At 42.1% G+C, this 72089-nt stretch overlaps 1 protein-coding gene and 1 non-coding gene across 6 annotated transcripts; both read right to left on the reverse strand.

Moving 5' to 3' along the window:
• Positions 1-883: 883 nt before the first annotated feature.
• On the reverse strand, positions 884-38840 carry HMGXB4 (HMG-box containing 4). 5 transcript variants are annotated; one of them, XM_003264683.3, is made up of 11 exons: positions 38739-38815; positions 33853-33951; positions 33047-33195; positions 32380-32458; positions 30656-31611; positions 12610-12691; positions 10589-10653; positions 9207-9312; positions 8249-8418; positions 3595-3717; positions 884-3102 (listed from the first exon to the last, which is right to left on the reverse strand). In XM_003264683.3, exons 2-11 carry the CDS (start codon positions 33881-33883, stop codon positions 3058-3060), a joined length of 1806 nt encoding a protein of 601 aa, XP_003264731.1. In that variant the 5' UTR covers positions 33884-33951; positions 38739-38815; the 3' UTR covers positions 884-3057. The 5 variants fall into 5 exon arrangements, with proteins under 5 accessions (XP_003264731.1, XP_030671539.1, XP_030671536.1 ...); XM_030815679.1 differs by lacking the exon at positions 33853-33951 and having other exon boundaries at positions 38739-38840; XM_030815676.1 differs by having other exon boundaries at positions 884-3717.
• Positions 38841-46415: 7575 nt separating this feature from the next.
• On the reverse strand, positions 46416-46477 carry LOC115836143. The gene has a single exon (XR_004031136.1). It is a non-coding gene; the product is annotated as a U7 small nuclear RNA (small nuclear RNA).
• Between the last annotated feature and the right edge of the window lie 25612 nt (positions 46478-72089).

Below are 72089 nucleotides of genomic sequence, written 5' to 3' on the forward strand. Positions count from 1 at the left end.
TATACATGATTTAAATCTGAAAGTAGCTTGGGGTAGAAAAGAGCCTAGGGTTTGGGGTCAGCTGTTCCACTCTTCTTAATCTGCCTTTGCCATTTACTAGCAGTATAAACTTAGGAAAAGTACTTTTTCGCATCTATAAAGGGAGATAATATTCATAAGGCTTTGGTGGGGGGATAAGTGAGACAAAGTATGCAAATCACTCTAATAGTCACTCAGTGATATGGTGGTCTCTTCCTTGCTGCCTTTCCATAAGACATTAGCCTTTTAATTCATCATATTATGTCACTATTTATGACTTTTAACACCTTGTGTTTGCACTGAAATTTTTACCTTGAAAGGTCATATCTCCATATATTCAATGTTCATAATATTATTAAACATTTATGTCAGGCTGGCTGGCTGCAGGTCTAGAGACAGGGAAGTGACTTTAAAATACACTATTCTATAGATGGGACTTTGGAAGCCTATAAAGATTAAGTAACTTATCAATAGCATTACTGTAATGCTAACAGGACAGTACTGAAACATATCATTTAGCACATGATTCAGATGCAACCCTTATATAAGATTAACGAACATTTTCTTGATTTAGGCCAACACCATAATGCACATAGTTTCATTTGCCAATAAATGGAGGTGCAATTATCAGATTCACTAAATTTGCGATTTGCGAAAGAGAAAATGAGAGCCTCTACAATGTAAAAATTAATAGAAGCAGAGTAAGGTGTATATTAGGAAAATGGCTAAGATTAGAAATGTAATCTCTATTGTGGGTTGATTTTTTTCTTAAGAAAATTATGGTAGAATAGAGTGAAAAACAGGTTTTATAATTTCATAGCAACTATGATTATCATGATTAGGGAAAAGACAGCTGAGACTGGACTACAAATATTAAAAATGTGATTTTTAATAATATAAGTACAAAATTTTATTTCTTTATACAACTGTAATGGGATTTGGATCAAACCACTAGAATTTATTTAAAAAACAAAATAAAACAATGATATAAAAACTGCAAGAAGGTCTGAATCCAAAGTTTTTCCTCTAATAGTACCAAATACCACAAGGTACAGATTATTATACAAATGTGTACAAATTTTAAATACAAATACAATAGGGCTGGGTTTCAAAGGAAAACAAACAAAAAGCAGGTCCTCATCAGGATTTCATTAATGTATATAAATGACAATGCTAGGATTAATGTCTTCCTGTACTATCCATGTCTTCCCCGCCCCTCCTAGATACCCTGTGTCAAACAGGAAACTTCCAAAGATACAGAAGAGGCATGGTACAATGTTCTAACACATGAAATCAAGTTAAGATTTCTGTTCCTCTTGATTTTGGTTCCCAAACAACCCTGATTCTTTCTTTGTATTCCCAATTAAATCTCAAAACTGCTCTGAGCTGAGAAAGGGATTCAGCAGCCAGAATACCTTTAAGCAACATAGCCCTGTGACAACACTGGTGGGGAGAAGAGAAGAAATTAAATAGGATACAGACGGGCTACACTGTCCCCAAAGATTTACTTTGATGCTGTAGTGCTCTGTCTAGGCCAGAAGAAAGCACAGTTAACTCAGAGCTTGGTGTTGGCAGAGAATCTCACACCAAATTTAAAAACCATCCTGAAGTGCTCAACTGTCTTCTTTCCAACTGGGAAACAAAAGTCTGGTTCTCTGGAAATAAGGGCAGCTGGGGACGGTAACGTTCCTCTTTATTTTACTTTCTAGACATTATTGAAGCCCATGAAGTTCTTTATAAAGAATTAGAATCCTAACACAATGATTCATTTTTGAGGTAAAATACCTTAAAATGTAGATGATTCAGTTTTTGGGACAGACCAGGAGGAAGGAAGGAAAGAGGGAAGGAAAGAGGGAAGGAAAGAGGGAGGGAGGGAAGGGAGGGAGGGAGGGAAGGAGAGAAGGAGGGAGGAATGACAAATCTGTATCTTCCACATGCTGTTGCTGGTGGAGGCTTCTGTTATTAAATTATATATACAGAAATTTACAGGATAAATTAAAATCTAAGAGATTTTAAAGAGTTAAATACACATAATTAAAATACACATTCACACACACATAAATAAACCTACAAGAGAGTGAGTTTTGTTTTGTTTTTGCAATTCACTTACATGTGGAATGCAGAACACTGTGTATCTGCCCACCAGGGGAACTGATAAGATGAACCCAAAAATCATGCTGGGCAAAGTTTATCCATAACCACCGAGCAACTAAGCAGCACGGCTTGTGAGGACTTGGTGGCTAACTTCATGCTGCCAGTGAAAGCTACCAGCTCTTAGTTCTTCAGACTAAATATTCTGGGTTAGCTCAGATGTATGGAGGTCCAACTGGTGGCACTGACAGCTTCACCCCCCAAGGTGTTTTTTGCTGCCAGGGCTCACAGAACTCCTTGGCCTCTGTTGAGGCCACCAGTGGTACCAATGATTACAATAAATTTTGAGACATGGACACCTATACAGCAGGAATTGGAATGAACCCCCTACTCAATTCACCTAAGCCACCTCCGTAACTATAATGGGAACAAATTTTATCACCTCTCACCTGGTCACTTCAAATTGAAAGGCTTTGAATTTTCAGTCAACTGGCATCTTTCTGTTATCTTTCCTATTACATTTCAGACTAAGACAGGTAAGGCAAATGGTCAGTGATGGGTCTGGAGGTCCAACTGAGTTTGGAAAATAATCACATTTTAGCTGTCCATAAAGAGATGCGCTTGGCACCCAGAACAAGCCCCCAGCCCCCAAGTTACATTGATTTTTAAGGCAGATTTATCCACCACAGGAGAAAAAAGAATCCCAAGCCTGTATTCATGCCAAAATTTCCTCTTGGCTAAACCTTTGCCATTTCATAAAATTATTAAAAGCAAAGTAGTTACAGTCCTATGTATATATTGTACATTATATATATTTGTATATATGTATGTATAGATATAAAAATTTAAAACCTACACCCAGAGGCCAGTGAAGGAATCTGGAACAGTCATATATACACAAACCAGCAGTGGTGTAGGATAAGGTTTCTGTCCCAGGATTCTTTGCTGTCACAGTCCAGGCATGATGTAAGCAATGTTGTCTAGTGTGTTTGACTGCAAAACAAAGAAAAATGTTCAACTGAAGAGTACTTTACCTTGGTTTCCTGAGACATGTTTCTTTGTTCAAGGAGAGAGATAAGAAAAATCAAATGGAGTTAGAAAAACAGGTGAGAATGAAGACGGCATCCTCTTGTTTGTTATGCTAGGAACTTTTCTGCTGACTTCTCCCATTAATCCTAGTAAAAAAGAGGGAAACAATTCCTGTACTGTCTTTGGGTGTAGAATAGCAAACAGGAAACACAGGAATTGCAGTACCTCAAGGGCTAGAATGCTTCTTTCTTAAGTACTGTTTTGGTAAATGGCTTGTTTTCTAGTTTCAGTGAAAGCACAGCATGCATTTGATAATATAGCATCATGTTCCATGGGCCAACAGATGAAGGAAGCACTGTGTGTCACAAAGCCTTATGTGTGTCTGACAGTGCTCATTAAGGCAGGGCATCTCTGACACCCAACGGGTCTGACCCTAAAAATCCAGGGAAAACTCACCAAGACCTGTTTGGGACAGCCATTCAATTCAGGTAGTTGTGTGGTGAGACATGCCAAGGGGCCAAGGGCACAGATAATGGAATCCAGAAGCACTGACAAACTGCCAGACACAGCCACCATACCCTGAAAAGGAGAGGAGGTTGTTGCTTGAGTCACACTCCTGATGCTCTCTCTGTGTTCGGGCTGACTTCCTCACACAGTACTTTAAATCCTAGGCAGTTCTAATCTTATAATTTGAAACTTTACAGCAGAAATGGAAAGTTTACTTTGATAACTGCAAGTTGTTTAGAAAGAAAACTTTTATAACACATTCCCAGGTTTCCTTTCTGTAATCCTAGCCCATCTTACCTTCTATGTGACCTTGGGGAGGTCAAATCCTTAACTTCTGTCTCCTTAACAGGAATAGTAAAAAATGCTTTACCTACTCTGGAGGGCTGTTGGTAAGATTTGTAATTATGTATGCAAAGTATATCTGTTATAAACTCCACAGATTAGCTCAGATGTGATTACTATGAGAATCCTACAACCCTGCATGTATGTAGCTTTTGATAGCTGATGATACAATATTTCTAGGTTGAGTTGTTCACTCTCAAAGTGAATTTGGTTCAAATTTTAACATTTTATGTAATTCATATTGTCTATTTGTGATTCAAAGAGATACGAAAGACTGTTGCTGCTGCCCAGTTCTTGTATAATCTGCTTTGACTAGAAGCAGTGTGAGGATATGTCTTATTGGGAAGCAACACAGCAGAGTCCTTAAGAAAATGAGCTCTGGATTCAAGACTGCCCGGGTCCAGATCCTGGCTCCACTACTCACTGTTTTGTACCTAGGCAAGTTGCTTACTGTGCTGTGCCTGTAAAATACTAACAGCATCTGCAGCAGATGGGATTGAGATAATAGATATAATATACTTGGGATGGTGCTTAATATATGGTTAAGTACTCAAAAAATATCAGTAATTATGAATATTACTACCAACATCTTGATATTAAAAATTGCATTTCTGGCTGTCTTTTGGGTCTCTCCTTTTGGATATTTCTCCATCTCAACTTGCTGTAAGGAAGAATAACCTTCCCATCCAAATCTAGCCTTCCTTTTAGCATCCATTTCTCTGCCACAGTCACCACCATGCACATAACTGCCGAGTCTCAAGGCCTAGCCATCACTGACTCTTCCTTTCCCTCATCCTCCTTGTCAACATCTCCCCTCTATACTTTCTGAGGGCAGCAGTACAGTAAGAGGTTAAGAACCCGGACCTTGAGGTCACATTCCAAATTCAAGTCTCTGCTTTACCAGTTAGGGGCTAAACTCTAGAGAAAGTGACTTCACCTCTTTAACTCTGTTTATTCTTCTGTAAAATGGGGGGAACAAAAATTCTGCCTCACAAAGCTGCAGTGTGAATTAAATGATATAATTCATATTAAGCACTCTGAACCAAAGCTGGGTAAGCCTTCAATAAAATGTTAGTATACAGGGAAGATAATAGCTAAAACCCCAAAAATGTCAGTAATTAGTAATATTATTCCATTACCTTTGCCCTATAGTTATTTATAGCTAATTTATCTTTGTCACATCTAGACTAGGATTATTGTTTTAACTTCTCCCCAATTCTGGTCTCTTTTCACTTCCAATCTAAAATAAAAGATATTCTCAGAGAAAAGTAAATGAGAGCTCTGATCTCATCCCTTTCCACTCTAAAAACCCCTGTAGTTCCCCAACAGTAAAGTATACACACTTCAGAATGTCTATGAAGTCCCTCTGCAATTTGGGTTCTAGCTTTAACTTTCTTAAGATACACATACACACACACACACATTTTTATTTTAATTTTTTTGAGACAGGGTCTTACTCTGTTGCCCAGGCTGGATGGAGTGCAGTGGTGTGATCTTGGCTCACTGCAACCTCCACCTCCTGGTTCAAGCGATTCTCCTGCCTTAGCCCCACAAGTAGCTAGGATTACAGGTGTGCACCACCACGACTGGCTAATTTTTGTATTTTTAGTAGAGACGGGGTTTTGCCACGTTGGCCAGGCTGGTCTCGAACTGCTAGCCTCAAGTGATCCTCCCACTTTGGCTCCCGGGGTGCTGGGATTACAGGCACAAGCAACAGTGCTTGGCCTCTAGCCTTAATTTTCTAACTTTTGCATCGTATGTTCCAGTTTTACTACTAAAATGATGAACATTAATTTACTACTGAATATATTATTTTGATAATTATATGTCCATTACGATGTACATTAAAAAAATAGAATATAACCCTTGAGATGTCATGAATGTCACTGTAAAAGCACAGATGAGTTTATTTAAATAAAATTATAAAGGAAATAATAGTATTAAGTGGTATGTGGAAACTGTAAAATTGCAGAGATCTATGCAAATGATTAAATTCAGGCCAAAAGTGGATTAGAGGGAGAATGGGGAATAATTGCTAATGGGTACAGGGTTTCTTTTTTCTTTTTTGAGGCAGAGTCTCGCTTCATCGCCCAGGCTGGAGTGCAGTGGCGCAGTCTCGGCTCACTACAAGCTCCGCCTCCTGGGTTCACGCCATTCTCCTGCCTCAGCCTCTCACAGGTGCCCGCCACCACGCCCAGCTAATTTTTTGTATTTTTAGTAGAGACGGGGTTTCACCGCGTTTGCCAGGATGGTCTCGATCTCCTGACCTCGTGATCTGCCTGCCTCGACCTCCCAAAGTGCTGGGATTACAGGCGTGAGCCACCGTGCCTGGCTGGTACAGGGTTTCTTTTAGGGGTAACAGTATGTTTTGGAATGAAATAGTAGTGATTCACAATTCTGTGAATATACTAAGAATCACTAAATTCTGCACTTTAAAAGGGTGAACTTTGTATTTCTAAACTAAATGGAAATATCTGGGAAAATTCAGAATATGCTTAAAACAAACCGTTTTTACTTCTAACTTGTTACGAAATGTAAGAATGATTAAATATGAAAAATAAGGTCACAGAATATTCCTTCTGGAAATATCTATGTCCATTCAGATATCGAGCCTATATGAAAGTGCTAAAGTTCTTTTGACTACTGCTAAATTTTTAGAAACTAGCCAAAGAATTTAGATACAGCTTCAGCTCTTGTGGCCTTTGGCATTTTATTTGTTTAATAATTCAATTTCCACATTGAAGCAAGTGATTAGTTTTACATTCCTACATTAATTTCTTAGCTTAAAAATGGCTTTAGTAGCTTAGACTGACTTCTTTGCTGAAATGTCTTACTAGAACTTGGTGGAAACCGGAACTACTGAGTTAGCTAAGGGGACAATATTGTTAGAAATTCAATATGGTAACAGAAATGAAACACGACAGCTGTGCAGGTTAAGTGATTTTGAAATTGAAGCTTAAAAGGACAAAAATCTCCCTAGGGCATAAAGCACTGTACAATTTAAGTGCAGAGTAATGGAGAGCTGGGAACCTTAGCTTCTCCATTTGTTACCTATTTTCAAAACAGAGGAACTCTTAATCTCCTATACAATTGCATCTCTATTCAAGACTTTGCTGGAAATGCACAGAAAAATTCAAAGTCTCTTCGAAGGAGACAGAAGTAATCAAAACTGCTATGGAATTTGTACTCATCCTTTTTCTTGCATTTTTGTTTTTGTTTTTTTAGAAGAGATAGGGTCTTGCTCTGTCACCCAGGCTGGAGTGCAGTGCAGTAATCATAGCTTACTGCAGTCTTTGAGCTCCTGGGCTCAAGCAATCCATCTGCCTCAGTCTTCCGAGTAGCTGGGACTACAGGTGTGCACCACCATGCCTGGCTAATTTTTTAATTTTTTGTAGAAATGGGGTCTTGCTATGTTGCCCAGGCTGCTCTCCAACTCCTGGCCTCAAGTGATCCTCCTGCCTCGGTCTCCCAAATTGCTGGGATTACAGACATGGGCCACCGTGCCCAGCCACCACTGCGTTTTTCTTTCTTTTTTTTTTTGTGATGGAGTCTTGCGCTATCACCCAGACTGGAGTACAGTGGCGCAATCTCGACTCACCGCAACCTCTGCCTCCCGGGTTCAAGCGATTCTCCTGCCTCAGCCTCCCGAGTAGCTGGGACCACAGGTGCATGCCACCATGCCTGGCTAATTTTTGTATTTTTAGTAGAGACAGGGTTTCACCATATTGGCCAGGCTGGTCTCGAACTCCTGACCTCCTGATCCACCTGCCTCAGCCTCCCAAAGTGCTGGGATTACAGGCGTAAGCCACCACACCCGGCCCCCTTTTTATTTCTTTTAAATTTTTTGAATGTATGTATTTTTTGAGATGGAGTCTCACTATGTTGACCAGGCTAGTCTCGAACTCCTGGCCTTAAGCGATTCTCCCAGCTAGGCCTCCCAAGTTAGGATTACAGGCGTGAGCCACTGCGCCCAGCCTCCATTGCATTTTAAAAAAATAAAAATAAGTTACAGGGTATTCCAATTTCTTTTTGTGCCATTGTTTCAATAGGATATCATTAGTGAAACTTTGAGAACTAATAGGTAGACGGAATATCTCTATAGATATTTCTGTTATTATCATTATATATTCTATATCACTGCATCCTGAGTACCTGGCATAATTTAGCAAAAAGTAGATGCTCAATACATGTATGTAAAAATGAGTGAATGAATCAAAATTATATGGGAAACTGTAGTCATGCTGCTGATAGTTGTATTCACCTCAGTTTCCTGCAGACGGTGTCCAATGAGGCTTAGGGACTCTCCCAACAGCTGAAGATGAGCAGCAACATCAATGGGCTCTGTCTCAGGGGCTTTGGCTGGTGAGGCTGGTAACAGCATGGTGGTGGGTGGGGACTTCTTCTGGGGTGACAGTACTCCTACAGAAGAAGCTGAGAACAGAGCAGTGAGGCAGACAGGTAAAACTTGCCTACAGCCTTGAACAATACAAAGTTGTTCTTCCTGATTTTCCCTTTTTATGAATTATACCAGGCATTAGCAAGACTGTGGCCTGTGGGCTAAATTCAGTCTATGGTCTCTTTTTGTTTTACAGCCCGTGAGCTAAGAACAGTTTTACATTCTTAAAGGGTTATAGAAAAACAAAGAATATGTGACAGAGAATGCGAGAATGCATACAACACACAAGGCCTGTAATATTTACTCTCTGGACCTTTTTTTTTTTGAGATGGAGTTTTGCTCTTGTTGCCCAGCCTGGAGTGCCATGGCACGATCTCGGCTCACCGCAACCTCCACCTCCTGGGTTCAAGCAATTCTCCTGCCTCAGCCTCTCTGGTAGCTGGGATTACAGGTATGCGCCACCATGCCCGGCTAATTTTGTATTTTCAGTAGAGATGGGGTTTCTCCATGTTGGTTAGGCTGGTGTCGAACTCCTGACCTCAGGTGATCCGCCCACCTTGGCCTCCCAAAGTGCTAGGATTACAGGCATAAGCCACTGCGCCTGATCTACTCTCTCTGGACCTTTAAAGAAAAAGTTTGCTGACTTCTGATTTGCATTTTCTAAATTTGAACATCTCTTTTTGGTAGCTTGTAACATTCCCAGGTAATAATACTCGGGAATCAAGGTCCACTTCTAATATTGCAAGCTTTTTTCCCAGTTTCTTAGCAAGGAAGCAAAATTCACACGCTTTAGAGAAAAGCAGGAGCGGGATGTGGTCACTACCTTTGACTTTCATGGAACCTTCTGAGCTGGATGCTTTCCTTTTCACAGTTGTGGCTTCTGCTTTGTTCTGTTTGTGCTGCAGATACTGAGCTTTTTGCTTCCAAATCTGCAATCACATCAGTGAACATTAAATTAAATTAAGAAGGACAAAATGTAAAAGGAAAAGCAGTCATAAAAGAACAAAATGGAGAAAAGAAAGGCAATAGTAGGAGGTAGGCAGACAAGGGTTAATGCTAACTTTTAAGCTGGGGGTCACTGAACTGACTTCAGACAGCTGACTACATTAATATCTTAGTAAAGGACTATAAACATTCCTCAATGCTAATGGTCAAATCTCGGCACTGATTTTTAGATCACTGTAAGTTGAAATGTAAAATCACAGATTAAACATCTGGCTCAATAAAATGTCTATGTGGTTCTTCTAACCTGCTGGTTGGCAATACCAACACAATAGCAGGATAACAATAACATGGAAAACAAAAACTAAGGATAATCTACCTGGGTGAAGAATGGTTGTTCATCTAGATGACATCTTGCTCCTATATGACTTTCATATCATAAGTCTCAATGATTCAGATATGACTTTTTTTTTTTGAGATGGAGTTTTGCTCTTGTTGCCCAAGCTGGAGTGCAATGGTGTGATCTTGGCTAACCGCAACCTCCGCCTCTGGGGTTCAAGTGATTCTCTTGCCTCGGCCTCGCGAGTAGCTGGGATTACAGGCATGCGCCACCACGCCTGGCTAATTTTTTGTATTTTTAGTAGAAATGGGGTTTCACCATGTTAGCCAGGCTGGTCTCGAACTCCTGACCTCAGGTGATCCACCGCCTCAGCCTCCCAAAGTGCTGGAACTACAGGCAAGAGCCACCGTGCCCAGCCCAGATGACTGTTTATCAGTGTCTTACTAGCTTCTTGATAGTAGAGTACATTATTTGGTAATGGTTGATGAGGATGATGACCTTGAACCTGGCTACCTAGTAATCACATTCTCATGTTTTTATTGTTTGCAGTGACTGCTGAGAGGATAACTTTCCTCAGCTCTCAGACCATGACTGATTACTAGGTGTTTGCAGTAAAGGGCTCTGATTTTAGAATTTCTTTTAACACTTTAATTACTCCTCAACTTAGGTCATCTTTTGGCTCAAATGTAACACTGCTGGAAAAAACTAGACCAGGTTAGAAAAGACAGCCTTGCTATAGCTAAATCCTCATGTACAGTGAACTGGCACTAACAGTGTTAATGTCCTCTGCTAAACCATTTTCTATTGATTTGTAATTTTCTTCACTATTTTCAGTGCTGTCTGTCTGGCTGGTCTATAGAAGAATTACATATTTTGGAAGGCAAGAAGCACTGAAAAATATGTTTGTAAGAAAATGTACTTACCAGTTTGTCTTTTTCTGGCAATTGCTTCCACACCTCAGCCAGTTTTTTACTAAGTTCCCCAAAATCTGGCATAAAAGAGTAAAACACTCAATACAGTAAAGGGTTAGCTATTAACAAAATAGAAGACTGGTGAAAGTGAAAACTGGAAAAGGGTTTTGAAGGTCAGATTTAAATATTCCAAGATTCTTTCAAAACACCAACCCCAATCCCATCACTTTTCTTTGATTTTTTTCTGTAGGGAAGGGGATGTTTTGATGGTCATGAGACAGTCTCAACTCGTAACCATCTACTCCCTAGGGATTTATTCCTTAAGCATCTTTCTGGTGTCTTTTTTTGAGACTGAGTCTGGCTCTGTTCCTCAGGCTGGAATGCAGTGGTGTGATCATGGCTCACAGCAGCCTCAACCACCTGGGCTCAAACCACTCTCTTACCTCTGCCTCCCAAGTAGCTGGGACCACAGGCGTGGGCTACCATGCCTAGCTAATTTTTTTAAATTTTTTTCTTTTTTCTTTTTTTTTGAGATGGAGTCTCGCTGTCGCCCAGGCTGGAGTGAAGTGGCGTGATCTCAACTCACTGCAACCTCTGCCTCCCGGGTTCAAGTGATTCTCCTGCCTCAGCCTCCAGAGTAGCTGGGATCACAGGCATGCACCACAATGCTTGGCTAATTTTTGTATTTTTAGTAGCGATGGGGTTTCACCATGTTGGCCAGGCTGGTCTCGAACTCCTGACCTCAGGTGATCCACCCACCACGGCCTCCCAAAGTGTTGGGATTACAGGCATGAGCCACCACGCCCGGCTATTTTTTAAAATTATTATTTGTAGAGATGAGGTCTCATTATGTTGCCCAAGCTGCTCTCAAACTCCTGGGCTCCAGCAATTCTCCTGCTTCAGCCTGCTAAAGTGCTGAGATTATAGGCACGAGCCACTGCATCCTGCCTCTGGTGTCTTTAATTTGATCCCACAATACAAGGCCTATCAACTTAGGTTAAAAAATACGCATAGAATCTGAAAAAAGATGTTAGGTTTTTACCAAATTTCTGAATGATTAGAACCAAAGAAGGATTTCCCTAGAGCAGCTCAGAAGCAATCCTCTACATGTGTAATCTTACCCTTCCATTGTATAAGAGTTTTATGCTTTATAAAGCATATTCATGTGTGCCTAACACTGCAGCCTTTTGGAGTTGGTAGGGCAGCGATTTTACACATTAGGCAAATGAAATTTGTAGCGGTTAAGTGACATGTGTCCAGGATCTCTGGTATAGTGTTTTTCTCACCTCATTAACTTCTAATACAGAGACAAATACAGACAGTCCCTGACTTAAACGATAGTTTGACTTTTGATTTTTCAACTTTATGAGGATGCAAAAGCAATATGCACTCAGTAAAAACTGTACTTCTAGTACCCATACAACCATTCTGTTTTTCACTTTCAGTACAGTATTCAATACATTACACAAGATATTCAACACTTTATTATAAAACAGGCTTTGTGTTAAATGACTTTGCCCAAGTGTAGGCAAATGTAAGTGTCTCGAGCAACATTTAAGGTGGGCTCAGCTAAGCTATGATGTTCTGTAGGCTAGGTGTATTAAATGCATTTTTGACTTACAGTATTTTCAATTTTCAATGGGTTTATCAGGATGTAACACTATCATAAGTTGAAGAGCATCTTTACAACAATATAATACAAGACATCTCATTATAACTTTACGTCCAAGGGCAGTTTAAGGAAAAGGCCAATTGTAGAATCTTGGAAATAAACAATTGTATATTTTTGTGCATTTATGTATGTGCTTTATAACATTTATTTTAACACAGTTTCCCACCTTATCAGTTTAAGAGATATGTATAGAAAGTTCATCTCTTTTACAGATGAGGTAAACTAAGGCAAAATCTAAAGTGATTTGCAGAACTGAGGAAAGAAACAAGATTTATGCTCTAATGCTGCAGGAAGAAATTAATTGCACTGCTTCAAGATATAAATGGAAAGCAAAAGCGCTACAGATCAGCAATGTTCTTACCTATACCTGGATGGTCAGCCACAATGGTCACGCGATACTCTTTACAGAACACCTGGTAGGCCGACATGTTCTTCTTTTTTGGCTAGTGCCGCATAGAAGATACAACAGGGTAAGACTTGATTAGAACCCAAGTTTAGTAACCCTGAATCCATAATAATAAAATAGAAGGATACCTAAACTTTTTCATCAAGGGAAGAGTTCCAAACTACTAACCAGCTTTCCTAAACAGGATAATATTATTATTTTTTTCTTTTTTGAGATAAGAGTCTCACTCTGTCGCCCAGGCTGGAGTGCAGTGGCGCAATCTTGGCTCACTGTAACCTCCGCCTCCTGGGTTCAAGCGATTCTCCTGCCTCAGCCTTCCAAGTAGCTGAGATTACAGGTGCCTACAACCACACCCGGGTAATTTTTGTATTTTTAGTAGAGATGGGGTTTCACCATGTTGGCCAGGCTGGTCTCGAACTCCTGACCTCAGGCGATCTGCCCACCTCGGCCTCCCAAAGTGCTGGGATTACAGGCTTGAGCCACCGTGCCTGGCCAGGAAAATACATTTTTAATCCATGTTACTTACCACTCAGAGATGAACATCAGTTTTAATTTTAGTAGGTAAAAACCACACGCTAAATTATTTGTAAAGATCTTCCTTCTCCCTATATACAATCCCATGTTACACATTTCTTTCAGAATTAAGTGCTAAGAAAATCTTTACCTGGGGTGTCTATTTTTCTCATCTTTGAAAATCTGAACCACATAATTTCCTTTTAAACTTTGGAGCCAGAAACCCAAAAGCCAAATCTATGTTCTTTTTGCTTCTCTGGTTTTGATTTCTAATCTTGTAATTTCCCTCATCCTGCTTTTATTGTCATTTGTAGCTTCTCATTATTGGATTGTTCACATTTTTTGGGTTCAAGGTGAGAAGTGAATAAATAACTGAAGACAATTCTTTGGTAGTCACTGTCAGATGCAATGCCTTCACTTCAACAAACTGCTGTGTACTACCTGAGGCATGTTTGTTCTTCACTACATTCTGACAATGCCAAAAGGAATATATGATTTTTGAGAAACAAAATCAAATTATTTTTAAAGTCAGTTCAACAAGAGATATATAAAACAGAAGATTTGATTTCTATGCATTCCATTTTACAATTATACATGGTCTAAGGGGAAAAAGTTAAGTTTTTCCTATCTAGAAAGAGACATGCAATTAGATTCATCTATCCAAATTTCCCATTGTGAGCATGGGAAAAATTAAAGTCAGAGAAACTGTAACTTGCTGAGGGTACCACCACTAAGCTAGTAATAACAGACCCTGCCAGTTATAACCACAACCCAGGTAGCCCTGACTTTCAGGGCCATGCATTATGGGCCCAAGAAAGAACATATGTTGCTCCCTTACAGAGAAAGTTAACTATTTAAAATAGAAAGAGTTATCACTTAATAATCTTAATCTAACAAATCTTTTCAGTATGGCTTTCCTCAAAAACTCATCTGGAAGCATCAAAATATGATTCTCCGTCTTTCATCTACTCCTAGTCCTTTTTGGCCCTACAGTTATTAAAATGACATGAATGTGGCCGGGTGGGGTGGCTCACACCTGTAATCCAGCACTTTGGGAGGCCGAGGCGGGCAGATCACGAGGTCATCCTGGGTAACACGGTGAAACCCCGTCTCTACTAAAAATATAAAAAAATATAAAAAATTAGCCGGGCATGGTGGTGGGCGCCTGTAGTCCCAGCTACTCGGGAGACTGAGGCAGGAGAATGGTGTGAACCTGGGAGGCGGAGCTTGCAATGAGCTGAGATTGCGCCACTACGCTCCAGCCTGGGCGACAGAGCGAGACTCCATCTCAACAACAAAAAAATATGACATGAATGTATGGTGCTTTAAAAGCCCGTGGGAGCTTTTGTTTGCCTTAAGAGTCAGGTTTTGTGACAAAAACCAAACCAGCCATACAGTCCTGTCTCATAACTTCAGAGTTGTATCTTGCTTTAAACAAAGCTCGATTGTGCACTCTGCCTAGCTGCCTTAGTTCTTCATGTTGTTCCCATAAAATAACGACCCTCAAAGGACAAAGACTGAGGCTGATGGCAATAAAAAGCTTATGTGATGACTCTGACTTTAATTCCAAAAGCGATCCGGAAATCATTTGATGAATAGAAACATTCCTAGAACACCTTCCAAGGTTAACTGCTTTGAATGAGATTGCACTTCTTTGGAAATAAAATTTGTGGTATGTTTGTTAAATTTCATACTAATCTTTTAATAATGGCTTATCTATATGCCTGACATTTGCTAGAATACATGATGAAAGAATAATTTGTGGAAGTCTATATGCTGCCAAATCTTTCCCAACTGTACAATCAATCTCACTACAAAATACTGAGAACATTAGAAAGTATATATGCTTGAGAGATTTCATAGCTTGTTTGGCATATAATAAAACTTACAAGGAAGGTGTTTAACGTTTTCTCAAACACAGTACTGTAAAAGGTTAATGTTCCTATTCTATAAGGCTATCTATAGCTGTCACACTAATCACAATTCTTGGCCAATATACTATAGATCCAAATTCACATACTGAAGAAAAGGGTTTCCTTCATAACTCTTACGAAGGACTTTATTCAATTATGTAGAAAATAGATTAGCGTTTATTGAGTACCTGTGCTGGGTGGTGGTATAGCAAGTAGTTAGGAGGATAAGCTTTTGAAGCCCAGATCTAATTCTAAGGAAGTTAAGCTGCATAAAATAGTGGAAAACACATGAAATTTACAATTTAAAGACCCACAATCTTGTCTCAGCTTCACCATATACTAATTATTGGATCCTGAATAAAACACATGGGAAGTGGATAGCTTTTCTAATGTGTGATATTAAAAGTATTTCAATGGCAATGAAGGAAAAGCAGAGACTAAGATTTCAAAGATAGTAGAAAAAAAGTAACCCATTAAAGTATTCTGCTATTCATTTATTAATATTTACTGAGTATCCATATTGCCAGACACTGGGAATACAGATAAGGATCAGATGCAGAATCTAACAAATGAGGCAGTTAAATATGTCATTCTAATAAAACACAGTGCTATTATAGGGAAAGCATTGGGTGCTATGGGAACACGTAGTAGGAGTACCTTCCCAAGTTAGGGAGTCAAAGAAAGCCTTCTGGAGGAAGTGACATTTAATCTAAACCAGAGAGTTGGGTAGAAGTAGGCAGATGAAGGCTGGTTAAGAGTGTTCTAGGCAGAGGCAACAACATGGGGGCACATTCATCAAAGAAGAGAGAGGTAAGAGATGATGTTAGAGAGGCAGGCAGAGCCCATCAACTGAGGCCATGTAACCCATATTAAAGTGCATGGATTCTGTCCGGAAGATGCCATTCAAGTATTTTAAGCAGGAAGTTATATAGTCAGGGTGACACTTAAGGACTATGGAGAACAAACTGGAGAAAAACAACAGCAAAGGCAGGAAGACCAATCAGGAGGCTGCTGCAGGAGTGCGGGGATGAATGATGATGGCCCACAATCAAGACAGTGGGTTGGGAGAAAAGCAAATAAACTGAGAAGGAGGAAGATGTGACAGGATTTATTAGAGATAGTGTGGCAAAATGGCTTTCAAGACCAGCGAATCTGCGTTAGAATCCTGACCATGCTATTTACTAGTTACGTGAATTGCTTCATTTTCCTGACATTTCGTTTCCCTACAAAACTTGGATAACACCATTTAACTCAAAGGTGGGAATTACTCCATTGCTGTGTGGCACTTCAGTAGGTACTCAATGTTATTTTTGTGGTAAGCAGAACTATGAGATGGCCCCCAAGACCCCTGCTCCTGGGTTTGCATTCCCGTAAGGGTGGGCAAGATATGGTCATGTTATGTTATATGGCAAGGGGATTTTGCAGATGCACTTAAGGTCTCTAGTGAGTTGACTCTGAGTTAGTAAAAAGGGAGATTATCCTGACTGGGCCTGACCATAGCAGGTGAGCACATAAAAGAGACAAGAAGCCCAGCAAGCTATTTTGAAGACATCAACTGATTCTAAAGTTTATACGAAGAGGCCACAGACCCAGAATGGACAAGACAGTATTGAAGAAGAACAAAGTTGGAGGACTGACACCACCCTACTTCAATATTACTATGAAGCTACAATAACCAAGACAGTGTGGCATTAGCGAAAGAATACACAAATACATCAATGGAACAGAACAGAGGGCCCAGGAACAAATCTACCTAAATAAAGTCAACGAATCTTTGACAAAGGAGCAAGGACAATACAATGAAGAAAAGATAGTATTTTCAACAAATGATGCTGGGACAATTGGATATCCACATGTCAAAAAAAAAAAAAAAAAAAAAGGAATCTAGACACAGACCTTACCCCCTTCACAAATTAACTCAAAATAAGTCTCAGACCTAAATGTAAAGTACAAAACTATAAAACTCCCGACGACAACACAGGAGATGATCTTGAGCTTGGCAATTACTTTTTAGAAACAGAAACCAAAGACAATCCATGAAAGAAGGAACTGATAAACTGGGGTTCATTAAAGAGATTAAAAACTTCTGCTCTGCAAAAGACACTTAAAAAAAGAAAGACAATCCATAGACTGAGAAAATATTTACAAGGGGCATAGCTGATAAAGAACTATTATCCAAAAATCTCTCTCTCTTTTCTTTTAAGACAAGATCTCACTCTGTCATGCAGGCTGGAGTGCAGTGGTGCGATCATCGCTCACTACAGTCTTGAATTCCTGGATTCAACTGATTCCCCAGCTTCAGCCTCCTGAGTAGTTAAGATTACGTGTGCCACCGTGCCTGGCTAATTTTTTTTTTTTTTTGTAGAGATGCAGTCTTGCTACGTTGCCACAGTGAGACTTCAAAAAATTTTGAGACTGTACAAAAAATTAAAAAATTAGCTGGGTGTGGTGGTGCGTGCTTGTAGCCCCAGCTACTCAGGAGGCCGAGGTGGGATAATCGATTGTGCCCAGGAGTTTGAGGCTGTAGTGAGCTAGGATTGCACCTCTGCACTCCAGCCTGGGTGATAGAGTGAGACCCCATCTTAAAAAAATAATAACATTAAAAAAAATAACATAAAATTTAAAAGCCCCAGACCCCAAGTGGTGGTTTGGAAGGGGCTTAATGACATTTCTTGGGTAGACTCATTCCTAAAAATATTCAGTCACTCACTCTTTCAGGCAAGAAATATTGAAGGTATTGGGGACTCAATGGCAAATGAGACAGGCCAAGATCCTTGTCTGAATGGGGCTGAGATCCCATGGTATAGCCACTCTGGAAAACAGTTTGGGGGTTCTTACAAAACTAAACATTCTTAACATATAATCCATCAGCTGTGCTCGTTGATATTTACCCAAAGGAGTTGAAAACTCCTTTGTTTTCAAAGGATGTCCACACAAAAACCTGCACTTGGAAGTTTATAGCAGCTTCATTCATAATTGCCAAAACTTGACAGCAACCAAGACGTCCTACAATCAGTGAATGAATAAATTGTAGTACTATATCTAGACAATGGAATATTATTCAGTGCTAAAAGGAAAAAAAGAAAGGTGTCGAGCCATGGAAAGACATGGGGGAAATTTAAGGACATATTACTAAGTGCAAGAAGCCAATCTGAAAAGGCCAGATAATGTATGATTCCAACTATGTGGCATTCTGGAAAAGGCAAAACTATGGAGACGATAAAAAGTTCAGTGGCTGCCAGGGAGGTAATGAATAGGTGGACCACAGGATGGTTAGGGCAGTGAAAATACTCTGCCTGAGACTGTAATGGTGGATACATGTCATGATACATTTGTCCAAACCCATAGAATGGACAACACCAATGTAAGAGGGAGCCCCAGTGTAAACTATGGACTCTGGGTGATAATGATGTGTCAGTGTAGGTTCATCAGTTGTAACAAATGTACTAGTCTGGTGGGGGATGTTGACAGTGTGGAAGGCTGTGCATGTGTGGGACAGGGGATATATGGGTTACCTGTGTACTTGCCTCTCAATTTTGTTGTTGACCTAAAGCTGCTGCTGCTGCAAAAAATAAAATCTTCAAGAGTTTCCTGAACAAATTTCACATGAATAGAAACCACATTGGCTGGGTGCGGTGGCTCACACCTGTAATCCCAGCACTTTGGGAGGCCAAGGTGGGCCGATCACCTGAGGTCAGCAGTTCAAGACCAGCCTGGCCAACATGGTGAAACCCCATCTCTTCTAAAAATAGAAAAATTAGCCAGGCATGGTGGCACGTGCCTGTAGTCCCAGCCACTCAGGAGGCTGAGGTACGAGAATCACTTGAACCTGGGAGGTGGAGGTTGCAGTGAGCTGAGATGGTGCCATTGCCCTCCAGCCTGGGCAACATGAGTAAAAGTGTCTCAAAACAAAAAAACAAAACAACCCCCCCCCCCCACCCACATCGAACCAACATTAAGAAACACACAAATAAAATGAGACAAGAAGGCACAAAAGTCTCTGGCTGGTCTCCAATTTGAAGAAAACAAGTTGCCATGAGTTCTACAACTATAAGGGACTGAAAGCTGTCAACAACTTGAATGAGCTTGAGCCTCGGATGAGAACCCGGCTCTAGTGGACACCTTGATTTCAGTCTCGTGAGACCCTGAGCAGAGAACCCAGTTGAGTCCTCCAGGAGGAATTTGATCTACACAACTGTGAGATAGTAAATGGATGTTGTTTTAAACTGCTAAGCTTGTGATAATTTGTTATGCCACAAGAGAAAACTAATATGAATTCTTTTCTATTCCTTATGCATTTTCCAAAATAGAAGTTGTGGCACCCAAAAAGCCAATACAAGCTTTTTTAAAAATAAAAATTGTGGTGAAGGAGGATAGGGTGAAATCATTTGACCTTTATTAGACAAATAGCAGCAAGCCCTTTATTTTAAAATTTTTCATTGAAATAGCAAACCAAACTAAAAATACTATTTTAGTATTCTTCTGGTGAAGCCAGTCCTGTTTAGAGATGGTAAAGAAGTGTGTTGTGGGTGCTGGATCTCCTTTATTAATTCAGTATCAGCTTTTTATCTCCTAATGTCTTAAGTGTTCTAAGGATCCTCTCTTTCAAATCCTCCTTTATTGGGCCTAAGATACAATGGAGAGGCACCACACGCACACCCAAACACATGCACACGTTCGCACATGAGTTCATGTAAGGGGTACTCGTGGCCATTTGGTGGGGTGTGGTTTAATCAGTCTGGGTGTTCCACCTGCCACTCATTCCACTCTAAGAACCTATACCTTGGAGTGAGTGGGACAGGAGATATAAATCTATTCTCCCCAGATAGTTTCTGTGTCTCTCTCAGCGTGGGCAACTCACTACACAAGTGTGATTCTGATGTTTGTAGCTAAGGTAATTTAAAAAATAAGGTAAAATCATGGTTCCTGAACAAGGCCAATGACTTCATCTGGTGGTGGAGAGAAAAATTTAGCTGCACTGGAATGATATTGTTGGGCTGAGACTCTGTCAGCCTTCAATGTGGAGCCTTTCTAAAGGATTTTCAAGGGAAACTGACTACTTACACTGTTCGCTTTACGTGCTGACTTAAAACCTAATCACTGTGTGAGATGCAACTCTAGTCTGTGGACCTAAAGTTCAGATTTCAAACTTAAGGGTTAAAAATTTTCCATGGCACATTTTTCTAAATTAAAAATATACAAATAGAGGATGATCTCTATAAATACAAAACATTTCCATGAGATTCCAAATGCAAGGCCAGTAATTCCACTCTAAATTTTCTCATGAAAGAAAACATACAGAATGGCAAGTAGATTACAGCTGGGATACACAAGACACTTCTTTAATTAACAAAATGTTAATATTTTAAAAACTTGGATACTTTATTATTAGTAGCAAATTACTTGCAACAAGTCCACTTAACTACATGTGACTCATGATGTTACCATTTTACTGCCAGGATCTCCTTTTAAATATTTGACGAGGTATGTCACAGTATCAAGAATATTCAAAAAGCAACTTCTTTTTAAGCAACAGGGTCTCACTATGTCACCCAGGATGGAGTGCAGTGGCTCGTTACGGCTCACTGCAGCCTTGAACGGGTTTAAGTGATCGTCCTGCCTTGGCCTCCCAAAACTCTGGGATTACAGGTATGTGCCACTGCTCCTGGCCCAAAATGCAACTTCTTAATGCTCTTTATAAAGTGTCCTGCTTAACTTTTTTGGGTCATAGAACTCTAATAACCTGATGAAAATCTCTCCTCATAACTCTAGTTTAAGATCCTGTTTTAAAGAATACAATATTTGGAAGTTAAAGCACAATACTGCTTATGATTCTTAAAAATGAAATTTGGTGGCTGGACGTGGTAGCTCATGCCTGCAATCCCAGCATTTTGGGAGGCCGAGGCAAGTGGATCACCTGAGGTTAGGAGTTCACGACCAGCCTGGCCAAGGTGGTGAAACCCTGTTTCCACTAAAAAGACAAAAATTAGCTGGGCGTGGTGGCGGGCACCTGTAATTCCAGCTACCTGGGGGGGTAAGGCAGGAGAATCAATTAAATCCTGGAGGCAGAGGTTGTAGTGAGCTGAGATTGCACCACTGCACTACAGCCTGGGTGACAAGAGCGAAAACCCGTCTCAAAAAAATAAAATAAAATAAAAAGAAATTTGGTGATGTTAATACTACGTACGAGCCACTGTCATAAGACCTTTACCCATAGAAATTCTCTTAAACCTCATAACAACCCTATGAAGTAAGTTCTATCATTCCTGCCAGTGTACAAATGAAGAAACTGAGATCCAGACTCACAACTCCATGGAGTGGCGGGGCCACTAAACACAGGCAGCCTGGCTTTGGAGCCTGGACTTGTAACCATTTTACCACCTGATGCTCTTCTGAACTAACTTGACTGAGATCCCCAAATCTGATCTGGCTAAAAGGAAAACCAGCAGATAAGTAAGGTTTCTACACCAAAGTTTTTATTTTAACTTCCTTGAATGAAAATCTTTCTACATGTACTCTATACTTCCACTATCTCTCATACCACATCAACGAATATAATTTAACCACTTTCTGTATATTGAAATGAGTGTGGCTCTTGCAGTCCGAAAAACCTGGGTTCTAATTCCTGTTCTGCCACGAACAGGTATGTCCCGGGGCATGCTATTTCATTTATTTAAGCTTATTTCTGTGAAACTGAGATGACAACACCTATACCTCATTGGGTTCTTGTGAAAATTCAGTGATATATGGTAGATAAAAAACTAGTGCAGTGCCTAGAACATACGAGGAACTCTACATGTACGGCTGTTAGGATTGTGCTTTGCCAATTCCTACTCAGTTCTCCTGCCCCTTCCTAGAAGGCCAGCCTGGTAGCAATTCTTCCTGCCTTCTACATACCTTCCGCTGGCTTCGTTTCAGTCATATCAACTTCCTGGGTTTCTCTGAACATCCTGTGCCCTCTGGCGTCTCAGGGCCTTCACAAATATTTTCCATTCCGTGACTGAGGTGCCTACTCCTATTTTCCACCTGATAATTCCTACTTGGCCTTAAGATTTGGTTCATATGACAGCTCTCCCAGGAAGCCAGCCATTCCGGGCTTTCCTCGCACTCTTTCAGTACTCGGCGCCCATGCCTCTGTTGAAGTTCAACACACCAAGTCCTTTCCAACCTTTTACTAGACTGAAAGCTCTTTGAGAGCATACACTGTATCTTCATCTTTGTGTCCTTACCACCTGGGAGGATGTAAGAGCAGAGTAAATATGTACTATTGAATAGCAAAGTCTCAGAACTGTGCATGAAGAGGCCAAGTGTGTATTCATGTGTAGCACCTCATCTGATTTCCATGACATCCTTGTAAGTGAAGCAGGCTGGGTGCTAGTTCCCCATTTTAAGCATAAAGGAACAGAGGCAGAGAGGTCACAGGACTCACCTCACTGGTCCTTCTTTTAGTGACGATGAAGCTCTCTAATGAGCTGTAGGTTTTATAACATCTGCTTTTGCTCCTTAGAGGCCCTGTTTTCTTTCTGGTTCTTAACTATTTTCCAAATATGTGACGTAACCACAGATTTGGTTCCTAAAGGTAGGAGGTTATAGTAAGGTGGGTATTATATGCATAAAACATAATCTCCATGCTTAGTCTAATATGTGAAATGAGTGGCTGAAAACAAAATTTTAAAAAGATGTTTTCAAATATATTTTGGGCTTCTGAAGAACTTAAGACGTAAGCGAAAGTAACTGTAACAGCTGACATTTACTAAGCCATGCCCTGTGCTAAGCATGTTACATGCACCACCTAATTTAATCTAACCCCAATTTACAAACGAGCAGAAGTGAGAAAGCAATCTCAGGAGAACAGACCTATTAAGTAGCAGACCAGAGTAAGAATCCAAGTCTGCTGAATTTGAGTCGAAGATGTATCATGGCACCGAGTAACCATGTCTTAAAGTTGTGGAAAGGCATGTGGCATAGTGGAAAGATTATAGCTTCTTCCTCTGTCAGTGGGGCTAATGATAATTATTAATCAAGAGTGGTAACATTCGGAAAATGCCTAGGAGAGCCTGGCACTCAATAGATGGTAGTGACTAATTTCTACCATTTATTGTTGCTGTTACTTAGCCTCAGGTTTGCCAGAGAGAGAAGTAATGTAATAGCATCACAAGTCTAGTTATGTTTCAGACTTGTGTTTATTAGATCAACAATGTCTGGGTGTGCCAGGCATTAGGCTACCCAGCCCAGCATTAGGTTCAGAAAAATGTGCATATTTTGGAAACACACAGATAACTAAAGGCATGTCTCTGAAATGGCAATATTACGGGATATTATTTATTTATTTATTTTTTTGAGACACAGTCTCGCTCTGTCGCCCAGGCTGGAGGGCAGTGGCGTGATCTTGGCTCACTGCAATCTCCGCCTCCCGGGTTCAAGTGATTCTCCTGCCTCAGCCTCCCGAGTAGCTGGGATTACAGGTGCGCACCACTACGCCCGGCCAATTTTTGTACGTTTAGTAGAGACGGGGGTTTCACCATGTTGGTCAGGCTAGTCTTGAACTCCTGACCTCATGATCCACCCACCTTGGCCTCCAAAAGTGCTAGATTACAGGTGTGAGCCACCATGCCCAGCTATTAGTCTAAGTGACAAAAAACGGGCTTTTATTTGGGGTAAAACCAAAAGTAAGGTATATTTAAAATGTAATTGTATCCTGCTCCTCCTATATAAATGAAAAGCTTCCACTGTAATGAGATGATCTTTAGTGGGAAATCATCAAGATATTACCATATAATTTCTCTATTCTTCTTTAGAATGTAGGACTCAAAACCAATAAAACCAACCAACCAAACAACAAAAACCACCTCTGAAACAACTGAAAGGCTACTTTTCACCCAGGAAATAGTGTAATTTCCCTTCTTTGTGTCAGTCAAAATTCTCGAGTAAGAGCCCACCGCTGCTGCGTTCACTTCCACACCGCTCACTCTTTCCTCAACACCCCTGACCCAGCTCCATTCCTACCTACTGCATTTGAACTCCTTGGCCTCTCTAGCATGAGATCGTTCTACTCTTGAAACTGTCTTTCTCCGCCCTTCTGTGTTTCTCCTCCAATATAGCTGCCCCCTCTTCCTCCTCTTATATACATGCCCGTGTATAAGTGTTCTACAAAATTCTGCTCTGAGCTCAATTTCCTCTTGTCCATTTACCTATTTCATTTATCACACATGAACACTCAATTTCTCACTCGAGTTCCAGCCAAATTCTGGGTCTTGAACTTCCATTGCCACTGAGATAATTATAGTTTTTATTGAATGCTCACTGATGTGCTGGGCATCGTGCAAAGACAAAGTTCTCCAATGTTCTTGGTTCACAGTGCTTATGTGGGTTTTCAATGTGGTAGTTGCTTTTTACCTCTAGAGCACACACACTTGGCTTTGAAAAGATATGGCACTACTGAAAAGAACGTAACATACATTGTTGAAACTGGGAATTACTTTGAACTAGTAGTTCATAAGGTATCTGGGAGACGTCAAGTATTGCTGTTTGTCTCAAAATGTATTTAAAATATCAAGCGTTGTCCTGGTGAGTTTGATGTGGCGTCCCAGAGTGCCTTGGCACACCGAGGCCCTGAACACTTTTACATGTATTGCCTCATTTAATCCTCACAACCCTAGGACGTAAGTCTGTTATTATCCTCAACTTAGAGATGGAGTTGTTCTGTAACTTATCCAACATCACATTGTTTGTAAGTGGTTGAATAGAGCCAGGAATTGAACTCAGGTGGGTTCCACAGCACATGCTCTGAACCACTTAGCTATGTTGAATCTCCCAATCTAAATCTAACTTATCTTCTCCCAAACCAGCTATTGTTCTTAACTTCTCTATTTTTATTAGAGTCCTAGTCCTAGAATCTAAGGTAGAAGGGGCCCACAGAGGCCTTTGGCATTTCTACCAGTAGTTTCTCCAGTCTCTGCTCACTGTAGGTTGAAGAAACACTACTCCTAAATCATTCTTTTCTACCTCTGGGTGGACTTTGTCCCTGACTTTTTATTTTTTTTGAGACAGGGTCTTGTCATATTGCCCAGCTGGCTGTGAACTCCTGAGTTCAAGCAATCCTCCTGCCTCACCCTCCTACGTAGCTGAAACTCAGGTGCTTGCCACCGTGCCTGGCTAATTGAAAAAAAAAAAAAAATTAAGAGGTAGAGTCTTGCTGTATCACCTAGGTTGGTCTCCAACTCTTGGGCTCTGGTGATCCCACCTCAGCCCCCCAAGTAGCTGGGATTACAGGTGCATGCCATTGTGCCTTCCTGTCCCTGACTTTTATACAGTTCTTTTTTATACTGAAACAAGACCCAGCAAAACATATTTTTAAAAAGCTTTATAGGAATTTTTAACGCACAAATCAGGTTTAAAAACCACAGTATATACATTATAAATATTTGTTGGACAAATAAATGATTAAATTCAGATTATGACTACTTCAGATTTTTTAGACAGCCAGTCAAATATTAACTCTTAAGGGTTTTGCTATAAAATTCATTTTTCACTAGCAACTGCTAGCCACATGGGCAAATTATAGATAAGTCATTAACTCTGAAGAGCTTATTATTTTTCCAATGTATCTAGGTTCAAAGCTGAAGAGGTATTTCTTAGACTCATTTATGTTTCTGGCTTCCCAGATACAAGCCCACTAGGTCAGCAGTCCCCAACCTTTTTGGCACCGGGGACCGGTTTCGTGGAAAACAATTTTTCCACGGACCTGGGGCAGGGGTGGGGGCGGAGTTTGGGATAATTCAAGTGCATTCATTACATTATGCACTTTATTTCTATTATTATTACATTATTATATTACATATAATAAAATAATTATACAACTCACCATCATGTAGAATCAGTGGGAGCCCTGAGCTTGTTTTCCTCCAACTAGATGGTCCCATCTGGGGGTGATGGGAGACAGTGACAGATCATCAGGCATTAGATTCTCATAAGGAGCCTACTGGGGTTTGCAACAGGGTACAGCATGACAGTGTTTGTGCTCCTATGAGAATCTATTGCTGCTACTAATCTGACAGGAGGTGGAGCTCAGGCAGTAATGTGAGCTCCCAACAGGCCACGGACGGCTACTGGTCCGTGGTCTGGGGATTGGGGACCCCTGCTCTAGGTAGATCTTGCCAATTTTTCCTTCAGAGCCTCTCCTGAATCAATCTCTTCAATTTTATTTTTCTCAAGCTTTTTTTTTTTCTTTTTTAAAGAGACAGGGTCTTGGTCTGTCAACCAGGTTAGAGTGCAGTGGCACAATCACAACTCACAGAAGCTTTGAACTCCTGGGTTCAAGTGATCCTCCCACTTCAGCCTCAGGAGTAGCTGGGACTCCAGTCATGCCTCACCACACCTGGATCTTGCTAGATTGCCCAGGCCAGCCTTGAACTCTTGGACTCAAGCAATCCTCCTGTCTCTTAGGTTTTTATTACTAACCTTCTGGACTATAGTAACTCCCTTGGTTATTAGTCTCTCCCTAGTCTAATCCACCTTATACAACTCTATCATTTTATTCTTATCATTTAGATCATAACTAAACCTTGCTTATAAACCCCAAACTGCCTGCTGCCAAGTCCTTTACTTTGGCATTTAAGATTCTCTACAATTTGCTCCCAACCTACCTTTTCAGTACCATGTTTTCATCCACATATTCATTCGACATATAATTACAAAGTGCTTACTAAGGACATTGAGGAGTTCAAAATACTATAAGGTGGTAAGGGAGCTTATGTTCTGCCCCAAGCAGACAGTGCTGCTAAGTTAAAGAAATTGGGTGTAGCCCCTTCTATGAATTCTATTTTGTTTGTTTTGAGATGGAGTCTCACACTGTCGCCCAGGCTGGAGTACAGTGGCACAATCTTGGCTCACTGCAGCCTCTGCCTCCCAAGTTCAAGCAATTCTCCTGCCTCTGCCTCCAGAGCAGCTGAGATTACAGGCACATGCCACCACACCCAGCTAATTTTTGTATTTTTAGTAGAAATGGGGGTTTCACCATGTTGGCCAGGCTGGTCTCGAACTCCTGACCTCAAGTGATCTACCTGCCTCCGCTTCCCAAACTGCTGGGGTTACAGGTGTGAGCCACCGCACCCAGCTCCTTCTATGAATTCTAAGAACCAGTCTTCCCTTATAGTCTTTAATAAGGGAAACAGAATATGTACAAAGATAATGCCAATGTAACGAAGAAAATAAGTGCAATAAGACAGCAAGGTAATATGGGAGTTTAGACGTTAATTCTAATGGGGGGTGTTCAGGATGTCTTAGAAGAGGTGGCATTTGAGTAGGTCTTGCAAAGAGGGCAGAGCTTCAATAGGCAGGAAGAGTAAGGTCACTGTAAAAAATGAGCAAAGGAATAGAGGTAAGAATGTATGGGAAACAAGTCTGATTTCCACACAGTGTATGTTCAACAGACTAATAAGAGGTAAAGCTGAAAAGGGAGGATTAGGCTAAATCCAGACACTTAATGAATGCTTGGCCAAGGTTTGAACTTACCTGATATTTATTTCTTTGACAAGTATTTACTGACTGTCTACAATAGGCCAGATGGCAGGTTAAACACTAGGGATAGCAAGACAGACGTGGTCCTGGTCCTCTTGGAGCTTAGAGCCTACCATAAAAGCAGTAAGAATCCACTAAAGATGCAGAACACAGGACTGCCATCATCAAGGTACTACTTAACATTAAGATTACTCTGGCATCAATGTGTGAGATTAACTGCACGGTAGAATAAAAAAAAAAGGATACTTATTACAGTAAGTTTAGAAACGAATGAGGCCTAAGACAGTGGCAGTGGTAATGGCGGAGCTAAAGGCTTGAAACATATTAAGGAGGAAGACTATCAAGTTTAATATTTGTGCAGAAATAGGTGGAGGGGAGTAGGGAAGGGGGAAATGTAAAAGTGAACCATGAGACTGGAAAAATCAGAACAGTTGTTGGCTCTGCGGTTAGGGATGGATTGGAGAGGGGTACAAGAGAGCTCTCTGGGATGACGGTAATGTCTGTGTCTTGACAGAGGTTTGACCACACAGGTGTGTGCATCTATCAAAACTCATCACATACTCAATATCTATGCATTTCACCATATGTAAATTTTATCTTTATGTTTTTGAGACTGAGTCTCGCGCTGTCTCCCAGGCTGGAGTGCAGTGGCGTGATCTTGGCTTACTGCAGCACCTGCCTCCCGGGTTCAAGCGATTCTCCTGCCTCAGCCTCCCTATATGTAAATTTCATATTTACAAATTCCTGAAAACAAATACTGAACTCAGGTTAATGATATGCAAGCTGAAGTGTTTAGGGGTGAAGTGTATGATACCTGCAATTTACTTTGAGATACATTAAGAAAGATAACATGGACTGGTGGATAAAAAGATGGGCAGATATGATAAAGCAAAAAGAAAATATTAACTGTAAACTCCTGGTAGAGGATATACAGTTTTCATTATACAATTTTTTCAATCCTTTTTCTCTGAAAAATTTCATAATAAAATGTTGAGAAACGCGATAAGCATTCAGTTTTGAGTTTGGGTTGACTGGCGGGATACTGGGAATATAGAAGATGTAGGTAGGTTATGTCAATTAGTAACATAAGGGTTTGAGGTACCCAAGGCATTCAAGTAGAAATATTTACCAGGCAGCTGGAATTGCACAAGTAGAGTTCAGTTATTTTACTCTGCTGCTTCCTGAACATCTCTCTGCCTCCATGTGTCCACTTCCACTGAAACCTTTTCCTTCTTCAAGCTTTCCCTGACCACCCTGTGCTCCGACATTCAGCACTGGATGATTAGTTCATGGCATTATCACGTCACTAGACTGGAAATTCTTAGGATAAACAGAATCTTATATAAAAGAACACATAGTGTTTAAAGCAATTTTTCAAAGAAACAACTGAATAAAACCTGACTTAGTATTGGAATATCCAGGTCTTTATGTTCACACTGATTCCTGGCTCAGAGGTATAGTTTTGTTTTTTGAGATAGATATAAACAGATACGTGTGTGTGTGTGTGTGTATACACACACACACACACACACTGACAAACAGATATAGATCTATAAACAGATAGATATAAACAGACTTTCTTAAAAGGCACCCTTTATAGTGGAGAAATAACTTCTACCTCAGAGATCAAACTAAATTCCCATTCCTAGATTTTTTTCTTTTTTCTTTTGAGACAGGGAGTCTTACTCTGTTGTCCAGGCTGAAGTTGCAGTGGCAAGATTATAGCTCACTGTAGCCTCCACCTCTCGGGCTTAAGCAATCCTCTCACCTCAATCTCCTGAGTATCTGGGACTATAGATGTGCACCCCCACAGCAGGCTAATTTTTGTATTTTTTTGTAGAGACTGGGTTTCGCTATGTTGCCCAGGCCGGTCCCGAACTCTTGGGCTCAAGTGATCCACCTGCCTCAGCCTCCCAAAGTGCTGGGATTACAGGCGTGAGCCACCACACCCAGCCCCAGATTCTTAATACATTTGATTTTCTCGTTCTTAGTAGCTTTTCTTCTAGATTTTATTTGACATTGCATTTTGCAGAACTATAAATAAAAAAAGAAACCTTTAATGACATAGTTATGAGACCCTAAAGTTCACTGCTAGAAACTGTTGAGTTGTGAGGAAAGAAATCAAACCAAGGTGACTGATTTATCATTCCTATCTCCCTAATCAACAGTGAGCTCCCTAAAGTCAACAACTATGTCCTGCTTGTGTTTTTACTTCCTGGTACTATCTACAGCATTGAGCTTGGCATACAGTAAGCACTCAGACAGTAAAAGAACATACATTCGACACTGAAAAGAATACTAGAAAGTAGCCAACACCAGCTGGTGGAAAGTCATTAGCTATTCTGTTAACTTGATTGCTCATTGTTCCACCAATTTTGATAGTCTATTTTTCAAAATGAACTCAAAGAACACCTTTTGACATCTCCCAACTGCCCTAAGCTAAGTGAAAGAAATTGGGTTTAGCTCCTTCTATGAATTCTAAGAACCAGCTGGAATAAGCTACAGTGTTAACTAAACCTATTCCTGGCACAATGGGAGAATAACTCTATTAAGAAACCCGAGGCCGGGCATGGCGGCTCATGCCTGTAATCCTGGCACTTTGGGAGGCTGAGGTGGGCGGATCGCTTGAAGTCAGGAGTTTGAGACCAGCCTGGCCAACATGGTGAAACCTCGTCTCTACTAAAAAAAAAAAAAAAAAAAAAAAAAAAATTAGTCGGGTGTGGTGGTGGGCGCCTGTAATTTCAACTGCTTGGGAGGGTGAGGCTTAAACCTGGGAGGAGGAGGTTGCAGTGAGCCCAGATTGCACCACTGCACTCCAGCCTGGGTGACAGAGCGAGACTCCATCTCAAAAAAAAAAAAAAAAAGATTGCTCCTATTTTGTATCAGACAAACTGGGCCACTGGTAATATTTTATACTTTATATCATTCCAACATATCCCCCAAAACGTGCTTAATTCCCAGTGGTTTACCTCAACTGCTTAACTTAAAAGTCCACTGACTATCCAGGAAGAACCTGCTTCATCTCTTATCCCCACCACACTTAAAAGATGCTTTACCTTTTCTCCTCTCTCTCTCTCTTTGTCCTTGTCTTCTTTTTTCTTTTTTTTCTCACTATGCCCATCTGTGTGGAGGCCAGGAAGCGGCGGGGGAGGTGCTGCTGCTCCAGCGTATGGGATGCTGGGAGGAGGGCCAGATGTCACTGTGACCTCTCCCACTGGCACGGCACAAAGTCCTGAACTTCTCTTGGACTTGGAGTGTCGCTTCTCTTTATGCTTCTCCTTGTCTTTCTTCTTTTTGCTCTTCTTTGACTTCTTTTTCTTCTTGATTTCCCGGTAAGAATCATCTATCACTAACTCCCCAGCCTCTAGTTCCCCACCAGAGGATGAGTCTGATTCTACCAGAATAGGTTCAAGCCCTGAAAGATCAAGGTTAGCACTGTGGGACTCTGCGAACTGGGAGGCATCAGACCCACAGCCTTCAGGGCCAGGAGATGAATGTGGGTCTGAGGATGACTTGTGCTTTTTCCGGGCTGTTTTCAGAAAGCTCTGTAACTCGTGTCCTAGGAGTAACGCACCCTGCTCATCCCGAGCTGATTTCTTTGAGGATTTTTTCACAGTCACTTGTTGGGAGGGATACTGAAAAGACTCCTCATCAACAGAGCTGCTTCCTTTCTCCTTTGGCGAGAGAATAAGTTTCATTTTTAAACCATCAGGCTCCCGAAGGGTCAGTGTCTCTGTGTTCACGTAGAGAGGTTTCATTTTTTTGGATTTGTGGGAGCCACCATCCTCCAGGGCTAGTTCCCCACTGCTTCCACTGACTTTCTTCCTGTGGTGCTCCTTTTTACTCTCCGAATGGCTTGAAGAGCCAGAGGATTTCTCCCCAGTCTTTTTGGAGGGCTTGGAGCCTGCTGCTAGTGGGGAAGTGATAGCTTTCAACAGGTCCATAGCTGTATCAGTGGACTGTGGGCTGGACTTTTTCTTTTTCTTCTGTGACGATTCCAAAGACGAAATGTCTAGAAATAATCAAGAGAAGTACTGTCAATATGATGGGAAGCAACTTCTAACAAGTTTCCTCTCTCATCAAACTAGCTAATATGAGAAAGAGGCTAACAGGAATGATTTGAAGGGAGACCCTTTAACTGATTCCTAACATTGAGAAATGATGCCCTTGTGCTTCTTGGCTTGGTAGATTCTGCCTCTGACCCTGGACACAGTTCTTGCCACTAAAGTTGTTTCTCTTCATTGAGTCTTCAGAAGCAACCAAAGAGCACATACCCAGAAGAACTGACTATAGCTGTAGGATTATGGGACGTTAACAATTCAGATTGCAGACAGAGTATCATTTATTTCTGTGTTCAGGACAAACCCGTTCTGGTGAAAGTTGAGTCTCATCAGCTATGTGCATAACATAGCTAAGAAAACTGGTTCTGTGAGTGGATATATACTGGTTGAGAAGTGACCCACAGGTGCAGGCCAGAGGACTACGTATGGCAAAAGGGATGCTAGATAACAATGGGCACAAGATAAGTGGATGATTGGGGGGAGAAGGAACCTGGTACCTGGTGTATCACAAATGCAGACTGTTCTTCTATGCTGAATCCTCCAAAATACCAGCCCTCCACCTCTCTCCTCCTTCACACTGGTTTATCGGCACTCAGAACAAGAACCACTGTCCTGTTAAATAGGCCACTGAGTCAGCAACATCTGGATCCCTTTCCCCTACCCCGACTCCAAGAACCAGCGATGTGTTTATCCCACCTGTTGCCCACTCCCATCCTCACCTCCATAGTAGTAATCATCAGAGGAGTGCTTCCTCTTCTTCTTGTGTGTGTCCGTCCCCAAGAAGTAAAGTTCACTATCCTATAATTAAAGAAGAAGAATTGACCAATAATAAGATGATGAGGCAAATGCAGTTTGGAACCACTCTTGTCTCTGATGATTTTTGATTTTGAGAAACAAAGCACAAAAAATAATAAAAATAGATGTGCATAACGTTTTATTTTTCTTTTCTAAAGTTATTAAAAAATACTTCCTTCTTCAAATATTAGGAAATATGGTAAGAAGTAGTTTAAGACTTTCCCGGCACAGTGGCTCAGGCCTGTAATCCCAGCACTTTGGGAGTCCGAGGCAGGTGGATCATTTGAGGTCAGGAGTTCAAGACCTGCCTGGCCAACATGGTGAAACCCTGTCTCTAATAAAATACAAAAATTGGCCAGGTGTGGTGGCCTGCGCCTGTAATTCCAGCTACTTGGGAGGCTGAGGCAAGAGAATCGCTTGAACCTGGGAGGCGAAGGTTGCAGTGAGCAGAGATCGTGCCATTGCATTCAAGCCTGGGCCACGAGAGCAAACAAACAAACAAAACTCTGCATCACCAAAAAAAAAAAAAAAAAAAAAAAAAAAAAAAAAGAGTAGTTTAAGACTTTCCTAATTTAAATTTTCAGGACTTACCTTCAACTTCTTCTTGGAAGAATTCCTAACCTGAGCAGCAATTTCTTCCTCTTCTCTTAAAAAATCTTTGTAAGAACGTTTTTTCTCTCGTTGGCTTCGGCCAGCTGCAAGTCCTATGTCCTCAAAGGTATGATCACCATCAAAACAATCTGAGAAGCACAGGTTTATTTGGGAAAGGAAATGAGAAAGTCAAGTAAGTAATGACCAAATCACCATGCAGGTAATGCAACAGTTACTCTATTTCCAAATTAAAACAATGTTTCAATCAACTCCAGTGAAATACAGGGCTAGACCCAGGGGAACAGAATATTTCTTGATGACCTGGCTGCAAATAACAAGAATCAAGCCTGAAGAAACAATGTTTCCATGCTATGCAAAGGCCCCATGTGCAACCTCAGATATGGTTTCTGAGTTGTGATTTGGTAGGTGGACACAGACTTGCAGACGAAAGGCTGAAAAGAATAAGGATTCATGTGCTGTGCTGCTCTCTGTGGGAGTCCAGGATGTGATTCCTATCCCCAGACTCCTGCACACTGGAGCTGGCAAGGACCAAGAGTGCTGCAGGGGATCACCCCAATAAACTAAGAGACTCATATTTCAGACTCTTGTGTTGGAACCCCTGTCCTGGTTTTCGTTTCCATGGGCCCAGTCTGGGGATGGCGTGGAGGCTGAGTGTCATAACAGTGCTCTGGACCATCACTTGGGAGTCCAGGCTGAGGTGCCCAGTCCTGGTCTCTATATCCATGGGCTGCAAGGATTGAAGAGGATACCCCCTTTGGAATGCTTCTCAGATTATGGGGTCATACCTTCTTTCTTCACGGAGTCATCATAAGCCATGGTGGTCCTGCAGGGCCTTTGAGAATGTGTCACTGTGTCCAGGCTCCTTCCCGTCTACAGGACCAGGTCTGAGAAACAAAGAAGGAAAACCCTCCTGTAATGCGAAATCACTGAGGAGAAGCAACCTTCCAGATGGAAATGCGTAGTGATCCAAGGGCCGACTGGAAGGGCAGCAAGAAATAAAGGAGTGTCTTGTCACCTCCTCATTCTCTTTGTAAATACAGTGGGGTTGATACTGCAGGAAGTACACTAGGCTTAATTAGATTTCAGTCATGAATTAAAGTTGTCATTTGGGGAAGTATATAAAATACCTCCAATACAAAAAATATTTTCAAAATTAATGAGAATTTCTGAAATGCCAACAGGACTGACAACACTGAGACAGGGTAGAAACCAACATTAAGTTAGAATGATAGGTTCAATCATGGTTACAACATACACAGGTAAAGCAAGATGCAGAGAAGACAGATCACATCAAACATTTGAAGACCATAAAATCCTACCAACTGGATTGGTGAAGCGGTAACATCTATTGCATTGTAATTTAAACAGAAATGATTAACTGTACAGGGATGTTAAATATCTTTACAGCACAATTTCTTTTGCATTTTTTTTGGGGGGGGGCGCAACATGAATTTGTTCAAATTTATGTAACTGTAAAAGCAGGTATACTCCTTACATCAGTTGACCATATGACAGCTGTCACCACCACCAAGGCTTTCTTAAAGGCTAGGTGAAAATAGGGAGATATTTATCATTTGTCCACTGGTCATAAAACTTTTATGATGATTAAGATCTTCACTAATAAGAATTGCTATAATTTAAATGTTCCTAGATATTGTATTTCATTGAATTTTTACAACCTTTTTTGGCATTTGAGTTTATATGTCCATTTTGACTTTGAAGATGACAATGCTATAAAATGCACTGTAAGGTAAAAGTTGTTTTTTTTTTTTTCTTGAGACAGAGTCTTACTCTGTTGCCCAGGCTGGAGTGCAGTGGCATGATATTGGCTCACTGCAACCTCCGCCTCCCAGGTTCAAGCGATTCTCCTGCCTCAGCCTCCTGAGTAGCTGAGATAACAGGTGCCTGCCACCAAGCCTGGCTAATTTTTGTATTTTTAGTAGAGATGGGGTTTCACTATCTTGGCCAGGCTGATCTTGAACTCTTGACCTCGTGATCCACGCACCTCGGCCTCCCAAAGTGCTGGGATTACAGGCGTGAGCCACCGCGTCCAGCCAAGGTAAAGTTCTTTAAATGTTTTAAGAACAAGCAATGTCACAAGTCCTTCAGGAACTTTAAAATTACATATTAAATATTTCGGAACTGTTCTCATCCAATTAAGTCAGATACTTACAAAGTTAACCTAATTGATCATTTATTTAAATTTAATTTTACCTTCATTATCATAAGGGTATTTAGAAATACTGAAGGACACTTAAATGACCCATTACTAATTCCTTCAGGTAGCTGTGGACAATACTGAAGCATGGAACTTTCATGAAAGAAAAGATGAATTTGATTAACAAGGGAGACTTTCATAAGAGTTACATTAAAAAAAGGACTTATTTGCACAATCAGATAAAATACAATGTACAGGTAGGCCTAAATAGGAAAATGAAGCATTACCAAGAATGATTTATTAGATTAAGAAAAGAAACATAAAAAAGCATTTCTTTACTTCTCTGAGAAGTGAAATAAAGAATGGATTTGGTCAAAGTAAGAGAAGCTAGAGTAATGAAACTACATTAACTGGATTGTTTTAAAGATCAACTGGAGAACTGCCTGTTCGAAGGGCCTTTTCATAGGAAACGAAGGGGACATAAGGTCAGGCCTACGATAAAAATGTGAGGAGGCAAGATACACAATGTAGCCAGTTTTTCATGTTCCAGCATTTAAGGATGAAACTTTCTCAGTGGAAACCACTGTCCTCCCCTTTCCACCCACGTGGTGCTGACTCAAAAAGGGGTGCAGGTAGGAGAAGAGAAATACAGGGAATTATATCCATTCATTTGAAAACAGCATATCCTCTCAATGGCACTAAAATACTGAGTTTATAAGAAAAATATATAGATTATATAGGTTTTCATAGGCTGATAATGCCAAGAACCAATGGAAACCTCAAATTAAACACTTTCTGTGCGGGAATTTTGGCAAAGAATATTTGAGAAATAATGGCAAAAAGCTTAAATATTCAATGTCATAAATACAGTCATCAATGTTTTGTCAACAACAAAATGCACTTGTAAATGTAAGCAAAGGCTGGTCCTGAGACTTATAGACAGGCCTTCCCTTTGGTAACATCAAAATCAACATAAAACAGAGTTGGGCAACCTAACAGAATAGAAATAAGTACCTCTGAAGACAGAAGGAAAGAAGATGACTGTATCGTGGTCTGGTTACTGGCTGCTTTAAAAAAGTAGTGGATTAAAAAGTTGTGAGAGGGAATAGAAAATTAGGAACTGCTTCTCAGAGGCACAGGCCAACACAGAAAATGTGGTGTTAGCATTACATATTAGATTAGGTCTGCCACTGTTTAAATTTTCTTAAAAACACTGATAAATTACTGGATTAAATAACCTGAAGAAAAAAGAAGGAATGAGGCCTGAAGACAAGTCCAATTCACTAAAGAATTGGGGCAGCCAAGAGCTTGAAAAACTAAAATTAAACACAACGGACTATATCACCCACAGCTTGGGCAGACCGATGGGCCTTGAATTTCTACATTCTTTAAAATCAGGATATTATTGCAGCTCAGGGTTTAGTTTTGGTTGCTGACTCATAGAAGAAAGATATCAGATAAATCTCAAGCAACAGTGTGAAAGAAAGGCAGAGTTCGGGCAACATTTATATAAGATCAGATGAACCCCTGATATTCCTTCCAGGTCTTGAATACGATCTGTGAAAATTCAGAGTTCAGGGGTGGAGAGTAGATTGTGAGGATTAATGAAAATGAAAAATATCAGGTTTGATTTTCACATTAGAAAAGGGAGGTCATAATTACATTAAATGTTGGCAAATGTCAAACAGGTGTTAAAACCCATTCTCAATTCAATAATTTGGGAGTTTGTAAAATTCAATGTTGTCAACTCCAAGAGGCAGGAATAATTTTGTTTGTCTCGGTGTGCTAAGATATGACAACATAAGTAAAAGTTCATTATTTCATACTGTTGATACAAGTAAAAAACTGGTACCATAAAAATGTATACTTATGAAATGCACAAATTGTTAAATAGCTCTTCGGGGACTTTTCTTCAGGATATGAAAAAGGAGGCGGCAGAGTTGCTCTTTCCCTTGTAGATAAGTATACAAGTTATGTTCAGGCATAGGCCTTTGGGATGACCAAAGTAATCAGGAGGAAAAAAATCCTCAGATATAGTACTTTGTCATTTTGAAACTTCAAATTATACTTAAAATAAAAAGGTTTCAGACTTTTTTTGAGGTAACTTGAGCTCCTGCAATCAACAAGCTTCTTCAACCCACAATGTAAATGAGTATCGAAAAAAAGGAAACAAAGTGAGCCCCATCACACGGGCAGTAAGAGAAATTCTGAACTCCAGGTCTGTTCCAGGATGAGAGCCATGTCCAAGATTCTGCATTCTCTTCTTCCAACACTCCTTTCAAGAACTCAAAATGCCAATCAGTGCAGGTAAAGGAAGATGCACATCCGCCGGTTGCCAATTTCTGAAATTTTCTTGTTACTTCTACGATACAGGCAAACGATGCCTTCTCATCTTCGTCCAGGTTTCCTCCAATCTCCGAACACAGTGACTCGGAATCCTCTTGCCACTCCCTTCTCCAGGGACCTACCTAGGCAGCACTCCCAGCCCCTGCCAGCTCTGGAAGCTGCAGAGATCCCGACAGTCTGGGATGGGGATTGAATCCTCTCATTGCAGTGCAATTAAGCGGAACCACGACCACCGCACAGATTGGCTGACAACACACATTCCATAAGACCAGCAATCGAAATTTTGACAAGCCTTGGCCAATCAACAGGCTTTATTTGGGATTCAGTTTTTCACTTTGTTCTACTAGGAGGAAATATAATCAGCCACCAGCTTAGCCCTCAGAAAGAGGGGACAGAGATGTTTCTCCGCTTTTGCACGCTATAAAGTGAATCTACAAGTAGTAGTTGGTGGAGGGAAAATGGGCCTGCATGGAGAAGGCTCCCACCACGAAGGCACGGCCAAGCCGGGTTGCACGCAAGGAATACACAAAATACCAGGTGATTTATACAAACAGCCCCCAGGACCACCATTTTTGTGGTCCCCACGGCAAACCAGTGGGATTCTCCCGGCAGTTTTGCGGCAACAGCTAGTTCAACAAAGCTCTGTGAAGAGGCAAAGAAGAAAGCTCCTCGTACCTTCTCCTGCCAGCCGCGGCCCCAGCCCTCCCGTGGCCGCGGCCAGGAGCCCTTTCCCCCTGACAGCCCGAGGGACCACCGCATCGCGGGTTCCGAGCCGCACAGCTCGACCTAGACCCGGGTTCCCGCGTCTCCGGCGGCCTCACGGCGCCCCCGAGGGCGGAGACGGCCCGGGCAGGGGGAGGGGCGGCCCGGGTCCGCAGGCCCCCGGCGCGGCCGCACGCCCCCTCCCGGCCCCGCAGCTTTCCCGCCTTCCCCGTTTGAACAGCTCCCGCCCGCCCTCCTCCTTCTGCCCGCTCCAGCCCCTTCCTGGGGGCGGCTGCGGCCGCTACTCCAGTCCCCGGCTCGGCCCCTGGGCTAGGCCGCGACGGGCCTGGGGCACCCCAGGGGTGGTGTCGCGTGCCCAGGGCGGCGGGTGGCGGCGGGGCAGGGCTGCTGCCGCCTCAGGGTGGGGGCCCAGCCCGGTCTCCTGGGGTCTCTGCTCGCCGCTACCTTCACTCGGCTCGCCCGGATCCCGCCTCAGCGCCGACGATCGCCGCCATCTTGGAGAAGGAGAGAAAAGCGCGAGCGGCCAGGGAGCCTCAGTCGAGCCCAGAGCGCAGACTCGGGCTCCGGAGGGGGAATCCCGCTTGACCAAGAGCGCCGAGCGCATCGAATAAAACTCGGAGCTTGCTGAGTGCGGGAGCTGGCACTTATCTATTGAGAATTTGCTATGTCCCAGCCTTGCGCTAGAAGCTTACAAACATTATTTCACTTAATCCTCGCTGTATTCCTGTCGCATTTTGCAGAAGAGAACCAGGCTGAGAGAAGTTAAGTGACGTGCCCAAGGATACACAGGTAGTTGGAATATGAGACCGAGTATTACTCCAAGTCTTCTGATTCTGAATGCAGTGCTTTCCCCAAAATACTATCCTGTTTCTTTCAAGATATTTTTATACAGCAGTTCTCCTCTTTGCAAAACCTAGATCTATGCAGATTAATAGCAGGGTGCTTATTTGGACTTCAGCATCTACATTTGAACATTTGGCATATTAGGGGTGAGGTGGAAGAACTTATCTTTGTAACAATGTACAGTAAAATAATTTGCATGGCGAATCATCTACATTTTTTAGTTAGAAACAGTCTTCAGAGAGAGAGGAAGAGATGTCATTTACAGGCGCGAACACAATTTTTCTGATTTGCCGTGGAGAACTTGGATCAATGAGAAGAAATTACAGTGCATAGAACTTGGTTTAATATGAAGAAGAATGCTAGGGGCGGTGGCTCATGCCTGTAATCCAAGCACTTTGGGAGGCTGAGGCGGGCGGATCACCTGAGGTCAGGAGTTTGAGACCAGCCTGGCCAATATGGTGAAAACCCGTCTCTACTAAAAATACAAAAAATTAGCCGGGCGTGGTGGCGCACGCCTGTAATCCCAGCTACTCGGGAGGCTGAGGCAGAAGAATCGCTTGAACCCGGGAGACGGAGGTTGCAGTGAGCTGAGATCGCGCCACTGCACTCCAGCCTGGGGACAGAGCGAGACTCCATCTCAAAAAAAAAAAAAAATATATATATATATATGAAGAAGAACTTATTTTTCTAGTAAATTCAATAGTACAATGGGCTTCCTTGTGAGTAGTGAGCTCCCTTTCACTGGACGAGCGCTCAAGCAGAAGCTGGTGTTACTGTAAAGCAGAGAGGTTAGAGATGTAGATTGGCTTCTAGAGTTGTGAACCCCATGCAACGTAAACTCATGTGTGCAATGTGTGTTTTCCTGGGGCCCAGGCCCCATCAAAAATTAAGAACCCCTGTCCTAGTGGATTTTCCATTGCAGAATTGGGTGAGTGCTTGAAGACGAGGTAGTCATGAGACCAATAGAAGCAAGGTGATTTGTCTAAGACCACACTTGGTTCAGTGCTCTTTTTGCTATATCATGCTCTCTCCCCCTCTGCACTGAGTAGAAGATTGATTCTGTTTCTTACAACTGTGAGATGCTGAGATGTTAAAACACCTGAGATAAAGTTGCTGAAATCATTTGCAAAATGTAACTGCAAATACTTAATAAAGGTAGCATGGCCTTTTTCTCTGCAGCTCCCATCCTACTCACCAAAAAGACAGGCAATGAATTTCACCAAAAGGTGTTAGATTGCATTTCTCAGACACCTTCCCTTTGAGGCATTTGAGAGCCCTAATGATGTATTTCCTTTTTGTTCTTCAGAGCCCTAAATCCATTGATAATGATGATTTCAGTTGTGGCAGAAACCCATTTCCATGTGGTTCCCCAGAAGAGGGGAATTTATTGGCTCACATGTTTGAAATTTCCAGTACCTGCAGACATGGTCACTTCCAGGGAGATAACTCAAGCTGGCCCCTTGATGTCTCTGTGGTGCTCTCCTCTGAGTTAGCTTTATTCTCAGATTCAGGTGATGACTCCAGCAGCTCCAAGCTTCATCATCTTTCCTGCTAGCAGTGTCCCTGTGGAGGGAGGTTTTGTTTGTTTGTTGTTTGTTTTGAGACAGGGTCTTGCTCTGTCACCCAGGCTGGAGTGCAGTGGCATGATCACAGCTCACTGCAGCCTTGACCTCCTGGGTTCAAGCAATCCTCCCACCTCAGCCCCCCAAGTAGCTGGGACCACAGGTGCATGCCACCATGCCCAGGTAATTTTTGTATTTTTTGTAGAGACGGTTTTTTTTTTTTTTTACTATGTTGCCCAGGCTGGTCTCAAGCCCCTGGACTCAAGTAATCCACCTGCCTTGGCCTCCCAGAGTGCTGGGATTACAGGTGTGAGCCACCATGCCTGGCCCTGCAAGGAGTTTCTTTTTCCCTTTTGCTTTGGCAAAAGTCATGGGATTGATTCTTATTGCCGGAATTAGATCATGTGTCCAGACAAAAAGTAATCACTACGAGCAAAGGTGTGGGGTCTGCTGCTGCTGCTGATTGGTTAAATTAGGTCATCTGCTTACCTCCAAAAGTAGGTTGGGGTAGACACAAAGAAAATCAAGGTTTGCTGTCAGAAGGGTGAGTGCATGTTAGGTAGACAAAAACAGTAGCTGTCCCGACACTGTACCACTAGCTTGGACCTAAAAGCATCATGAGTCCTATTGGTCCCGTTTCTTCTTTTAGTCCACCCGAAGATGGAGCATATCAAGTTCTTGCTCATTTTAACCTCCTGGAGACCTGAAGTCAGATCTCTCCTCAGCCTACTCTCTCAATCACAAAATGCGATTAACTTGCTCCCAGTCTTGGATCATTGCACGTCCATTTATTAAACAGATATTTATTGAAAACACAGCATGTGGCAGGCACTGTCTTAGGTGTTGGGAATAGAAGAGTGAACAGAATTGAGAGTCCTTGGCCCCCAGGAGCTTACATTCCGGTTGGGTTGGGGGACACAAAATTAAGATATGAATACTACATTCAGTGATAATGAGAGATGGAGAAAATAATGCCAGGTTGGCTCCGAGAGTACCAGCAGGGGATGTGGGTCGGAACAGCTTGTTCTTTAAAATAGTGATCAGGGAGGCTTCTCTGTTGAGGTGCACACCGGAGCTAGCTCAGCCAGAAGTGGGTTGGTGGTGGGAGCCAAGAGATCGTAGTTCCTTGAATGGATTCAAGTGCTTCCTCTGTACCTTGATGGAAAAGTATTCTTTGTTGAGTATCTTTCACAGTTCTCTTGCATTTTTGAAACTTGGAAAGGCAGAAAGGAGGACCCTCTGGGTAGGCCTAGTCATGGTGGGTTTGTGAATAAGAATGCTTTTTCCCATGGCAAGTGAGGATGGCATCTAGCATATGTGAAGAGGGGGCTCTCCCTAAGTGTGGGGCTCTTCTCTGGTCCACCTGACCTAAGGAAAACTCCCCGGTGCCTTTCAGCAACAGGTGGGGTCTGTCAAATTGTGCTTGGTTTGGGCATCTCCTTCTTCAGACCATTTTTCTGTGCTCTTCTCTTTCCAGATGTGTTTTGAGCAGCGTCTTTGTCTTAGGTCTGATGGGAGGATGCCATCCTGGGTACATACATTAGGCCAGGGCCTTTTGCTAGAAGTGACAGGACCTAATTAAAACTACCTTAAGAGACAGGCAGAGGGACATACCACAGATTCTCGGTCTGTGTGTATGCCCTAAATTGCAAAATAAAAAAATAAAGAGACTAGTAGAAAATATGTAACTCATGTTAAAAAACAAAACAAAACAAAAACCACTCAGAGCCAGAGAGAAGCAGGCCCTGTGGACAGCTGGGTCTGGGGATTCAAATCCTTCCCTCTTAACTCTGTTCTCTCAGGCTGGCAGTCCTTAGGGGCCTGGAATCATGGCCACAGGTAGCCCAGGCTTACATCTTTATAGTCTCCTGACCAGAGAGGGAAGAGCTTGTTCCCACATCAGCCACACACACACACACACACACACACACACACACACACACACACACACACACAAAATCCAAGAGAAGAACTGCAATTGGCTGGGATGGGGTCATGTGATCATTCAGTCTTGTGATAGACAGTTCCTGGCACACCACAAAGTTGTAATAGGACATTAGTCCTTCTACAAAAGAAAGGGGATCTATTCTGGGAAGACAAATAATAAATGTCCCCTATGGTGAAGAAATGATACTTGTTTTCCTGCTTTTGAGCAACTTATTATCTTCTATGTGTATGTGTGTTTTGTGGGCAATGTAAAACAAGTCCAAGTCCATAATTACTATGGTACAAATTTAAAAGAAAGATGTGCCCCAACAGATGGGCCATCTCTCATTGGGCTATTACAATAGCTTCCTAATTGATTTTTATCTTCAGGGCCCCCTCTCCACTTCCAAGTCCATCCGCCATTGCCATCAGGATAAAGCACTGCTAACATGAGCTTATACTTCAGCTAATGACTTTTTTCTTTTTTTTTTGAGACAGAGTTTTGTTCTTGTCGCCCAGGCTGGAGTGCAGTGGCGTGATCTTGGCTCACTGCAACCTCCGCCTCCTGGATTCAAGCGATTCTCCTGCCTCAGCCTCCCGAGTAGCTGGGATTACAGGTATGTGCCACCAAACCCAGCTAATTTTTGTGTTTTTAGTAGAGACAGGGTTTCACCATGTTGGCCAGATGGTCTCAAACTCCTGATCTCAGGTGATCTGCCTGCCTCAGCCTCCCAAGCTGGGATTACAGGTGCGTGCCACCATGCCCAGCTAATTTTTGTATTTTTAGTAGAGGCGGGGTTTCTCCATGTTGGTCAGGCTGGTCTCGAACTCTTGACCTCATGATCCACCTGCCTTGGTCTCCCAAAGTGCTGGGATTACAGGTGTGAGCCACTGCGCCCGGCCACATTTTCTTGTCTCTAATGGGTCCCCCACACTCCACCACTTTTGCCAGCTCATGCATCTAGCTAGCAACATGCAGCTAGAAAGCTCCTATTTATTCTTCAAGATCTAACTTGATACTGACAGATAAATAGATAAATGTGGCATACACATACAGTGGGATATTACTCAGTCTTAAAAAGAGGGAAATCCTGCCATCTGTGACAACATGGAAGGACGTTATTCGAAGTGAAACAAGCCCATCACAGAAGGACAAATATTGCATGATCCTGCTTCTGTGAGGTCTCTGTAATAGTCAAGTTCATAGAAACAGAGAATTCAATAGTTGCCAGGAGCTGGAGCATGGGGGAAATGGAAAGTTGTTGTCCAGTGGGTATAAAGTTTCGGTTATGCAAGATGCATACGTTCTAGAGACCAGCTATACAACAGTTAGCAATACAGTATTGTGAACTTCAAAATGTAAGAGGGTAGATCTCATGTTAAGTGTTTTTTGTTTGTTTGTTTGTTTTTGAGACAGAGTCTCTCTCGGCCGCCTAGGCTGGGGTGCAGTGACATGATCTCTGCTCACTGCAGCCTTCACCTCCTGGGTTCAAGTGATTGCCCTGCCATAGCCTCCCAAGTAGCTGGGATTACAGGCACGCACCACCACACCTGGCTAATTTTTGTATTTTTAATAGAGTCGGGGTTTCACCATGTTGGCCAGGCTGGTCTCTAACTCCTGACCTCAGGCGATCCACCCGCCTTGGCTTCCCGAAGTCCTGGGATTACAGGAATGAGCCACTGCACCTGGCGAAAACTACCATGTTAAGTGTTTTTTTAACCACCAAAACCGAGCCAAACCAAAACACCAAAAACAAAAACAAAAGGACACATGGAAACTTTGGGAGGTGGTGGATGTGTCTATTACCTTGATTTTGATGATGGTAACATGGGTATTTGCATATGACTCAGTCATCAAGTTTTACACATTAAATATGTGCACTTCCTTGCGTATCAATTATACCTCAATAAAACTGTTTAAAAAAGATTACATAAAGCCACGAAAAGAATCTAATTTGGATGCCCCCTCTCCAAGTCATCTTATTTTCCCACACACCTAGTAACATGTATCTATTACTGCATTTCCCATATTGCATTGCAACAATCCTTTTACACACCTTATTCCCCTGTTCCCCAAGGACAGGGCCTGTTTCTAAGCATCTTTGTCCCTCTGGGCACATGGTAAATACAGTTTTCAATGAATCCTTTTGATTAGATGTCATTGAATGAAGAGTGGGACAAAAAACTTTTCTTGGGACTCAGAGGAGGCAGATGAGAATTGTTTTGGAAAGTTATAGGAGTTGTAGGCTGGGCGCGGTGGCTCATGCCTGTAATCCCAGCACTTTGGGAGGCTGAGGCAGGTGGATCATGAGGTCAGAAAATCGAGACCATCCTGGCTAACATGGTGAAACCCCATCTTTACTAAAAATACAAAAAAATTAGCCGGATGTGGTGGGAGGTGCCTGTAGTCCCAGCTACTTGGGAGGCTGAGGCAGGAGAATGGCATGAACCCAGGAGGCGGAGCTTGCAGTGAGCCAAGATCGCGCCACTGCACTCTAGCCTGGGCAACAGAGCAAGACTCCGTCTCAAAAAAAAAAAAAAAAAAAAGAAAGTTATAGGTGTTGTATTGGCAACGGGTTTGGTTTGCCCAGTCCATCACTCATTGTCTGTAGCAGAAAAGGCCACTGCCCGGGCTACAGGAGTGGGCAGATAACTCCAGCCAAGGTAATCATAATACATCCACTTGAGCTTTCCTGCAGGTGTTTGAAAACTTCGGGAGGCAAAAGGCCCTTTGTAGCTCTCAAGTGGTGAGGGTTATACAGAAACTGGGGCTGCCCCAAGCCATGTGGGGAGAGACTGTGAAAATCAGAAAGACAGAGAGAGAGGCTCAGAGATGCTTGGTGCCTGGATCAAGTCATCCCTGAGGTCCCTGCCCCTGTCCCTTCCGTGTTATGTCATGTGAGCCAAGCATCTCCCCCACTCCCCTTTGTGTAAGCTGGCCGGTTTGCTCCTCTGTCATTTGGAACCAAGAGGACCTCCCAGTTGATATGGTGATATGGTTTGGATGTCTTGTGCCCTCCAAATCTCATGTTGAAATGTGACCTTCAAGGTTGGAGGTAGGCCTAGTGGGAGGTGTTTGGGTCATGGGGGGCAGAACCCTCATGAATGGCTTGGTGCTGTGCTCATGTAATGAGTGAGTTCTCTCTCTAGATATGCATAATGAATGAGTTCTTGCTCTACGAGTTCATGTAAGATCTGCTTGTTTAAAAGAGCCTGGAACTTCCTCCTCTCTCTCTTGCTCCTGCTCTCTGCATGTGACACGCTGACTCCCCTTCTGCCGTGATTGTAAGTTTTCTAGGCCATCACTAGAAGCAGATACTGACACTATGCTTCGTGTACAGCGTGCAGAACTGTGAGCCAAGAAAACCCCTCTTATTTATAAATTACCCAGCCTCAAGTATTCCTTTATACAATGCAAATGGACTAGTACATGCAGCTTCAGGGAAGAGGGGGCCTTTGAGCTGGTCCTTGTCTGTGGGTTGGAGTGTGGTGGGGTAGGATGGGAGGTCATCCCTGATGGGAGAAACTGGGTGAAAGGAGGTAAGGAAGGTCAGTACTGCCTTGTGTCTTTGGAATGACAAGCAGTGGCATTTTCTGGTATGTGGCGTCAGTTCCTGAGAGTTCTCAGGGAAGGTTGGGAACATGCTGAGGGTTTGTACTTAACCTGGAAGGACCTGGGCCAGCCCCTACCTTCTCCTCCAGAACTGCTGCCTCTCCCTCCCATCTGTGCATTTGTATCTCATGGTGACTCTCTCCATTAAAATATTTTTTCTCTTTTCTTTTTCTTTCTAGGGGTTTTCTGGTGAAGACCGGAAAACCTGCTAGACAAATTCTAAAATAGCAGTAATATTCTCCATTTTGTCTTTCCCTTCTTTTCACAGAATAATATTTAAAAATTTGAAGACATTTCAAAGTACAAACATCCATGTACCCACCTCCCAGAATGAATAAATATTAACATTATTCTACTATAATGGCTTCACATTCTTTTTTTTTAAAAAATTGTTTTAGTTAAGAAAACACATGAACAAGTTTAGGCCCCAGATCTATCCCCAGCATCCTTCTCAGAGGAATAGAAATTGGTGTGTCCTTTCTGTCCATGTTCTGATCACCTATTTACAGGAGAAGCAGTATAGCCCATATTTAATTACATGCAGTACAAAATATTGGTAAGAGTCAAGAAGTTAAAAAAATTAAAAAGTTTATAAAGTAAAAAACTTACAGTAGCAAGGTTAATTTATTATTAAAGAAAGAAAATTAAAGGCTGGGTGCAGTGGCTCAGGCTGGTAATCCCAGTACTTGGGGGAGGCTGAGGTGGGTGGATTACCTGAGGTCAGGAGTTCGAGACCAGCCTGGTCAACGTGGTGAAATCCCGTTTCTACTAAAAATACAAAAATTAGCCAGGCGTGGTGGTAGGTGCCTGTAATCCCAGCTACTCAGAAGGCCGAGGCAGGAGAATCACTTGAATCCAGGAGGCAGAGGTTGCAGTGAGCCGAGATTGTGCCACTGCACTCCAGCCTGGGCAACAGAATAAGACTCTGCCTCAAAAAAAAAAAAAAAAAAAAAAAAAAAAGAAAAGAAAAGAAAATTATAAAAAATAAATTTAGCATAGTCTAAGTGTATAGTGTTTATAAAGTCTACATTAGTGTATAATAATGTTCTAGGCCTTCACATTCATTTACCACTCACTCACCCGGGTGCTCACCCAGAGCAACTTCCAGTCCTTCCGGCTCCATTCATAGAAAGTGTCTGATATGGTTTGGATGGTTTGCCACCTCCAAATCTCATGTTGCAATGTAATCCCCAGTGTTGGATGGGGCCCGGTGGGAAGTGATTGGATCATGGAGGGATCCTTCATGAGTGGTTTAGCACCATCCCTTTGATGATAAATGAGTTTTTGTTCAGCTGGTTCATTAGAGATCTGGTTGTTTAAAAGTCTGGGACCAGCCGGGCGCAGTGGCTCACGCCTGTAATCCTAGCACTTTGGGAGGCCAAGGAGGGCGGATTGCCTGAGCTCAGGAGTTCAAGACCAGCCTGGGCAACATGGTGAAACCCTGTTTCTACTAAAATATGAAAAGTTAGCCAGGCTTGGCGGTGGGCGCCTGTAGTCCCAGCTACTTGGGAAGGTGGCAGGAGAATCACTTGAACCTGGGAGGTGTAGACTACAGTGAGCCGTGATTGCGCCACTGTACTCCAGCCTGGGCAACAGAGCGAGACTCCATCTCCAAAAAAAAAAAAAAAAAATCCCGACATCCCCTGCCCATTGCTCCTGCTCTGGCCATTGCTTTCTGCCATGATTGATTGTTCACTTCCTGAGGCCACACCAGAAGCAGATGCCAGCAGCATGCTTCCTGTAAAGCCTGCAGAACCATGAGCCAATTAAACCTCCTTTCTTTATACATTACCCAGCTTCAGGTATTTCTTTGTAGCCATGAAAGAACTGGCTAACACAGTGCCCTATACAGGTGTACCATTTTGCAACCTTTTATACTGTATTTTTATTGTACCTTTTCTATGTTTAGATACGTCTAGATACAATGGTATTTGTAACATAAATATCATTGTGTTACAAATGCCTACAGTATTCAGGGCAGTTACATACTATAGACATTTGTAGCCTAGGAGCAATAGGTGATACCATGTAGCCTGGGTGTGTGATAGGCTATCCCATCTAGGTTTGTGTACGTGCACTCTCTGGTGATTGCACGATAAAATCACCTAATGATGCATTTCTCAGACTGTATCCCTGTTGTTAAATGACACATGATTTTGTTAACAACTTGTTTTGCTCACTTAAAATTATGTCTTTGGGAGACTTCGCTTCTAGCTAAGTTGGAGTAACAGGGACCAGATTTCCCCTGATGCCTGAGATAATGAAAACAAACAAACAAACCAACCAGCAAAAAAAAAGTCTAAAAATGGTTTTCAGACATTATGCATCGGGCAGCACAAGGGAGTGATCCTCAAGACAGGGAGACAAACAAAGTGAGCCCTATGGCTGCCTTGGCTTACTGCCTGGAGAGTTTCCAGAACAGTTTATTGACCTCATTGGAGCCCCATGGTGTCTCTGAGTTGAGGAGATGGAGTGGGGAGTTTGGGGAGGCCAAAGTGGCTGGCATTCACACGCAGAGCATGGAAGAGGAGAATGCTAATGAGAGAGACAGTTCCAGCTCTTGTGAGAGTCCCTCTTGCAACTTCAGCAAATAGTGATCAGCTAATGCATGCAGACAGCACCCAAGGCTGGAGAAGGCCACCTGAAGGACTGGAGGGAATAATCTCTGTAGCTCGTGGAGTGCTGGAACCATCTGGGTTCCCATCAGCCAGGATGGACATCTGGTGGTACACTTGGGAGTGAGGGAAGTTAGCCCTAGAGTAAAGGCTTCTCTGATCCATCCAACAAGGCTTAGAAACAAACCTTGAAAGGATCGAACTGTTTTTAAGTATCTTTACTGCGTCACGGAACAAAGCTCAAGACAGTCTACAGGAATACAAATATCCAGTGCCCAAACAAGGTAAAATTCACAATACCTGGCATTCAATAAAAAAATCACCAGGCATGGAAAAAAAGCAGGAAAATGTGACCCACAACGGGGAAGAAAATCAATCCATATAGACAGACCCAGAAACGACACAGATGACAGAATTAGAAGACAAGGACAATAAACGCAGTCATTATAACTATATTCCATATGTTCAAGAAGGTGGAGGGAAGATGAAGTGTGCCGAGCAGGGACACAAAAGATGTAAAAGGGACTCAAGAAGTCATCTGGTTCCAGGAAGATGGCGTGGATGTGCTTCTTCCTATCCTTGCTAAGTACAACTAAACACCTTGGATTTTACATACAAAACAAATGCAAGAAGATACTGCAAGGTGGGGAGAAGAAGGCAGAACAACCGGGTACCTCAGGACCTGAAGAAGTTCCCTGGGGTTTCTTTTTGCCTGATATATACCAGATGGGGTGCTGGAGGAGTGGGCAATGTGGAAGAGCCAACAGGGGCACACAAGGCCCAACAGAAGCACGCTGTTTCTAGCCAGCTAACTCCTAGCAAGACAGAGAACTTTGAGAAAATATGGCCAGGCGCGGTGGCTCACGCCTGTAATCCCAGCACTTTAGGAGGCCGAGGCGGGCGGATCACGAGGTCAGGAGATTGAGACCATCCTGGCTAACACAGTGAAACCCTGCCTCTACTAAAAAAATACAAAAAATTAGCCGGGCATGGTGGCAGGAGCCTGTAGTGCCAGGTACTCACGAGGCCGAGGCAGGAGAATGGCGTGAACCTGGGAGATGGAGCTTGCAGTGAGCTGCGATCGCACCACTGCACTCCAGCCTGGGTGACAGAGCGAGACTCCATCTCAAGAAAAAAAAAAGAAAATAATTGCTCCACTCCAGTCAAACACCACAGAATAGGCAGTGGACCCACACCACCTGTGCCAGCAAAGGCTGAGTGGGGAGCCCAGACTTCCAGTCTCTTTGAGCACCTCAACCCTGCCCTCCTGCACCCCCTTCCCATCCCAGGTGGTGTCAGGGAAGGTCAAGAGGAAGCTGGGGCTTTCGTCCCCTTGCATAGTAATGAGGCCCTACTCTCACCCAGCCACAGTGACAGTGGAGATTATGTGGGGAGCTGCGCCCAGAAGTAATTAGCCACCCTTCCCTGTTCTGGCTGGGGTGGTGTCAGAGGAGGCCGAGGGGAGAGTCAGGACGGCCACCACTGCCTGGCAGTAATGAGGTTGCCCTGGATCTGGTGTCAGTGGGACCCTGTGGGGATCAATAACGAGGCACTTCTGCCCCTCCCACCCAGGAGAGAGCAGCAGAAGCCTAGCAGAGGGCCGAAGCTCCCACTCTTGGGCAGCAGTAATGAAGAACCCCCCTCTGGTGTCAATAGTGGCAACCTGGACTTCTACCCCCAGCTAGCAGTAATGAGGTGGCATCCCCCTCTTTCCCCTGCTGGAGTGGTATCAGAAAAAGGTAACTAAACTGAAGGTTTAAGTAAGATCCAGAGTCTCCTAACATAATACCCCAAATGTGCAGATTTCAATCAAAAAGCACTCATCCTACCTAAAGAACCAAGAAGATCTCCAACAGAATGAGAGAAGACAATTGATGGATACCAACAGCAAGATGACAGAGACGTTACATTTATCTCTTAAAGATGTTAAAGCAGCCATCATAAAGATACTTCAGTGAGCAATTATGAACATGATTAAACAAAGAAAAAAATTCTTAAGAGGGCTGTAGGCAGTAAAATAAAAAACAAGAATATAAATATAAAATATTATAAAAAGAGAAAAAAGATAGTCTCAGCAAAAAAAAAAAGAAAGTTTCATAAAATAAAAGAGAAAAAGAAATAAAGAATATATAGAAGAGCTAACAAAAAACCCAGTGGATGAGGTCAACAGCAGAATGGAGGTGAAGCAGAGGAAGCGGAGGGACAAGTGAACTTGAAGACAGAATATTAGAAAATAACCAATATGGGCCAGGTGCAGTGGCTCACACCTGCAGTCCCTGCACTTTGGGAGGCCAAGGTGGGTGGATCACGAGGTCAGGAGTTTGAGACCAGCCTGGCCAACATGGTGAAACCCCATCTCTACTAAAAATACAAAAAATTAGCCGGGCGTGGTGGCGGGCACCTGTAATCCCAGCTACTCGGGAGGATGAGGCAGGAGAATTGCTTTGTTTGAAATGTTTGTTCCCCAGTGCTGTAAAGAAATTGTACTTTAACATAAATTTAATGTTCTCAGTAAGGCCATTTTTATACTTTTTACAGAAAGGGTACAGTTGCCAGCAGTTTTGTTACGAGAGTATACTGAACAAAGGAGACAGGGTCATTTATAACCTGATGCCTGATGTGTTTACCCTACTGCTGTGTTCGGTTTCCATTGGCTGGACCGGGACCTCATATTTTGTATTTGTCCTGATTGGCTGGCAACTTGGAACTTTTTAAAAGAGGCAAAGGCAGAGAACAAAGGAAGGAGGAAGTAACTTGTGGAATGATGAGAAAGGTAAAAACACCTTTAAATAAGGAAGAGGAACAGGCTATGACCCAATGCTTGCTTGAACCAGTATGAGTATGCCAGGGCAAATATTTAGGCTAAACTGTGGGAGCTAAGAACATAAAGTACATTGACTTCTTTATTACGGCTAGCAGATATTTAAGAATATTAGCACAGGTTTTTGAATAAATTTTGTTTTTAAGAGAAGTTACTATTTATTCTTAATTAGATGGGGAGGAATTTTTTGAAGAGGAACCTCTATTTTACCAGAAGGCAGAGGTTGCAGTGAGCCAAGATCACGCCATTGTACTCCAGCCTGGGTGACAGAGCAAGACTCTGTCTCAAAAAAAAAGAAAGAAAGAAATTAACCAATATGAACAATAGAAAAAAAATAGACTGAAAATAAAATGAGCAGGGTCTTAGGAATTCATGGGACTACAACAAAAGAGTCAACATTCCTATCATGAGTCCTAGAGAGAGGAAATAAAAGGGCAGGGCTGGAAAAGTATATGAAGAAATAATGGCTGAAATTTCCAAATTTGGCAAAAGACATAAGCCTAAATATTCAAGAAGGTGAACAAATCCCAAAATAGATAAACCCAAAGAAATTCATTCCAAGACACATCATAACTAAACTTTTGAAAACTAAATACAAAAAAAAAACCTTGAAAGCAGCCAGGGAAAAATGTTTTTCTTATACAACAGAAACAATCTGAATGAGAAAAAATTTCTCATCAAAAATCATGGAGGCCAGAAGGAAGTGGAGCGATATTTTTCAGGTGCATTAAGGAAAGAACTGTTGGCCAGGCACGGTGGCTCACACCTGTAATCCCAGCAGTTTGGGAGGCCAAGATGGGTGGTTCACTTGAGGCCAGGACTTTGAGACCAGCCTGGACAACATGGTGAAACCCTGTCTCTACCAAAAATACAAAAATTAGCCGGGCGTGGTGGCACACGCCTGTAATCCCAGCAACTTGGGAGGCTGAGCCACAAGAATTGCTTGAACCCTGGAGACAGAGGTTGCAGTGAGCTGAGATCACACCACTGCACTCCAGCCTGGGTGGGGTGAGACAGAGTGAGACCCTGACTCAATAACAACAACAACAATAAACAAAGAAACAAACAAAAAAAGAACTGTTAAATATCTGTGACAGTTCATTTATTTATCAACTTGACTGGGTTAAGGGATGCCCAGATAGCTGGTAAAGTGTTATTTCTGGCTGTGTTTGTAAATGTGTTTCTGGAAAAGCATTTCTTTTTTATTTTCTTTTAGACAGAGTTTTGCTCTTGTCACACAGGCTGGAGTGCAATGGTGTGATCTCGGCTCACTGCAACCTCCACCTCCTAGGTTCAAGCAATTCTCCTGCCTCAGCCTCCCAAGTAGTTGGGATTACTGGCGTGTGCCACCACACCTGGCTAATTTTGTATTTTTAGTAGAGAGGGGGTTTCACCATGTTGGCCAGGCTGGTTTCGAACTCCGGACCTCAGGTGATCTACCTGCCTTGGCATCCCAAAGCGCTTGAATTACAGGCATGAGTTACCACGCCTGGCCCCATACATTCTTTTCAAGTGCCAACAGAATATATGCCAAGATGGGCCGGTCGCGGTGGCTCACGCTTGTAAACCCAGCACTTTGGGAGGTCGAGGCGGGCGGATCATGAGGTCAGGAGATCGAGACCACGGTGAAACCCCATCTCTACTAAAAATACACACAAAAAAATTAGCCGGACGTGGTGGTGGGCACCTGTAGTCCCAGCTACTCGGAGAGGCTGAGGCAGGAGAATGGCGTGAACCCGGGAGGCGGAGCTTGCAGTGAGCCAAGATTGCGCCACTGCACTCCAGCCTGGGTGACAGAGTGAGACTCCGTCTCAAAAAAAAAAAAAAAAAAGAATATATGCCAAGATGGACTACATTCTGGGCCATAAAACAAATCCTAACAAATTTAAAAGAAATCATACAGAGACAATTTTGTTCACAGACAAAAATGGAATCAAACTAGAAATTAATAATAGAAAGATAATAGTAAAATCTCCATACACTTGAAAACTAAGCAATACACTTCTGTAGAGTCCTTGAGTCAAAGAAGAAGTCTGAAAAAGATGAACAAGTAACTTAAACTGAGTGAAAATGAAAACACAACATATCAAAATTTATGGGACACAGCTAAAGGCGGGCTGAGAGGGAAATATATAGCACTAAATGAATACATTAGAAAAGAGGTCTAAATTAATAATTGAAGCTCCCATCTCAAGAACCTGGATAAAGAAGAGAAAACTAAATCCAAGGCAGAAGGAATAAAATACAAATAAGAGGCAAAATCAGTGAAGTTGGAAACAGGAAAAAATGGAGAAAATCAGTGAAGCAAAGGGCTAGTTCCTTGATAAGATCAGAGAGAGAGAGAGATAGAGAGAGAGAGTGAGCAGATTACTATTATCAGTAATGAAACAGAAGATATCACTACAGACCTTGCAGACACCAAAAGAATAATAAGGGAGTATTTTGAACAACTCTACACACATAAATTTGACAACCTAGATGAAATAAATAAATTCTTCAAAAAAAACACCAACTATTTAATACCACAAATAGATCTTTTTACTAGCCCTATAACTATTAAGGAAATCAAAATTATAATTTAAATTTAACAACCTAGATGAAATGGATCAATTCTTCAAAAAAAAAACACACTATCACAAATAGATCTTTTTACTAGCCCTACAAACTATTAAGGAAACCAAAATTATACTTTGAAATTTCTCAAAAAGTTTATCTCCATGCCCAGATGATTTTGCTAGAGAATTCTCCTAAATGTTTAAAGAAGAATTTTAAAAAGTCTATAAAATATCTTCCAGAAAACAGAAGAGGAGAGAACACTTTCAAGTCTATTTTATGAAGCTAGTATTACCCCAAGAGCAAAACCAGAGAAGACAGTATAAAAAAGGGATCTACAGATTAGTATCCCTCGTGAATATAGGCACAAACATCCTTGGTAAAATATTAGGGATCATGGCGGACGGAAGGCAGGACTAGATTGCAGCTCCAGACAGAGCAGCATGCGGAGGCTTGCATTGTGAATTTTAACCCCAGATTGACTGCAAGAACAAACCAGCAATCCTGAGAGGACCCACAGACCCTCTGAAGGAAGCAGACTGCTCCTGCAGGACCCGGGAGACACCCCAAATACTGTGAGTGCCCCAACTGCGGAAGTGGGAAAGGGAGACCCTCCTTTCTTGAACACACACCCCCAGTGGAGAAGCTGAAGGTCTGTTTGAGGAAGTTCTTGACTTTACCTGGAGCTGAGTCAAGTTAGAGAGCTGAGCTGAGCGAAATACAGGAGTAGAGGAAGCAGCAGGGAGGCCCTGGGAGCTCAATGGATCCCGAAGCAGCCCATTCCCGCCTGGCACCACCGGGATCCATCAGGAGGGTGGCCAGAGGAGCAGGGGATAAAACTCCACAGGGACAAGGACTTTTCTAGCTGAACTTTGTAACAATTTGAACGGGGCGAGAAGCCTAGGCCAGAACTCGGGGGAGGGCACGAATCTGGCTTGCAGACTTCACAGGCAGGGGAAGAACTAAAGCCCTTTTCTTTCCCAGCTGGGAGGCAGAAAGCCTTGGGCAAGTCTTCAAGCTCAACTTGCCCTCCGCCTGGAAACAGATTTGGGGCTGTTGCTGGGGTCACAGTGGGAGTGAGACCAACCCTTGGGTTTGCATGGGAGTTGGATAAGGCCTGTGACTGGCTTTTCCCCTCTTCCCTGACAACCTGCATGACTCAGCAGAGGCAGCCATAATCCTCCTACGTACACAACTCCAGTGACCTGGGAATCTCACCCCGATCCCCTATAGCAGCCACAGCAAGATCTGCCCGAGGGGAGCCTGAGCTCATACATGCCTAGCCTTGCACCCACCTGCTAGTCCTTCCCTACCCAACCTGGTAGCTGTAGACAAAATGTGTCCAGAATTGGTTCCTTCCGGTGGGTTCTTGGTCTTGCTGACTTCAAGAATGAAGCCACGAACCCTCAAGGTGAGTGTTACAGTTCTTAAAGATGGTGTGTCCCCAGTTTGTTCCTTCAGATGTTCGGATGTGTCCAGAGTTTCTTCCTTCTGGTGGGTTCATGGTTTCGCCGACTGCAGGAGTGAAGCCGCAGACCTTCGCAGTGAGTGTTACAGCTCATAAAGGTAGTGTGGACCCAAAGAGTGAGCAGCAGCAAGATTTATTGTGAAGAGAGAAAGAACAAAGCTTCTACACCATGGAAGGGGACCCGAGCGGGTTGCTGCTGCTGGCTCGGTGGCCAGCTTTTATTCCCTTATTTGGCCCCACCCACATCCTGCTGATTGGTCCATTTTATAGAGTGCTGATTGGTGCGTTTTTACAGAGTGCTAATTGGTGTGTTTATAAACCTTTAGCTAGACACAGAGCACTGATTGGTGCGTTTTTACAGAGTGCTGATTGGTGCATTTACAAACCTTTAGCTAGACACAGAACACTGATTGGTGTGTTTATAATCCTTTAGCTAGACAGAAAAGTTCTCCAAGTCCCCACCCGACCCAGAAGCCCAGCCAGCTTCACCTCTCAAAAGGACATATAATCTTGAGAGTTCTGGGGCCCTGCCCACCACCAGTCCCTCTCCACACTACTATAGCTAATGCTTTCTGGAAAGTACCACCTCCTGGCAGGAGGCCAACTGGCACAAAAATAGAGCATTAAACCACCAAAGCTAAGGACCCCCACAGAGTCCATTGCACCCTCTGCCACCTCCACTGGAACAGGCGCTAGTATCCATGGCTGAGAGACTCATAGATGGTTCACATCACAGGACTCTGTGCAGACAGCCCTCAGTACCAGCCCAGAGCTGTGTAGACTCGCTAGGTGGCTAGACCCAGAAGAGAGACAGCAGTCACTGTAGGATCAGCTCACAGGAAGCCACATGTACAGGAAAAGTGGGAGAGTACTACATCAAGGGAACACCCCATGGGACAAAAAAGTCTGAACAACAGCCTTCAGCCCTAGACCTTCCCTCTGACAGAGCCTACCCAAATGAGAAGGAACCAGAAAACCAACCCTGGTAATATGACAAAACAAGGCTCATTGACACCCCCCACTAAAATCACACTAGTTCACCAGCAATGGATCCAAACCAAGAGGAAATCCCTGATTATCTGAAAAAGAATTCAGGAAGTTAGCTATTAAGCTAATCAGGGAGGGACCAGAGAAAGGCAAAGCCCAATGCAAGGAAATAAAAAAAATGGTATAAGAAGTGAAGGGAGAAATATTCAAGGAAATAGATAGCCTAAAGAAAAAACAGTAAAAAAATCAGGAAACTTTGGACACACTTTCAGAAATGTGAAATGCTCTAGAAAGTCTCAGCAATATGACTGAACAAGTAGAAGAAAGAAATTTAGAGCTTGAAGACAAGGTCTTCAAATTAACCCAATCCAACAAAGACTAAGAAAAAATAATAAGAAAATATGAACAAAGCCTCCAAGAAGTCTGGGATTGTGTTAAATGACCAAACCTAAGAATAATCAGTGTTCCTGAGGAAGAAGACAATTCTAAAAGCTTGGAAAACATATTTGGGGGAATAATCAAGGAAAACTTCCCCAGCCTTGCTAGAGATCCAGACATGCAAATAAAAGCAGCACAAAGGACACCTGGGAAATTCATCGCAAAAAGATCTTTGCCTAGGCACATTGTCATCAGGTTATCCCAAGTTAAGACGAGGGAAAGAATCTTAAGAGCTGTGAGACAGAAGCACCAGGTAACCTATAAAGGAAAACCTATCAGATAAACAGCAGATTTCTCAGTGGGAACCCTACAAGGTAGAAGGGATTGGGGCCCTATCTTCAGCCTTCTTAAACAAAACAGTTATCAGCCAAGAATTTTGTATCCAGTGAAACTAAGTATCATATATGAAGGAAAGATACTGTCATTTTCAGACAAACAAATGCTGAGAGAATTCATCATAACCAAACCACCACTACAAGAACTGCTAAAAGGAGCTCTAAATCTTGAAACAAATCCTGGAAACACATCAAAACAGAACCTCTTTAAAGCATAAATCACATAGGACCTATAAAACAAAAATACAAGTTTAAAAAGCAAAACCAAAAAAACAAACCCAAAGTATGCAAGCAACAAAGAGCATGATGAATGCAATGGTATCTCACATTTCAATACTGACATTGAATGTAAATGGCCTAAATACTCCACTTAAAAGGTACAGAACCACAGAATGGATAAGAACTCAGCAACTAACTATCTGCTGCCTTCAAAATCAAGAAAAGACACAACCAAAAAAGAAAACTACAGACTGATATCCTTGATTGACATAGATGCTAAAATCCTTAACAAAATACTAGCTAACTGAATCTAACAACATATCAAAAAGATAATCCACCGTGATCAAGTGGGTTTCATACCAGGGATGCAGGGATGGTTTAACATATGCAAGTCAATAAATGTGATATACCACATAAATAGAATTAAAAACAAAAATCACATGATCATCTCAATAGATGCAGAAAAAGCATTAGACAAAATCCAGCATCCCTTTATGATTAAAACCCTCAGCAAAATTGGCATGCAAAGGCTTAATGTAATGAAAGCCATCTATGACAGACCCACAGCCAACATAATACTGAATAGGGAAAAGTTGAAAGCATTCCCTCTGAGAATGGGAACAAGACAAGGATGACCACCTTCACCACTCCTCTTCAACATAGTACTGGAAATCCTAGCCAGAGCAATCAGACAAGAGAAAGAAATAAAGGGCATCCAAATTGGTAAAGAGGAAGTCAAACCGTTGCTGTTTGCTAATGATATCATCATTTACCTTGAAAACCCTAATGGCTCCTCCAGAAAGCTCCTAGAACCGATAAAAGAATTCAGCAAAGTTTCCAATACAAGATTTATGTACACAAATCAGTAGCTCTTCTATACATCAACAGTGACCAAGCAGATAATCAAATCAAGAACTCAACCCCTTTTACGATAGCTGAAAAGAAAGGATAAAACACTTAGGAATGAAAGACCTCTACAAGGAAAACTCCACAACACTGCTGAAATAAATCACAGATAACACAAACAAATGGAAACACATCCCATGCTCATGGATGGGTAGAATCAATATTGTGAAAATGATCATACTGCCAAAAGCAATCTATAAGTTCAACACAATCCCCATCAAATTACCACCATCATTCTTCACAGAGTTAGAAAAAAAATTCTAAAATTCATATGGAACCAAAAACAGCCCGCATAGCCAAAGCAAGACTAAGCAAAAATAACAAATCTGGAAGCATCACACTACCTGATTTCAAACTATACTGCAAGGCCATGGTCACCAAAACAGTGTGGTACTTGTGCAAAAATAGGCACATAGACCAATGGAACAGAATAGAGAACCCAGAAATAAACCCAAATACTTACAGCCAACTGATCTTCAACAAAGCAAACAAGAACATAAAGTGGGAAAAGGACAGAGTTTTCAACAAATTGTGCTGGGATCATTGGCAAGCCACATGTAGGGGAATGAAACTGGATACTCTTCTCTCACCTTATACAAAAATCAACTCAAGATGGATTAAGGACTTAAACCTAAGACCTGAAACTATAAAAATTCCAGAAGATAACATTGGAAAAACCCTTCTAGACATTGGCTTAGGCAAGGATTCATGACCAAAAACCAAAAAGCAAATGCAATAAAAACAAAGACAAATAGCTGGGACCTAGTTAAACTAAAGAGTTTTGCACAGCAAAAGGAACAGTCAGAGTAAACAGATAACCTATGGAGTGGGAGAAAATCTCACAATCTATACATCTGACAAAGGACTGATATCCAGAATCTCCAACAAACTCCAACAAATCAGTAAGAAAAAAAAATCTCATTGAAAAGTGAGCTAAGGACATGAATAGACAATTCTCAAAAGAAGATATACAAATGGCCAACAAACATGAAATAATACTTAACATCACTAAGGATCAGGGAAATGCAAATCAAAACCACAATGCAATACCACCTTACTCCTGCAAGAATGACCATAATAAAAAAATAGTAGATGTTGGCATGGATGCGGTGATCAGGGAGCACTTCTACACTGCTAGTGGGAATGTAAACTAGCACAGCCGCTGCGGAAAACAGTGTGGAGGTTCCTTAAAGAACTAAAAGTAGAGCTACCATTTGATCCAGCAATCCCACTACTGGGTATCTACCCAGAGGAAAAGAAGTCATTATTCAAAAAAGATACTTGCACATGCATGTTTATAGCAGCACAATTCACAATTGCAAAATCGTGGAACCAACCCAAATATTCATCAATCAACGAGTGGATAAAGAAACTATGGTATATATATATTTAATGTGGAATACTACTCGGGCATAAAAAGGAATGAATTAACAGCATTTGCAGTGACCTGGGTGAGATTGGAGACTATTCTTCTAAGTGAAGTAACTCAGGAATAGAAAACCAAATATTGTATGTTCTCACTGATAAGTGGGAACTAAGCTATGAGGACGCAAAGGTAGAAGAATGATACAGTGGACTTTGGGGACTTGCGGGGAAGAGTAGGAAGGGAGCCAGGGATAAAAGACAACAAATATGGTGCAGTGTATAGTGCTCGGGTGATGGGTGCACCAGAATCTCACAAATCATTACTAAAGAAATTACTCATGTAACAAAATACCACCTGTACCCCAATAACTTATGGAAAAATAAAAGAAAATAATAAAAATTTAAAAAATAGCAAAGAGAATTCAGCAATATGTGAAAGAATTACACAATTATTCCAAGAACTTATGGAAAAATTAAAATAATAAAAATTTAAAAAATTAGCAAAGAATTCAGCAATATATAAAAGAATTACACAATTATTCTAAGGATGTCAGACTGGTTCAATATTTGAATATTGGCCCACATAATAAAGAAAAAAATTTACATGATCATATCAATCAATGCAGAAAAATCATATGATAAAATTCAATACCCATTCATGACCAAAAACTCTCAGAAAAATAGGATAAAAGGGGCACTTTCTCAAGTTGATAAAGAGCATCCACAGAAAACCTATAGCTAACATACTTGATAAGAGACTGAATATTTTTTCCCTAGTATTGGCTACGAGGCAAGGATGTCTGCTCTCATTATTCTTATTCAACATAGTGTTGTCAATTCTAGGTACTGCAATAAGGCAAGAAAAGGAAATAAAAGCCGTATACATCAGAAAGAAAGACATAAAACTGTTTCAATTTGCAGATGACATGATTGTTTATGGAGAACATCTCAAGATATCAACCAAAAACTCTTAGAACTAGTAAGTGAGCCTAGCAGCATCACAGCATACAATAAAAACATATAAAAATCAATCGTATTTCTACATACTTGCTAGTATGTATACTATACAATAGCAAGCAACATGCAGATGCCAAAATGTAAAATGCAATACCATTTACAATCATTCAAAAATAAAATGAAATACCATTTGAAATTGCTAAAAAGAGAAATACTTAGGTTTAAATCTAACAAAACATATGGGGATTGTATGATGAACACTACAAAATGCTGATGAATTAATTTAAAGACTATATAAATAAATGGAGAGACATGTTTTCGTGGATTGGAAGATGCAACATAGTAAAGATGTTAATTGTCCCCAAATTATATGTAGGTTTAATGCAATTCCTAGAAAGATCTCACCAAGATTTTTTTGTAGTTACGGACTAGATTATTCTAAAATTTATACATAAAGACAAACAAATGCTGGGCGTGGTGGCTCACGCCTGTAATCTCAGCACTTTGGAAGGCTGAGGCGGGTGGATCATGAGGTCAGGAGTTCGAGACCGGCCTGACCAATATAGTGAAACCCAGTCTCTACTAAAAATACAAAAATTAGCTGGACGTGGTGGTGGGTGCCTGTAATTCCAGCTACTCAGGAGGCTGAGGCAGGATAATCACTTGAACCTGGGAGGCGGACGGTTGCAGTGAGCCAAGATTACACCACTGCACTCCAGCCTGGGCGACAGAGCGAGACTGTCTCAGAAAAAAAAAAAAAAGAAAGAAAGACAAACAAACTAGAATAATAAACTAATTTTGAAAAAGAAGAATACAGTGTGTGAAATCAGTGTACCTGATTTCAAGATTTACTATATACCTACAGTAATTGCCAATACCTTCTGTATTGGCAGAGGCAGAGATACATAGATCATTGGAATAGATTATAGAACATAGGAATTAACTCATACAAATACACCCTTCTGACTTTTAAAAAAGTTATTATTATTAATTTTTGAGACAGTTTCACTCTGTCGCCCAGGCTGGAGCACAGTGGCGGCATCTCGGCTCATTGCCACCTCTACTTTCTAGGTTCTAGCGATTCTTAAAAGATATTTTTCCAATATCAAAAAGTGCACAGCATCACTACTCATTAGGATAAATGCAAATCCAAACCATAAGTAGCTATCACCTCAAACCTATTAGAATGGCCGTTATCAAAAAGGCAAGAGATAACACATGTTGGTGAGGATATGGAGAAAAGGGAACCCTCTTACGACCGTTGGTGGGAATGTAAATTGGTACAGCCGTTATGGAAAACAGTGCGGAGGCTCCTCCCGAGAGCCTCAGCCCTCCTGAGTTACTGGCACTACAGGCATGTGCCACCATGCTGGGCTAATTTTTATATTTTTAGTAGAGAAGGGGTTTCACCATGTTGGCCAGGCTGGTCTCTAACTCTTGACCTCAAGTGATCCACCCACTTCGGCCTCCCAAAGTGTTGGGATTACAGGCGTGAGCCACTGTGCCTGGCTGAATACACTGTACTGACTTTTAACAAAGGGGAACAAAAAAACCCAACGAAGGAAAGATAACTGTTTCAACAAATCGTGCTGGAATAATTGGACACCCATAGGCAAAAACAACAATGACAACAAAGCCTTGAACTAAGTCTCACACTTGGCACAAAAATTAAATGGAAATCTACAAAACTTTGGAAAAAAGCACAGGGGAAAATCTTTAGGACCTATTCCTTGGGAAAGAGTCCTTACACTTGACACCAAATACATGATCCTTAAAAGGAAAAAAACCTGATTAATTAGACTTTATCAAAATTAATAACCATTGCTTTGTGAAAGACTATTAAGAGGATGGAAAGACAGTCTACATAGTGGGAGAAAATATTAGCAAGGCACATATCTGAAAAAGGACTAGAATATAGAATACATAAAGAATTCTCAACAGTATATGATTTGCAAATATTTTCTCCCATCTGTAGGCTACCTTTTGATTTCCTTGATTGTTTCTTTTGCTATGCAGAAGCATTTTAGTTTGCTGTAATTCCACTCAATTATTTTTGCTTTGGTTGCCTGAACTTTTGTTGTGATATTCAAAAAATCATTGCCACAGCCAGTATCAAAGAGCCTTCCCCCTGTTTTCTTCTGGGAGTTTTACAGTTTCAGGTCTTATGTTTAGGTCTTTAATATATTTTGAGTTAATTTTTGTATATGGTAAAAGGTAAGAGTCCAGTGTCATTCTTTTGCATGTGGATGCAGTTTCCCCAGCATCATTTATTGAAGAGACTCTCCTTTTGTGTCTTCTTATTGTCAAAAATTAGTTGACTGTACATGCTTGGGTTTATTTCTGGGCTTTCTACTCTTGCTCCATTGGTCTATGTGTTTGTTTTTATGCGAGTATCATATGTTTTGATTACTATAGCTTTGTAATATAATTTGAAATCAGGAAGTGTGAGGCCTCCAACTTTCTTTTTCTTTCTCAACATTGCATGAGGGGTTAATATCCAAAATATATAAGGAACTCGCACAACTTAATAGCAAATAAACAACCCAAGTAACCTGATTAAAATACAGGCGAAGAACCTAAATAGATATTTTTCCAATATAACAATGGTCAACAGATATACAAAAAGGTGCACAGCATCACTACTCATTAGGATAAATGCAAATCCAAACCACAAATAGCTATCACCTCAAACCTATTAGAATGGCCATTATCAAAAAGACAAGAGCTAACACATGTTAGTGAGGATGTGGAGAAAAGAGAACCCTCTTACACTGTTGGTGGGAATGTACACTGGTACAACCATTATGGAAAACAGTGTGGAGCCTCCTCAAAAATTAAGAATAGAATAAAAGGTTAGAAGTTGTCAGGGATTAAAGAGGGAATGGTGTCAGGAGGGAAGTGGGTATGGCTATAAAAGGACATGAGGGATCTTTGTGAAAATGGAAATATTCTGAATCTTGACTGTATCAATGTCAATATTCTGGTTATTATATTGTACTCTGATTTTGTAAGAGGATACCAATGGAAGAAACTGGGTAAAGAGTGCATGAAGCTCTCTATATTATGTCTTACAACCACACGCAAATCTACAATAATCTCAAGATAAAAAGTTTAATTAAAAAGTCTATCCATTGCTATAAGGGACATGATGGTAATAATTGGCAAAATCAGCACATGGTCTACAGATTTAGTAACAGTGTTGGTATTATTTTTCCTGAATTTGATAACTGCACTGTGATTATGTAAGAGAATGTCCTTGTTTTCAGAAAAGAAGTACTGAACTTTTTTGGGGTAAAGGGACATGATGTACGTATTTTACTCTCAAATGGTTCAGAAAAATGAATATATATGGACAAAGAAAGGGAGATAACAGCAAATATGGCAAAATGGTAAGGAAAGAAAAACTTTTTGGGTGTGATTAAATATGTCTATTATCTTGATTGTGATCATTGTTTTATTGGTGTTTACAAATCCATCAAATATCACACTTTAAATATATGTCAAATATACTTCAATAAAGGTGTCAAAATGTCAAAAAAAGGGACTCAGATTAAATTTCTAGAGATGAAAGCTACAATGCCTGACATGAAAAATGTGCTAAATGGAATTAATAGCCATTTAGACACTGAAGAAGAAAAGTTTTTTTTTTTAAGATACAGCAATAGAAACCATCCAAAATGAAATATAGAAGACCCCTAAATGAAGAATTTTAGTGAGCTGTGGGACAATTTTAAGTTTAACGTAAATGTAATTTGAGTACCTGAATGAGAGACTTGAGTGTGTAGTTGCTTCATGGTGTCAATGGTGTACTTAAGTGTGCTTTTGGGGTGGCTGGTGATAGTTTTTCATTTCCATATTTAGCAATCCCTTAAGGATCTCTTGTAAGGCAGGTCTGATGGTAACCTAGGAAATACCATTCTAGACATAAGCCCTGGCAAAGATTCCATGACAAAGACACCTAAAGCAATTGCAATAAAACCAAAAATGGACAAATGGAACCTAATTAAACTAAAGAGCTTCTGCATAACCTACGGAATGGGAGAAAATATTTGCAAACTATGCGTCCAACAAAGGTCTAATAACCAGAATCTATAAGGAACTTAAACAAATTAACAAGCAAAAAGCAAACAACCCCATTAAAAAATGGGCAAAGGACATGAACAGACACTTTTCAAAAGATGTAACACCCAGCCAACAAGCATATGAAAAAATGCTCAATATCATTAATCATTAGAGAAATGCAAATCAAAACCACAGTGAGATACTATCTCACACCAGTCAGAATGACTAATATTAAAAAGTCAAAAAATAACAGATGCTGGTAAGGTTGCAGAGAAAAGGGAATGCTTATACACTGCTGGTGGGAACATAAATTAGTTCAGCCACTGTGGAAAGCAATTTGGAGATTTCTCAAAGAACTTAAAACAGAACTACCATTTGATGCAGCAATCTCATTACTGGGTATATACCCATAGGAGTATAAATCATTCTACTATAAAGGTACATGTATGTTTATGTTCATTGCAGCATTATTCACAATAACAAAGATGTGGAATCAACCTAGGTGCTCATCAATGGTAAATTGGATAAAGAAAATGTGGTATGTTTATACCATGGAATACTACACAGCCACAAAAATAACAGAATCATGTTTTTGTTTTGTTTGTTTGTTTTTTGTTTTTGTTTTTTTTTTGCAGCATGGATGGAGCAAGAGGTCATTATCCTCAGAAAATCAACCCAGGAACAGAAAACCAAATACCACATGTTCTCACTTACAAGTGGGAGCTAAACAATGAGTTCACATGGACTCAAAGAAGGGAACAGTAGACACTGGGGCCTATTTGAAGGTGTAGGGTAGGAGGAGGGTGAGGATCAAATAACTACCTATTGGGTACTATGCTTATTACCTGGGTGATGAAGTGTAATCTATACACCAAACCCCTGTGATGCACAATTTACCCATGTAACAATCATGCACATGTACCCCAAACCTAAAATAAAAGTTGGAAGGAAAAATAGAGAGAGAACGAATACTAAAAAAAAATTGCAGAAATAATGGGTCAAAAATTTCCAAACCCTCAAACGTAAAAACTGCATCAAAGTATATCATAATCTAATTGCTTAAAACCAATGATGAAGAGAAAAATCTCAAAAAGCAGCCAGAGTAAAAAGATCTATGTGTAGAAAAGAGTGAAGACTGCTGTCCTTAGAAAAGGCTACTTGTGGGTTTGGTCCTTGGCTGGTGTCTGGGAACTTGGATGCAGAGAGACAAGTTTTGTTTCCCTCTTTCCTTCTGTCTGAAGGCTGATAACTCTATTGCAATGACCAAGGATTCAGGGAATGTTAACTCTGAAGTTCTCCATTCCCTGGACCCAAGCACAGTCTCCTATAGAAGCCTGTTCAAACGGCAACAGCTCTGAGCCCTCACTTAATTTACTCAGAAGGGGTCCAGCTTTCTCTAGTTCCCCAAATTTTCCCAGGTGCCCAGAGGTTCTTGCACAGTCTCAGGATTTGGCTTTCATTCTGCCTCTCCTTGCCTGAAGCACCCTTCCCTGATGACCTTGTGATTTTCAGAATAGCTGCAGTGATATGGCTCCAACAGAGCTGCCCACCACCTGTGAGCACAGCTTCACCTTCCTCAGCTCTTTGCTTATGCTTAGTCAGGGGAGTCACCTGGCAAGCACATGATCACATGACAAACATGGTCCCCAAGTGTCCCAGGAGCTCTTCAGTGATGAGCTCTTTGAGGATGGACACCATATCTTGTCTCCAAGGCATGACCACAGTGCCAGGTGGCTGGACCATGAATGGGTTATGATGGATCAGAATTCTCTGAGGACAGAATTCTCAGGGTTGATTCCTGGTTACTTGTCCAGGCTCCTATCATCATGCCCCTTAATTCCCAGCTATCCATCCCAGGGCAAACTTCCTCCCAGGGTCTGTCCTGTCCTTTCAGCAATTGGGCTCCAGTTGAGGCTACCCCAGTCCATAAGGTGTATTTTAATAATTTTAAACTTCAGAGGGGAGGGATCAGAATTCTCTTCCCTCTTCTCTTTGGAGGAACTTATCATATGTAAGACTACAGCTGCAAATAAATACGTGAAAAGCAAATGGTGTGATGAGGGAGGGTTGATATCCCATTACTTTCCTGCTGGTCTCTCAATTCCAGCTGCTTGCTTAGGGTCAGCTGTTTGTAAATGTTTGTTGAATGAATGAAATAGAGGAGGTTAAGATGATTAGGCTCTGTGTCCCCACCCAAATCTCATCTTGATCTGTACCCCCCGGGTGTTGAGGGAGGAATCTGGTCGGATCGAAAAGAGGTAACGGTGGAATGCCGTGCACGATCTCGGATTTTCTTCTGGGTAGATGACATTATTGGGGCCAGTTGGTAAAATCGAAATAAGGTTTGCAGGGTAGATAATAGTATTGAATTTATGCCAAATTCCTGATTTTGATAATTGAATTGTGGTTATATAAGGGAATGTCCTTCTTTTTAGGAAATAGGTACTGAAGATTTGGGGGCAAAAGAGGACCACATCTTCAACTAACTGGAGATGGTCCAGAAGATGATGCAATACACACTCAAGCGTATCAGGAGAGAGAAAGGGGCAGAGGACACAGAAGGCTCTGAGTTTAATGTGCATGTTTTGGGGAATTTGGAAGAAGAGCCCCTGAGAATTCATCATTCATTATTCTTGCAACTTTCCTCTAAATCTGAAATTATGTCAAAATATAAAGTTAGAAGAAAACATGAAGAGTACTCACTTAGGATTCACGCATCTCACCCCGACATTGCACCCTCTCCAGACATGGATCCATGAAGTGACTTTTCCCGTGATGGGACATGAGCCAGGGATGTGCTGGGGGGAACGGGGAGATGAATAAACTCTCACCTCACTCTTTAGGGGGTCTGTGGAGTGGTGGATGAGACAGACACACACTTTATCACTACCCTGCACTGTGTAACTGGGCCTTGCGTGGTCCTTTGTGAGTGTGCAGTAAGGGTAATTTCTTCAGAAGAGTTCATGAAGAGGCAGAAAATATGGCCAGGTGAATACATTTTCCTTAAAAAATAACGTACATGGTGAAACCCCGTCTCTACTAAAAATACAAACATTAGCCGGGCGTGGTGGCGGGCGCCTGTAGTCCCAGCTACTCGGGAGGCTGAGGCAGGAGAATCGCTTGAACCCGGGAGACGGAGGTTGCAGTGAGCCGAGATCGCGCCACTGCACTCAGCCTGGGCAACAGAGAGAGACTCCGTCTCAAAAAAAAAAAAAAAAATAAAAATAAAAAAATTACACATCAAAGTGCCCTTTGTATAAAGCACTTAGAAGCGAGTCTTTTTAAAATTAATTTTAGAGACATCATAAAAGTGAGTCATCTAATTTAATTTTTACAACTATCTTCTGAAGTAGGTACTTAATCTCATTATGACGCAACTTATTTGCAGGAAAGGAAACAAGCGTGGAAGGGTAAAGTTACCTGCCCCAAATCAAGGAACTACAAGGAACTGTCCATCTGGACGCTGAGCTCTGAGCTTCTAACAATAATTGCATACGTCTAGGGTTAGAAGGGGAGGTCTATGGGCTGATGAGAAAGTGCCTAGGAAGCCGATGGCCAAATTTACCTGCTTGGCTTTACGCGCCTGCGTGGGTGTGTCCGAAGCTCAGAGCTCCTTGAGGCCTTCCTCTGTGGGTACACTAGAGGGCGCTGTTGGCCCAGTTCAGAAGTACGTTTTTGCCCTTGGCTTCAGGTGTGGTCAGGGAAGGAATTGCTGTAAAAGCTAAAGAAACTTAAGCCTCAGGACTTCTCACCTGTACAGACCCCTTCTGCTTTTGTACCCAATTTTGCATTTATAATTTTGTATCATTTCTCCATAAGAGGGCTTCCTGAATAAGTTGCAGGCTCCTCAAATCTGTAGTCCCCCCTGCTTATGTCAATACTTTGGTAACTCAGCCTGGGGACTGGGAAATTGAGTGTCTTGAGCATCATGAAGTGTAGATTTCCAGGGCATCTGGCTGTCCCTCTTCCGGCTGTGGACTCCCAGAGAGTAGGGGCTCTGCCCTGTTTGACTTGGACTGTCTGCTGTGTAGAACAAGCTGTTTATAAATGTTTGTTGAAAGAATGAAATAAAGGAGGTTGAGATGGTTAGGCTCTGTGTCCCCACCCAAACCTCATCTTGACCTGTACTCCCCAGGTGTTGAGGGAGGAACCAGGTGGGAGGTGACTGGATCATGAGGGCGGTTTCCTCCATGCTGTTCTCGTGATAGTGAGTGAGTTCTCACGAGATCTGATGGTTTTATAAGAGGCTCCACCCCCTTCACTTCCTTCACAAGCTTTGTCTCCTGCTGCCGTGTAGGACATGCCTGCTTCCCCTTCTGCCGTGATGGTAAGTTTACTGAGGCCTCCCCAGCCACGTAGAACTGTGAGTCAATTAAATCTCTTTTCTTTATAAATTACCCAGTCTCAGGCAGTTATTTAGAGTCGTGTGAAATGGACTAATACAGAGGTAAACAGCCCCCCAGCACCACTGCCACTGCTTTGATCTTCTCTTTGGGTCTCAGTTTCCCAACTTTAAAGGTAGGGGCAGGCATTGGATTAGAGTTCATCTCCAAGTCTCTTTCCAGTCAGATGTTTACTCTAGGATTTGCTCCCTGTCCATCCCTTTCTCAACTCTACCACCTGTCATTTCATTTTATTTCTCTAGTTCTGTCCTCTTCTCCAGCCCATGCCTTCACATGGCTGGAGCCTCCTTGGCTCTGCTAACACCTTTAGGTGCTGGGATTACATGCATGAGCCACAGAATCTGGCCATGGTACAGAACATTTTTACCACCCCAAAAAGCTTCCCATGCCCCATTGCTTCTCCATTCTCTGGCTTCTGGCAACTACTGATCTGTTCCCTGGCACTGTGCTTTGCCTTTTCTAGAATTTTATATACGTGGAATCCTACAGAAAGTAGTCTACTGTGTCTGCCTGCTTTCATTCAGCATAATGTTTTTGTGACTCATCCAGGTTCCGTCATGCATCTGTCATTCATTTCTTCTTGTTACTGACTAGTATTCTATTGTATGGGTATACCATAATTTACCAACCAGTTGATGAACAAGGCACCAGAATGAAAATGGTCCGAGTTTGAATTTAGACTCTGCTATGCGTTGCCTGTATGATCCTGAGCAAACTGTGTAGCTTCTCTAAGCCTCACACTTCTCAGCTGTACAGTAGGGACAGTAACACCTTCCCCTAAGGTTGCTGAGAGGATTAGATGAGCTCAGCCCTGAGGAACACCTCGCTGTGTGTCTGGTACTCAATAGCTGGTAGTTATCAAGGATGTATTGAACTGTCTGAACCAGGTGGGGGCATATTCTGCTCTACTCTTATCTTTCTCACAATATTGTAGGCAGATCCTAGAGATTTTTGGTCATTTGCAGCTAAGTACTTCAATCCTGTTTTTCATTTAATGCTCCTCTTTCCCACCCTCCAGCTCAGGCTTGACCCAGTCCCAGGGACCTGCGCCGAGAGAGGGATGGGAAAAGTTGGGAGCAATGGGCAGGATGCTAGCTGTTTCTCAGAGTGCCTGTGTGGGTTCTTCAGAGGTCCCCGTAAAGAGCTTTTTTGTTTGTTTGTTTGTTTGTTTTTGTTTTGAGACGGAGTCTCGCTATGTCACCCAGGCTGGAGTGTAGTGGCGCGATCTCGGCTCACTGCAAGCTCCGCCTCCCGGGTTCACGCCATTCTCCTGCCTCAGCCTCTCCGAGTAGCTGGGACTACAGGCGCCCGCCACCACGCCCGGCTAATTTTTTTTGTATTTTTAGTAGAGACGGAGTTTCACTGTGGTCTCGATCTCCTGACCTCGTGATCCGCCCGCCTCGGCCTCCCAAAGTGCTGGGATTACAAGCGTGAGCCACCGCGCCCGGCCCGTAAAGAGCTTTTGTGGGAGCCCTGACCACCCCATTAGCCCCCATCGTTGCCAGGGGGAGCCCACAGCTTCTTGCCACTCAGGTGGCCTTGGGTGATGATTAGGATCTTTGGACGTGGAAATCACTCAAGCCTTGGTCCTTCGGTGGTGTTCTCTCTGCCTGTGGGAGACTCACACATCTTTGCCATGCTATAGTGGGAATGCCTGCTGCTGCACCTCCACCCCCTACCCTGTGCCTCGCTCTAGGTCTTTTCTCCCCTATGCTGTTAGGCTTAAGGGGCAGGTCAGAGTCAGCTGCAGAAACACAGATCTAGGGTCCTTTTCTTTCAGGCAGCCCCTAGCAGATGCTGGGGTGTGGGCAATGTCTCCTTGTCTCTGCTAAAGTGCTCACAGGCTAACCTCCAGGGCAGCCCCTGTGTCTCTTTGCCTGAGGGCGTTCTACAGTGGCCAGGCCCCCAGCCAGGGTAGTGGGCCTAAGTACCAGGAAATTAACACCACAGCAGTAGCCCTCTATGATGACCAGTGGGTGTCGGCGTATATTAATAAATGCCCAGGTCCCTTGCCCCTGGTGGGATGACTCTGAGAGTCGTGTTCCTCACTAGCTCCCAGCGTTTCACAGCAGGATGAATTCTCTGTCATCCACAGTGGTCGCTTCTCAATAACCACACCCTCTTCACTGCTGTTCTTTCTCCAGCTCTTTCTTATTCCCCTCCTGGAGTTTCCTTGGATAATCTCTCAAGTTAGTCACGTGTCCTTGGATTCTTGCCTCAAGGTCTCCTTCTGGGGAACCCAAACGATGCCGTAGCACTAATCTTTGCAAATGGCTTTCTTGAAGTTGGCTTGGGTGGGGGCCAGGGCTGTACAGAGCAGGAAAGGAAAAGACACAGCGCTCTCCCAACAGTTCAAATGTTTAGTGAGTCCTCTGGAATTCCTCCAGGTCTGTTGCTGATAAAGGTTGGAGGGGCTTGGGAAGGGGTGATGGCCATGGAGCAAAGGTGCTTCTGTCCTTTCTCGGCTCATCTTGCATGGCTATGTCACTGTGCTCTTTAGAATGTGAGAGGATTTCGTGCCCATTGTCCCTCGTTTGGGGGTTTATGCACAATTCTGGGACAATAGGGAAAACCTGTTTTCTTAGCACAATGCACAGCATTTACGTATTAGTCTGCTCAGGCTGCCCTAATGAAATATCATAGATGGTGTGGCTTAAATAACAGACATTGATTTCTCACAGTTCTGGAGGCTGGAAGTCTGAGATCAGGGTGCAGTGTGGTT

The sequence above is a fragment of the Nomascus leucogenys genome, chromosome 7b (assembly GCF_006542625.1).
Source record: "Nomascus leucogenys isolate Asia chromosome 7b, Asia_NLE_v1, whole genome shotgun sequence".
In the NCBI taxonomy this organism is placed as follows: domain Eukaryota; kingdom Metazoa; phylum Chordata; class Mammalia; order Primates; family Hylobatidae; genus Nomascus; species Nomascus leucogenys.

Coding starts and splice junctions, on each gene's coding strand:
- HMGXB4 (XM_030815676.1), bottom strand. CDS start 33,883: ATGGCTTATGATGACTCCGTGAAGAAAGAAG. Junction 31,612..32,379: donor TGATGATTACTACTATGGAG/GTGAGGATGGGA, acceptor GATTATTTCTAG/ACATTTCGTCTTTGGAATCG. Junction 12,692..30,655: donor AGAGAGAGAGAGGAGAAAAG/GTAAAGCATCTT, acceptor ATGCGGCACTAG/CCAAAAAAGAAGAACATGTC.